The sequence below is a fragment of the Budorcas taxicolor genome, chromosome 1 (genome assembly GCF_023091745.1).
Source record: "Budorcas taxicolor isolate Tak-1 chromosome 1, Takin1.1, whole genome shotgun sequence".
NCBI classification, from domain to species: Eukaryota; Metazoa; Chordata; class Mammalia; order Artiodactyla; family Bovidae; genus Budorcas; species Budorcas taxicolor.
The window spans coordinates 11,873,727-11,943,550 of record NC_068910.1 but is presented as its reverse complement, the minus strand read 5'-3'; the positions used below and the strand labels follow the sequence as shown (position 1 = coordinate 11,943,550).

General features: G+C 48.1%; 3 protein-coding genes across 5 annotated transcripts; 1 reads left to right on the top strand and 2 right to left on the bottom strand.

The window, feature by feature from the left end:
- Nucleotides 1-5,887: 5,887 nt before the first annotated feature.
- On the bottom strand, nt 5,888-11,877 carry GLYCTK (glycerate kinase). 3 transcript variants are annotated; one of them, XM_052643617.1, is made up of 6 exons: nt 11,823-11,871; nt 10,733-10,844; nt 8,806-9,221; nt 8,423-8,574; nt 7,336-7,511; nt 5,888-7,076 (listed from the first exon to the last, which is right to left on the bottom strand). In XM_052643617.1, exons 3-6 carry the CDS (start codon nt 9,180-9,182, stop codon nt 6,210-6,212), a joined length of 1,572 nt encoding a protein of 523 aa, XP_052499577.1. In that variant the 5' UTR covers nt 9,183-9,221; nt 10,733-10,844; nt 11,823-11,871; the 3' UTR covers nt 5,888-6,209. The 3 variants fall into 3 exon arrangements, with proteins under 3 accessions (XP_052499577.1, XP_052499585.1, XP_052499570.1); XM_052643625.1 differs by lacking the exon at nt 10,733-10,844 and having other exon boundaries at nt 11,823-11,877; XM_052643610.1 differs by lacking the exon at nt 10,733-10,844 and having other exon boundaries at nt 8,806-9,217.
- A 25,249-nt stretch (nt 11,878-37,126) lies between these two features.
- On the top strand, nt 37,127-54,570 carry WDR82 (WD repeat domain 82). Its single transcript, XM_052637485.1, has 9 exons — nt 37,127-37,568; nt 41,611-41,708; nt 44,406-44,472; nt 48,449-48,548; nt 48,984-49,100; nt 49,343-49,498; nt 49,942-50,011; nt 50,571-50,713; nt 51,716-54,570. The coding sequence occupies exons 1-9, from the start codon at nt 37,408-37,410 to the stop codon at nt 51,743-51,745; spliced, it is 942 nt and encodes a 313-aa protein (XP_052493445.1). The 5' UTR covers nt 37,127-37,407; the 3' UTR covers nt 51,746-54,570.
- A 1,927-nt stretch (nt 54,571-56,497) lies between these two features.
- Nucleotides 56,498-60,973, bottom strand: PPM1M (protein phosphatase, Mg2+/Mn2+ dependent 1M). Its single transcript, XM_052641807.1, has 10 exons — nt 60,750-60,973; nt 59,997-60,120; nt 59,589-59,843; nt 59,025-59,137; nt 58,590-58,674; nt 58,380-58,498; nt 58,179-58,242; nt 57,842-57,949; nt 57,590-57,738; nt 56,498-57,263 (listed from the first exon to the last, which is right to left on the bottom strand). The coding sequence occupies exons 1-10, from the start codon at nt 60,971-60,973 to the stop codon at nt 57,119-57,121; spliced, it is 1,386 nt and encodes a 461-aa protein (XP_052497767.1). The 3' UTR covers nt 56,498-57,118.
- Nucleotides 60,974-69,824: the final 8,851 nt, after the last annotated feature.

Sequence of the window (69,824 nt, the reverse complement as noted above, 5' to 3'; positions counted from 1 at the left end):
GGGTGGGGCCCCTCTGCCCGCCCGCCCAGCCCCCAGCCCGCCCGGCCCCCGCAGCCCCGCTCCCTCTCCGGCCCACGCCCCCCTCACTTGCCCCGCGCCCCGCCCCCTCACACACCTCCCCTCGCCTCCTCCGCCCCCTCCCCATTTCCTCTTCCCTCTTTCCCTGGCCCTTCAGTCCCTGGAAGTCAGGCCTCCTCCTCCCCTCCCCTCTTCGCTCTCGTCCTCTCCCTTCTCTCTTCCCCCTCCAGGCTCCACTCCTTCGCCTGCTCACCCTCTCCCTCTCCCGCTTGCCCCCCTCTCTCTCCCCCACCTCTTTGTTTCAGCTGAGAACCGGCGGCTCCTCGGGACAGTTCCCACACCGCAGTGCCTCTGGTGAGCAGACAGCGCCGCTGAGGTGAGCTGGGGGATCCGGCGGGCGGGCACAGGCAGGCGCGGGCAGCAGGAGCTGGAGCTCCAGGGGGCGAGCGGGTGGGGACGGGCCATCCAGCCTGCCGCTGCTGTGCCCGGGGCCAGTGGGAACAGCAGTCGGAGGAGTGCCAGCTTCAGATTCCCTGGTGGTCAGCCAGGTGGCCATCGGGGGCAAAGCCAGTCTGGAGCTGGCAGGCTCTGCCTCTGCCCTGGTGCCTGGCTTCTGAGGGAGACCCTCGGGGGACTGGGCTGGGGAGGGCAAGGGCTGGGCTGCCCAGAACTGCCATCCCTGATGGTCTGTGTGCCCGGTCCTACAGAACAGGGGCTCGACCCTGCCTCGGGCTGGGCTGCAGCGCGAGGTTGCTGGGTGGCAGCATTGGAGCTGTCCATGGGGCTGTGACCCCAACAAGTGCCTGTTCTCAGGGCTGGGGGGGGGGGGGGGAGAGGTTGCTGGTCAGGTAGGGGGTGTGGGCAGAGGAGAGCTCTGCTGTGCTACAGGCGGGCTGCTTTCACTCCAAGCTACTGACCGCCAGGCCCACAGAGCCACATGGTGGAGGGGCACTTCTCCCTGCCCCAGGGGTCTCTGGTCAAGCGCCCCCAGGACAGGATCCCCAGGACTGCTTTACCCAGAGTTACAATCAGCAGGAATCCAGGTCCAAGCCCAGATGTCCCCGTGGTCACCTTCCTGGGGTGAACTGAGGAGGACGGGGAGGAATGCCTTGATGGGGGGGGCTGGGGACAGCTAGGCGACAACCGGTGGAAACAGAGCCCTGGCTCTTGAGTGAGGCTCAGGTGCCCCAGCTACACAGGGATCCAGAGACGCTGATGCTGGGCAGGTGGGTGGGAGCGGATGGAAGGGCCAGAAGCCAGTGCCGTGGGCCCCGCCCCCTTCTCCCTGGAGCCGGGGATGGAGAGCCCGGGATGGAGAGACCGCGCTGGAAGCGGACAGCGGACAGCGTGCCTCTCACACTTCCCCAGCGAGGCAAGCAGGGAGGCTCTGCAGGCCGGGTCGGGGCTGGGGGGTGAGGAGAGGGAGGAAAGGCCAAGACTGTGACAGGGGCAGGGTAGGGGAGTGGCCCTTGGCCATTTGGTTAGGGCAGGGTCAGATCCTACAGCTCCTGAACCCCCAGGAACCAGCAGTGGACAAGACTGTGGTGGGTAGAGCAGCTAGGGGCATTTGTTGCCTAGGACCAGGCAGATGGGGCACTTGCTTCTGGGGGCCCACTCTCCCTGGCCCTCTTCCCTGGACAAAGCCCCCTCATCTGAGCTGGTGAGAGCCCCTCCCAGATGGAAGAGCACCACAGGCAAGAGGCAGAATCAGGGCTGGGGGCCCTGAGCCCACCCCACCCCACCCCACCAGCCTCTCCAGAACAGGGCAGCCAGAGCCCAGGAAATGAGACAGAAAAGCCTTAAGACTGGCCCCATGGTTCCCCAGTGAGGGGCTGGCTGTCAAGACACCCCTGTCTCGGGGAGAAAGGCCAGCCCTCCAGGCCTGGGCACAGCTCACCCCAGCTCTATGGGCCCTCGCTCTCTCTCTCTCTGTCTCTCTCTCGAGCAGCCGCCTGCCTTGGCCACTGGCTTCCCCACCACTCGGGGCGTGTCAGCGCCACCTCCCTGACTCCCCCTGGTCCCCACACAGCCCCTGTGCTCCCCTAGCACCCTGGATTCCTCTCGCCCAGAGAGGGACTCATGGCCTGGGGCCAGGCCAGTTCTCACCCGCCCAGCCTGGGCCTCATCAGGTCACTGGACCAGGCTGCCCCACCCGTTTTTTCTGAGCCCTCATGGGCTTGCTCCCAAGCTGGGCCAGCTAACTCCAGCTCCAGCTGAGCCCCCAAAACTGGCTGTCATCTCCCAGGACGCTTTGCACCCCAGCAGCCATTAAAAGCCAAAGTACCACACCCTGCCAGTGCCAGTCCAGTGCCAGAGGGTGGGAGTCACTCACTCAGCCTCAGTGACTGCCGAGGCCTCCGGGCTCAACCCTGAGCCTGCACGGAGGAGGGCCCGTCCCTGAGGACTCCCTGAGCTTCTCCTGGGAAGAGGCTAAGACCACTCTCTTCTCTCCTTCCATCCCTGACCCCTTTCCACAGAGCTTTGCTGCCCACATGCATCTGCTGCCACCACATGCCCAGAGAGCTGAGGATAAGAATGCTGTCCCCATTAAACAGAAGGGAAAATTGAGGTCTGGGAAAAGAAAGCTGGCATGGCCAGGATAAGGACCTAGGACCTCATTCCCACTCCAGTGCTCCTTCTCGGTCTTTCAACTGCCGCCCTGGAGAAAGCCTACTGGAGGGTGCGGTGCCTACGCTCACCGAAGTCCATCTGCTTCCCAGCCTTGCCACCCCCCAAATCCTCACACCCTGATGGCATTCCCAGTGACACAGGGCTAGGTTACTCCCAGGGGTGTCTGAGCCAGGGCCTCCAGCCTTGGTTCCAAAGCGGGCATCGAAAGGGTTGCCCGGGCTGGCTGAAGGCTGCCGGAATGAGGCTGAACCAGGGAGGGAAAGGGGGAGGGGGTTCCCAGGCCTGATGAGGCGCCTCTCTCCCACCCGCCGCACCTCCCCCACACATCACCCACCCCGTGGTAAGGAAGGCCTTGGCATCACTGTCCTGACACAGCCTCCTGGCATCACTCATTGCCAAAACCCTCTTGGGCCTGCCACCACTGTCAGTGAAGTGCGCCCCCAGCCAGGCATAAGGGGCCCTTCGCCACTGGCCACGGCCAGCCTTTATGGCCTCCTCGATCCTGCATCACCATCTCCCCAACATTCTAACCACATCACACTGTGTGTGCCCCCGACCCTCTCCAAGCGCGGTTCATTGGTCCACTCAGTGACTGACTGTGGGTTGAAGTGGACGCACGCATGCCTACACGTCCCTGGCCGCACACACACAGCTGTGCACACAGATGCAGACACACACCTTTGTGTAGAAGCCCACCACTCAACCGCATGTGGCTTTCTGCCAAATCACACGAAGGAGCTGTGAAATCTAAGCCTAGAGGGGATGACAAGTCTGTTCTAAGGACCCCTAGACGGATCAAGGTGGTAAAGGACCCCTAGACGGACCAAATGGTAAAGAATTCGCCTGCCGATGCAGGACACATAAGAGACGTGGGTTCGATCTCTGGGTCAGGAAGATCCCCTGGCGTAGGAAATGGCAGCCCACTCATTATCTTGCCTAGAGTAGCCCATGGACAGAGGAGCCTGGCCGGCCACAGTCCATAGGGTCATAAAGAGTTGTACACGGCTAAAGAGACTTAGCGCGCACACAGGCAGACCAAGCATGATCATGTCATCATCCCCAAGCCCCTGGCGGCGAACCAGGGAAGCAGGAGTGGACCCTGGGCTCTGGCTGAGCCTGCGCCAGGCCCCAGGGTCTCTGAGCCCCAGAGGGTGGGCAGAGGATAGTCAGGAAGGTCCCCAGCAGGTTCCCCTTCTGGCTCTGGCAGACCTGCTGTGCTTCCCCAGACAAGCCACCTTCCCTCTCTGTTTCACCGGCTTTTATAAAACAGAGGGATTTGGGTTAGCAGACACCTAAAGGCTGGCCAGGCCCACTGCCCAGCCGCTCTCAGCCCATGCTAGGTGCAGACAATGGAAGGGCCTGTGAGGGCAGCAGCCAGGGAAAGCTTCTGGGGCCGGAGATGAGGGCAGCGCGGGGACAGCAGGAGCCCGAGCGGGAGGGACGGAAGCCAAGAGCCGGGGCGGGAGCGGTTCCTACGGCCCATAGCTGAGGGTTATGGAGCAGATAATAAGTCCTACAGAACTCTCACCGTGTAGGTATTTCACATTTTCATCTAGATTGCAGTCAAATATATCCTTTCTCATCTAGGGGTTACCAAATGGGCAAACCTAACGGCTTAGGCCCAATCCAGCCCCCGGCCTCCCAGCCCCCATAAACACATGCTCAGGACAGAGGCCAAGGAGGTGACACGGGGGGAACTTCTGGCCAGACCCCACCCACACTCAACCCCCTCAGCAGGCGAGTAAGCACCCATGCGTCCAAGAAGCAGGACCGCCCGTGCTGAGGATATCCGTGCATACACACAGATGCACTCCTCCTCCTGGGATGACGGCCCCAACACCTGCACACTTGCATGCTACCACACACACACACACATACGCACGCACACGCTGGGGGACATGGCGGACAGATCCTCGGCGATAGCCCCAGCCTTCGTCCTGCTCTTGTGGGGAACTTGGTGCCCAGTGCTAACACTCGTGCCTCACAGGGAGGACTGAAGTGGGGCCAGGGCATGTCTAGAGGGTGCCAGAGGTGCACTGGGGCACAGGCTCAGCCATGTGAGGACAGCACCCCCAAGACTATGACCCCCTGCCACCGCCCCAGCCAGAAGAACCCTCCTGCCAGGACAGAAGGAAGTGGAGCCCCAGCATCACAAAGGGGTGCCAATTTCCCTGGCCCGTAAATCTCCCTGGCCCCCAGAACCCAGTTTACCTGCTCACCTCCCTGCCCGTCCCCAGCCCACCAGGAACCACCTGCACGCTGCAGTCTGGAGTCCAAGTACAGAAGGAGGCTCTTCCGAGAGGCAGGGGATGCCAGCCCTGGCCCCAAGTCCCTCACAGCCTCAGAAAGGAGGGCATTGCTGGGGTGGGGTGGGGCCAGCAGGAGCAGCCCCAGGCCTCGCTGTTCTCTATGGCTTTTTATTCCTATGTGATTCTACTGCTCACTCATATAGGGATTGGAGCCGTGGCGCACGGCGGGGGCAGCCAGCGGCGGGCTCGGACACTGAACAAAGAGGTCCCAGGAGACCAGGACAGCGGCCCCATCTCCCAGTGCAGGCTGCTAGCCTGGCCTAGGGAGCCCCTCCCCAGGTGCTCCCCTCCCCAGCCAGCTGGAACAGGGGGAGGGGCTGCTGGATCCCAGCACTGGAGACCCCCCCCACACTGCAGGCTGGCACCAGGACCCGGACTGCATCCCCAGAGGAATGTCTGAAGGATCTGGTTGGGGGCGGGGGGTGGTTCGGCTGGGAAAAAAGGCCTGGCACAAGGAAACAAGACCCAGTGTCCTGTGTGGCTGGGGCTCGCCCCTGGAAAAACAAGGCAGCTCAACCAAAGAAGGTACAGTCTGGCTAAGGAGTGTCCAAAGACAGAAGGGAGGGAAGTCCTTGGTGGGGCAGGCAGCAAGCAAGTGCCCAGCGAGGAGACACCTCAGCAGGGAAGCCACCGTGGGGAGTGACAGCAGGACCAACGTCCTTAGGCCTGCCCTCCCTCGGGTTTCTGCTCACCCACATCAAGCGTGCCGGGCTCAACCCTCCCAGGCTCCTATTCAGGGGAATCGAGTGCCCTGCAGAGACGGACAGCCAACTCCTGCAGGGCCTCGGTGCAGGGGCTACTGGCAGTCACCACTCCGCTCCCGGCAGCCCCTGCTGGTCTGTGTTCTGAGAGAAGACGCACTGAGAACCCAAAGCGTGGTCCTTTTTATTTTCAGTCCTTCGTGCTTCACCCCGCAGATGAAACAGGCTTGGGAGCTGAGCAGAGGGGCTGCCTGGGGGGAAGACTAGGAACAGCGAACTGGCCCAGGGGCCTGTCCTGGTCCTCTGGGGTACCTGCTGCCATGGCTGAGAGTAGGGGTGGAAGAGAGCCCCCATCTGCCTGGCCAGTGTGAAACTGGACACAGAGAAGAGGCCCTGGTTGGGAGGTGTGAGGGCCAACCAAGTAGCCACGGCCAAGGGAGAAGGGGCCCTGAAGCTTGGTCGGGCCCTGGGGACCAAACCTGGTCTGTTCCAGGACGCTGCCCTGCAGGCCTCTTCTACATGACCTACCCCCAAAACATGACCTACATCATCACTGCGGATGCAGGAACAGAAAGTGGGCGTCCATGACATTGGTGCCGGTCAGCCCCGTGTGCAGCAGGTGTGCCCCACCCTGGAAGCGGCAGAAGAAGGTATGTGAGTCATTATGGGCTAGGAAGGTGGCCACGTCCAGACCCTCAGCGGCAGCTTGGCTGGTGAGCTCAGGCCTGACCCAGGCCCCGGCTGCCTCTGTGGGCCCATCCTGCCCATCAGTGCCGCCGCTCAAAAACAGCACGTCAACAGTCCCCAGTGGCCACTGTCGCAGCTCCACTCCAACACGCAGGGCCAGCTCCTGGTTGCGGCCACCCTTGCCTGAGCCCTGCAACTGCACTGTGGGCTCGCCACCAGCCAGCAAGCAGACTGGGCCCCGAGCGCCCACCACAGCCTCCAGAGCCTCCTTCAGCTGCAGATCTGGGAGCTGGAGGTCAGCTGCTAGTTCACAGAGTCGTTCATCCTCCTCCACAGACGCCCCAGTGCCAGGCAGGGCGAGGCGGGCTCCAGCGACTCGGGCCAGCAGCCCGTAGAACTGGGCCACACTTTTCACATCGCCCTGTATGGCTGTGCTCAGCACCACAGCCCTGTATCCCAGCGCCTCAGCCTGCCGCTGAGCCTCGGCCAGTGCCAGTGCATTGGAGCCAAGGATCACGTTGAGGACATGACCACAGGTATGTGGCCCGTGGGGGTCAGAGTCGGCCCGGGCCAGCACAGTCTTCACAGAACGTGGCAGGGCAGCGCGAAGGCCATAGCGATTGAGGATGTGCAGGCAGTCTTGCACGCTGTGGATGCTGGCCACAGTGGGGCCGCTGGCAATCACCTCCACGGGGTCCCCCACCACGTCTGACAGAATGAGGCTCACCACCTGGGGAGGGGTCGCAGAGGCAAGGCTCAGGCCTGATCCTTGCCTCAGGGCCCGAGAAGACAAACTGCCTTCATCTGGCCACATGTCTTCACAGCACCCAGTGCACTTCCTCGCCCACTTCTAACCCCTTTCAAGTGGGCATGTGAAACACCTAGCCCTCTGGACTCCCACACCAGGCCTCTGCCCTTCATCTCCCTGGCACATTTTGGGCCTAGTTCCACCAGCCCCGGACCGCCTGGCAAAGAAGGGCCCCACGCACCTGGGCAGGGTAGGCAGCCTGAGCCAGCCCCCCGCCCTTGAGCTGGGACAGGGCCTTCCGGATGGTGTTCAGCTCCTGGATTGTGGCCCCCCGGGCTGCCAGCAGCTTGGTTAGCGTCTGCTTCTCCTCCAGTGTGACAGGTGGGATGGGGGCGGGCAGCAGGGCTGAGCCCCCCCCTGCAGAGACAGCGAAGGCTTTGGGCAGAGGGCACAGGGACTTCCCAACCTGGGGAGCCGGCAGGCAGTGCTCACTTAGGGAGGCGGCGGCTAGAAAGAGGGGTTAGGGTGCCCCCGTGTGGACATACAGTGAATGCCCACACGGTCACCACAACCAGGGCACCTGAGGTTGAACTCTGCCTTGGGGTAGCCCCGGTCCCAGCAGACACTGCAAGAACTATTCCTTAAGACCTTGGAAGAGGAAACAGACCGGGAGGAGACAGCGGCAAACGAGGGAGGGGACTCAGGGAGCTGGAAACCGGGGTTCTAGCCCCAGGTGACAATGGTACCGAAGGCAGCCGCAACAGAGACGTTTTCCTTGCAAGACCTCAGTGAGCGGCTCCCTGTGTGCCCTCTCAGTTATCTGACAAGGTCAGTCGAGCGGAGGGCCCACAGCTCAGGGGAGGCCGCCAAGGAGTCAGCCATCCAGGTCTTCGCTGCCTCTAATCTGTGACCTTGAGGGCTCTGACCAATGGTTCCTTGCACACCTGATACTGGGAAACCTCCCCACTGCCGCGCGTGCACACACGCACACACACACACACGCACACACACACACTGGGAACCTCCCCACTGCCGCGCGCGCACACACGCACACACACACACAGACACACACACACACACAGACACACACACACACACACACACACCTTGAGGGCCCTGACCAACAGTTCCTTGCACACCTGATAACTGGGAAAGCTCCCCACTGCTGCACACACACACACACACAGCTTGAGGGCTCTGACCAGCGGTTCCTTGCACACCTGATACTGGGAAACCTCCCCGCTGCCACATAGACACACACACACACACACATACACATACACACTCACACTCACACACACACTCCTGAGCCACCGCGGCACCCTCACCTGAGATGAGCACGAGCAGCAGGTCGTCAGCTTTGAGGCCTTCGGCCAGCTGCCTGATGGCCAGCGCAGCCCGCAGAGCGTCCCGGTCCGGCAGGTTGTCCTCCGCACCCTCGAATACCTGGATGTGGCTGTGTGGCTTCAGCAGCATCTCCCTCAGGGGAGAGAGAAGGGAGAGCCAGAGATGTGGTGGGCTCCATGTCCAGCCTGGTTTCTCAGATGTACGGGTGAAGGGGATATGAACAAGGACGCCCACTGACACCCACCCTGGAGCCAGGCCTCTCCCAGGAGAAACTGGAAGCTAGTGAAGGAAGGAGGCCCCGATCCAAGCTGAACCTGGGCCCAGGTTCCCCTCCAGACGAGAACAGCACCCCCAGGTTCCTTACTGCTTGCCGGCATGCTCCATGGCCGCACGGATCCCCTTGGGAACACTGATCACGCCCTGCACAAGATGCTGGCCCAGGAGCTCCTCAGCTGCAGCTGCCATGCCCAGCACAGCCTTGCCAAAGCCCACCAGGTAGAGGTTCTGCCTCAGCTGAAAGCTCCGGTCCCGCACCTTCAGCTCTCCGCTGTCAGGGTCCAAGGACAGGGCCCGCTGCAGCATGGGGCCCGGCAGCACTGCACCCACAGTGCTCTCAAACAGCTGCCGTGCCTGCTCTGCCAGAGCCATGCTACTGGCCAGGCGGGCCAATGGGCCCCCCAAGAGGAGTGGGCCCGAGGGGGCTCTGGCCAAGTGACGCAGGACCTGCAGGGCTGCAGCCATGCCCCACTGCCCTCAGCACCACTTGGCATCCATGGCTGCCTAGGAGGAAGAAAGCACTGGTTAGGCTGCTGCAAAACCAGAGACAGGCGGCTTCAGGGCCAGCGGACCCCACAGCTGCTGCTGCTGCTGCTGGAATGGGCCATCTGCCAGACCCAAGAGAATCTCTAAGGTCCACAGCTGTCTGATCTCACTCCAGTCTTCTGAGCCCAGGCCTGCAGTCTAACCAACCATGTCGTCCTCTTCTGCAGGCCATGCGCCAGCTCTCTGGACACCCTGCCCAGAGTCCAGAGGTCCTGTTAGCAGAGCCCTCCTCCTAGACCACCTCCTTTGGCTGAGAGTTAATCATTCACAGAGGAAGAAATTACTATCCGTGGGCTTCCATCCTGCCTCTTTTCCACCTCCTGCGCTTCTGAGCCTTGCCCAGGGCAACACCCCTTTCTGGCACTCCTTCCTTGCCTCTTTACCTCTTTACCTGAGTTGCAACAATGCTGCTGGCTATGCCACCAACTAAAGCCCAGTGACCTCCAGGCTGCTCTGTTTCATTATCTCACAGGCCTGGGCTGGGGAGCCTGGAAAGACTAAGTCTGTGCAGGGAGGCTGTAGATTTGTCGGGACACTGACAAGCAGGTCCAGGCACATCCTTGGGCCACAAAGCCTGAAGAATCCCACACTCAGGGCCAGCCCAGCAACAGCTTCAGGTTCAACTCTGACTCACAGTAGAGCCTTAAAAAAGTCCTTAGACACCACATGACTCCAGGTACGATGGGGCCCAATCTGCAGGACAGAAAGGATGCCCTTCCACCTATATGGCCAGACCCACCCTTGCCAAGAACATGCCTTTTACTCTAATATAACAAATCTTGGATCACACCACCCATAGGGGTGAGAGCTGCGTGGCTGGGGCAGGCTTCTACCGCTGAGGCCAAATAGTCATGTTCCCCACTGGGCACGGTAAAAGCCAAAGAAGACTTGAAGTGAGGGTCAAGAGGCTGCGGAGTAGTTTAGGGACAATAAAGTGCTAAAGAGCTCATCTCTAACAAGGCATTACTTTAAAAAATTATAAATTTATTTTATAGTTATAAATTAATAAATGCCCACCATCCATGCTGACTGCAGCAGCAAGTGTGGGTGGAGCAGGAGAGTCAGTCCCCAGCTCTACCACAGGGACAGCTCCATTTCTCTCACTGGGTCTCCTGTGCAAAATAAGAGGTGAGATGAGACATCCCTGGGCTCTCTGAAGCTGTCCATTGTTAACACTGAAAACCTCGACTGCAAACATCACTTTATCCTACACCAAAAAAAAAACAAAAAACACAACCACCTGGCAGCGTCCAGCCTCCGATCACTTAGCCTGCATGGAGCTCAACTTTCCCATTAAGAGAAGACAGACCGTTTCCGACTCCAGCTGTGAACGGGGAAACACAGAGGGAGCTGCCATGCGGATTGAAAACGGGCCCAGCAATTGCTGGGGCTGGCCAATGAGCGCTACCCATAAAAGTGGCTTGGCATGTAGCAATAGCTGATTCTGACGGTCTGGACGAAATCTGTACCTGTTTCCCCGATAGATACAGGTCTGCTGCTGCTGCTAAGTCGCTTCAGTCGTGTCCGACTCCGTGCGACCCCACAGACGGCAGGCCACCAGGCTCCCCCATCCCTGGGATTCTCTAGGCAAGAATACTGGAATGGGTTGCCATTTTCTTCTCCAATACACGAAAGTAAAAAGTCAAAGTGAAGTTGCTCAGTCGTGTCCAACTCTTCGCGACCCCATGGACTGCAGCCTACCAGGCTCCCCCGTCCATGGGATTTTCCAGGCAAGAGTACTGGAGTGGGGTGCCATTGCCTTCTCCAAAATACAGGCCTGCTGCTGCTGCTGCTAAGTCGATTCAGTCGTGACCGACTCTGTGCGACCCCAGAGACGGCAGCCCACCAGGCTGCCCCGTCCCTGGGATTCTCCAGGCAAGAACGCTGGAGTGGGTTGCCATGCCCAGAGGATGCCAATTAGATATCAGAACCCAAGGCACGGGGGCGCCCAAGACTAAGACGGTCAGAAAAAATACAGAAATTTCAATTTCAGATAAATTAGGAATTGTTAAAAACTAAATATGTTCCGTACAATATTTGGGACATATCTATACCACTGACTCGATGGACGTGAGTCTGAGTGAACTCCAGGAGTTGGTGCTGGACAAGAAGGCCTGGCGTGCTGCGATTCATGGAGTCGCAAAGAGTCGGACACGACTGAGCGACTGAACTGAACTGAACTGACACTAAAAAAGTATTTGTTTATCTAGTTAAAATTCAAGTTTAACTAGACGCCCGGCATTTTTATTTGCCAAATCCAACAACTCCACTTGGAACACCGCCTCTCCTAAACTACCCTGAGCTCCAGAAAGTCGTAAATACAAAGCCGACCCGCCTTGACACCTCCCCGCCACCAAGCGGGGCTCTAGCACTTTCCCCGCCTTCGCCGGCCTGCCCGGCGCCGGAAGTGACGTCACCCGCAGGCCAAGGCCCCAGGCTTTCCTCAGGGAAATGGGTGTCGCGTAATGTCCGAGAAAATAAGAGCCCGCTGCTGCCTGGGCCCGCTGCCCCTGAGCCAATGGCCCTGTGACTCTGCAGGCCCTCACGGCACCAACTTACCGCCTAACCATTCAGCGACCCGAGATCCAGCCCCAGGACCGGAAGTGCTCTATGGGGGCGGGGCAGGATCCGGAAGTGTGGGGGCGGGTTGAGGAGCCGTTGTCGAGGGGCGGGGCGAGCGGGAACCAGAGCCGGAGCTGGTCTTGGCTCCGCCCTTCCCTCCAAGAGGCTTGGATGCTGTCACCTTCAGGCCTCAGTGTCTTCATCTCTAGAGTGGGATAATAATCGCCACCTCGCCGATTGCTGTAATCCGCCCACTCCTTTATTCTGTACGATTCAATCAGTCGCACAGACTTTCCAACTTCCTGTTAGGTGCTGGGCATTGGACAAAGCAAATGGACTGAGAATCACTACTTACCCACAGCTGACTCCTCCTGGAGCCAGATGAAATCATCCCCGCCGCCAGTGTACTTCCACAAGGCATTCGTATTCCCCGCCTTCTTCCTCGGGCTACCAAATCACAGCTCTGATTCAGCAAGAGAGTGATTCTGGAACACACAAAGTGCATGTGAACACGAATGAACCTAGGCCTCTCGCCCTGTCCCAGCTCTCACCCTGGACCCGGCTTGATAGTGGTATCTTGGTACATTCAAAAGACAAGTCCTGACCAGACTCAAGGACACAGAAGAATACGTTGTTTTTACCGATGTTTTCTTGAGATCACAAATTCTACAACAGATTTCTTAAAAGTCTTAAAACATATTTCTTCCCACCCGCTCTTTTCTGCACATCTCTCTTTCCCTCTCCAAACCATGCTCTGCTCTTTTCAAGAAGTCTTCCTCCCCCTCTTCCTAGCTATCTCCCTGGGGTTTTCTTTCCTTTATAATAGAGGACCCTTAGTGCGTGCGTGCTAAGTCACTTCAGTCGTGTCCGACTCTTTGCAATCCTATGGACTGCAGCTTCCAGGCTTCTCTGTCCATGGGATTCTCCAGGCAAGAACTCTGGAGTGGGTTGTCATGCCCTCCTCCAGGGGATCGTCCCAACCGAGGAATCCAACCTGCTTCTCTTATGTCTCCTGTATTGGCAGGCAGGTTCTCCCAGATCTTCACCACCTCATCATCACAACATAGGCAACTTCAAGATTTGCTCTTTTTAGATGTAAGGAAATTGTACTTAAAATTTAAGTTTTTCCTTGCTTGCAGTAAGCTGTCTTCATCCATCCATGTGTTTATTCAGTTCCTGAGTGCCCTCTATGTGAGCCAAATGCTCTAGCTGCTGGGATGAATAAGCCGTGGTACTTTAGTTTGGAAACTTGCTCTGCTTTTATAATTACATTCCCTCATTTTGGGGGAGGTGGGGAAATGTAAATTTGAGCATCTCTTGTTATTCAGTGCCAGAGACCCATAAACAGACATCACTTGCTGTGCTTTTCTGTCAGACTGTCCATTTTTTAAATCCCCATCCCACCCCCACTACTCACAAGATACGTTTAACTGTGAGATTCATTTAACTGTCCACTGGACTGTGAGCTCCTGGAAAGTGGTGAAAGTGAAAGTTGCTTACTCATCTCCGACTGTTTGCGACCCCATGGACTACACAATCCATGGAATCCTCCAGGCCAGAATACTGGAGTGGGTAACCTTTCCCTTCCCCAGGGGATCTTCCCAGCCGAGGGACTGAACCCAGGTCTCCCACATTGCAGGTGGATTCTTTACTGACTGAGCCACTAGGGAAGCCCAAGAATACTGGAGTGAGTAGCCTATCCCCTTCTCCAGCAGATCTTCCTGGCCCAGGAATCAAACCGTGGTCTCTTGCATTGCAGGCCCATTCTTTACCAACTGAGCTATGAGGGAAGCCCAGGAAAGTGGTAACTTGATCTAATTAACATTTGCATTTCCACTCCCATACATAAGACCAGACACATAGACAAGCTGACACTTTTATTTCTTCTTCTTTTTTCAATGAATAAACAATGGGAATTCACTGGCAGTCCAGGGGTTAGGACTGGGCACTTTTACTCCTGGGGCCAGGTTTGTCCCTGGTAGGGACACTAGGCTCCTGCAAGCCACGTGGCACAACCGACAAAAGAAAGGAACAAGAAAACAGTGAAACGCTCAGCTACAAAGTGCTGCAGACCCTAGGTGGAAAAGATTTCACAAAAGGGAAAGGGATGATGGTGAGTGGAAGTAAAAGACCTCATGAGGCAGTGGGATTTGGGTCTAAGAAAACAGTCAGGCTCATCAAAATGCTTAAACATACCTTGTTAGTCGGCATGAATATGTCCACAGTCTTAAATACACTTGGCAATAAGTATCAGTGTCAAAATGTGCCAAGCAATTGTAATCCAAGGAAATGATTGGTGATGGGGACAAAGATGGTGTAAGGAAGGAAAAGGCTTTTTCCTCTAACCTCTTAGGTTCGTTGACCGAGGCCCTACAGGTTAAACCGACAAATGACAGGTTAACAACAGAGAAAGGTTTATTTCATATGGATGGGAGGGACTTCACAGAAATGACATGAAAACTCCCAAAAAGCCATTAGGCCTGAGAGCTTATATATCATTTCTTAATAGGGAGTGATAAATTTTGGAGATGTAGCAAGACAAAAGGGGTTTGAGCTTCTCAGGGTAATAAATCATGGGAAAGTAAATATAAGGGGGAAACTAATGGAAGATAAGGATTGCTAAAGTAATGTATGTTTGTGAAGATTCATCTCAGTGTTGGCTCCCCATCTCCAAGTATGGGGGCATTGCCTTTCTCATGAAACTGAGCCCCTCCAAAGTACACTCCCTTACCGAGTTTATGGTTAACCTCTCTATCCAAAACTTTACTCCTTTTCTTGACCCATTTGACCACAATCCTTTTGTGAAATGAAGCACTTCCTGCCATATCGGTGGGCAAGAAGTGTCACAGCCATCAGCGATTTCTGGCCTCCAAATGTGAATAAGGGCTCCCAAAAGGGAACACAATGCCTTCAGTCCAGCAAGTGACTCGAACCCCCACAGTGATTGCTGAGGTCAGTGAACAAGAAATTAAGTCTGTAAACTATCAAGAAACAGGATTTGGGGGCTTTCCTGGTGGCTCATCACTTCATGGCAAATAGATGGGGAAACAGTGGAAACAGTGGCTGACTTTTTCTGGGCTCCCAAATCACTGCAGATGGTGATTGCAGCCATGATATTAAAAGATGCTTACTCCTTGGAAGGAAAGTTATGACCAACCTAGATAGCATATTAAAAAGCAGAGACATTACTTTGCCAACAAAGGTCCGTCTAGTCAAGGCTATGGTTTTTCCAGTGGTCATGTATGCATTTGAGAGTCGGACTATAAAGAAAGCTGAGCACCAAAGAATTCATGCTTTTGAACTGTGACGTTGGAGAAGACTCTTGAGAGTCCCTTGGACTGCAAGGAGAGCCAACCAGTCCATCCTAAAGGAGATCAGTTCTGAGTGTTCATGGAAGGACTGATGTTGAAGCTGAAACTCCAATACTTTGGCCACCTGATGCAAAGAGCTGACTCATTTGAAAAGACCCTGACGCTGGGAAAGATCGAGGGCAGAAGGAGAAGGGGACGACAGAGGATGAGATGATTGGATGGCATCACCGACTCAATGGACATGGGTTTGGGTGGACTCTGGGAGTTGGTGCTGGACAGGGAGGCCTCGCATGCTGCGGTTCATGGGGTCGCAAAGAGTTGGACACGACTGAGCAACTGAACTGAACTGAACTGGTGCCTCAGAGCTAAAGAATCTGCCTGACAATGCTTGAGTTCAGTTTCTGATCCAGGAAGATCCCATGTACTGTGGAACAACTAAGCCCATGCGCCACAACTACTGAGCTGTGCTCTGTAGCCCAGAAGCCACAACTACTGAGCCTTGACGCTGCAGCTACTGGGGCCAAAGTGCCCTAGAGCCCGTGTTCTACAACAAGAGAAACCACCACAGTGAGAGGCCTGTGCACACCGCAGCTGGAGAGCGGCCCCCTGCTCCCTTCAACCAGAGAAATGCCCGTGCAGCAACAAAGACCCAGCACTGCCTAAAGTAAATAAATAAAATTTAAAATATATATATTAAAATAAAAGAAACAGAATTTGGTCCCAGATAGCTGAGGCTCACATGAAAGGAATGAATTCAATAACCCCAGAAGCTTGCATCTTCCCATACATAGAAGAACACTAAATATCTTTGCTTGATACCTGGTTTTCCTTACTACTTAACAATAATCTCTGATGTTCAGACCGCCTGCCCCTTTTGTTGCAAACTTATATATAACCTGACTCCCTCTCCTGCCTCCAAGCAGTTTTCTCAGGGGTATCGAGATGTTGTCTGCTGGGCTCGAAGTCCTTAACATTCCCTCCAAATAAAATAACTCTCTACTTTCAGGTTGTGACTAATTTTGTAGTCAACATTTTGCTACTTGATCTCTAATCAGCCAGAGTCAGATGACTAAAATTGCTGTTGTTGATAATGTAATTGATGCACTAAAATTGCTGTTGGAGATATCATCATTAATGTACAAACTCAGGCTGTTGCTCCAGGGTAAGATAAACTAACAAGCCCCAACACATGAACCATCTGACCAGAAAGGGGTAAACCAGAGAATTCATGGTTCCCAAAAATATGATTAAGAAACGTCACAGAAACGTGCCAAGATGATGACTAATCTCGGCTTCTTTGTTCCCTTTAAAAACACTCCCAGGGACTTCCCTGGTGGTCTGCACACCTGATACAGGAGTCCCTGTTCGATCCCTGATCAGGGAACTATAAATAGATCCCACAAACCAAAACTAAGAGTTCGAGTGCCACAGCTAAGACCCAGCGCAGCCAAATAGGTAAAATAAATATTAAAAAAATATATATATGGGGGTTTCTCTGGTGTCTCAGTGGTAAAGAATCTGCCTGCCAATGCAGGAGACATAGGTTCAGCCCTAATCTAGGAATATTCCACATGCTGTGAAGCAGCTAAGCCCCTTCACCACAACTATTGAGCCTGTGTCCTAGAGCCTGGGGAACGCATTACTGAAGCCTGTGTCCCCTAGAGCCAGTGCTCCACAACAAGAGAAGTCACACAACGCAATTAGAGAGTCGACCTCACTCTCTGCAGCTAGGAAACAGCCCATGCAGCAATGAAGACCCAGCACAGCCCGAAAAATAAAGAAATAAAATAAAATTATTTTAAAAATAAATAAAAACACCCTCAACTCAAAAACCAAGTTGCACTGGCTCTGAGACTTCTCTCCCACTCTCTTGCTTATACCCTGCAATAATAACACCTTACTTTGTTGCACACACCCTCTGCCAGAGTTTGGCTTTCTGTGCCGTGGGCACAGGAGCCCTTGCTCCATAACACTCACAGGAAATTTATGTCCCACTTTTAGGTAGAAAGGAAGAGGGCAGAGGGCCCTTCCTGAATCTGCTGTTTCTCATATTCCTTCAGTTCAAAATAATTCTGCCAAAGTATCATACCTGGGGAGAGCGCATATTCTGATCCCCTTTAATGGACATAAGGAGATATTCAGCCCAAAGATTTTATAAATATAAAGCAATCTAAACATCTATTGATAGAATTTATGCAAATAAATTACAGTACTTCTAAACAGACATTAAAAAATAAAAATTTTAATATTATTAAGGCTACATACATGGTACTTTTTGTAGCATGACTGTTTTATGACTAAAAAGACTGTTGAAAGGGCCATTTATGTAGAATTTAAGCCTTCCTCTGTCACTGCTACCATTATTCAAGCAAGCTGAAGGAAAGAAGGCTATGGATTGAGATATATTACTCATAATAAACTCAGGGAAAAGTTTAGCTGAATAGACTCTTTCAGGGTAAGCTTTAATTTAAAGACTCCCTTTTAGAACGGAGCAGGAGGTCATTTATGGGTGATGTTGGGTAGTCAGTGACCAGGGAAAGGTGGTGTGAATGAAAAATATCTCCTGTCATATTAGGAAACAAAGAATGTTGCAGCCATCAAGCTGTCACATTGCAGCTGCCCTGACATCAGCCCTGAGGGAACTCAGAATGGAAACATAACATCGGCCTTCAAATCATCAGACACAGTATCCCCCTTACCACCACCACTGGGCACCCTGAGGAACAACAGACGCTGTGGTTCAGTCACTAAGTTGTGTCCAGCTCTTTGTGACCCCATGGACTGAAGCATGCCAGGCTTCCCTGTCCTTTACTATCTCCCAGAATTTGCTCAAACTCATGTCCATTGAGTCGGTAATGCCATTCAACCATCTTATCCTCTTCTTCTTCTGGCCTCATTCTAGGGTCTTTTCCAGTGTGTGAACTCTTTCCATCAGGTGGCCAAAGTATTGGAGCTTTAGCTTCAGCATCAACCCTTCCAATAAATATTCAGGGTTGATTTCCTTTAGGATTGACTGGTTTGATCTCCTCACTGTCCAAGGGACTCTCAAGAGTCTTCTCCAGCACTACAGTTTGAAAGCATCAATTCTTTAGCTTCTTTACTGTCCAACTTTCTCAACTGTACATGACTACTGGAAAAACCATAGCTTTGACTATACAGACCTTTGTCAGCAAAGTGATCTCTCTGCTTTTTAATATGCTGTCTAGGTTTGTCATAGCTTTTCTTTCAAGGAGCAAGCATCTTTTAATTTTATGGCTGCAATCACCATCCACAGTGATTTTGGAGCTCAAGAGAAGAAAATCTGTCACTGCTACCACTTTTTCCCCATCTATTTGTCACATAGTGATGGGACCCAATACCCATGATCTTAGTTTTTTGAATGTTGAGTTTTAAGCTTTTTTACTCTCCTCTCTCACCCTCATCAAGAGGCTCTTTAGTTCCTCTTCATTCTCTGCCATTAGAGTGGTATGTTCTGCCTATCTGAGGTTGTTCATGTTTTTCCTGGCAATCTTGATTCTAGCTTGTGCTTCATCGAGCCCAGCATCTTGCATTCTGTACTCTGCATATAAATTAAATATGCAGAGTGACAATATACAGCCTCGAAGTACCCCTTTCCCAACTTTGAATCAGTCCACTTTCTTTCAGTTCAGTTTAGTCACTCAGTCATGTCCGACTCTTTGCGACCCCATGTATCGCAGCACACCAGGCCTCCCTGTCCATCACCAACTCCCGGAGTCCACCCACTCATGTCCATTGAGTCGGTGATGCCATCCAACCATCTCATCCCCTGTCGTCCCCTTCTCCTCCTGCCTGCAGTCTTTCCCAGCATCAGGGTCTTTTCCAATGAGTCAGCTTTTCTCATCCGGTGGCCAAAGTATTGGAGTTTCAGCTTCAACATCAGTCCTTCCATGAACATCCAGGACTGATCTCCTTTAGGATGGACAGGTTGGATCTCCTTGCAGTCCAAGGGACTCTCAGCAGTCTTCTCCAACACCACAGCCCAAAAGCATGAATTCTTTGGTGCTCAGCTTTCTTTATAGTCCGACTCTCACATCCATACATGACTACTGGAAAAACCATAACCTTGACTAGATGGATCTTTGTTGGCAAAGTACGTCTCTGCTTTTTAATATGCTGTCTAGGTTGGTCATAGCTTTTCTTCAAAGGAGCAAGCGTCTTTTCATTTCATGGCTGCAGTCACCATCTACAGTAATTTTGGAGCTCAAAAATCCCACAGTTTCCACTGTTCCCCCATCTATTTGCCATGAAGTAAAGAGTCCCTTGGACTGCAAGGAGATCCAACCAGTCCATTCTGAAGGAGATCAGCCCTGGGATTTCTTTGGAAGGAATGATGTTAAAGCTGAAATTCCAGTACTTTGGCCACCTCATGCAAAGAGTTGACTCATTGGAAAAGACTCTGATGCAGGGAGGGGTTGTGGGGGGGAGAAGAAGGGGACGACAGAGGATGAGATGGCTGGATGGCATCACTGACTCGATGGACATGTGTCTGAGTGAACGCCGGGAGTTGGTGATGGACAGGGAGGCCTGGTGTGCTGTGATTCATGGGGTTGCAAAGAGTCGGACATGACTGAGCGACTGAACTGAACAGAACTGAATGGGACCAGATGCCATGATCTTCGTTTTCTGAATGCCAACTTTTTCACTCTCCTCTTTCACTTTCATCAAGAGGCTTTTTAGTTCCTCTTCATTTTCTGCCATAAGGGTGGTGTCATCTGCATATCGGAGATTATTGATATCTCTCCCAGCAATCTTGATTCTAGCTTGTGCTTCATCCAGCCCAGCGTTTCTCATGATATACTCTGTGTATAAGTTAAATAAGCAGGGTGACAATATATAGCCTTGACATACTCCTTTTCCTATTTGGAACCAGTCTGTTGTTCCATGCCCAGTTCTAACTGTTGCTTCCTGACCTGCATACAGATTTCTCAAGAGGCAGGTCAGGTGGTCTGATATTCCAATCTCTTTCAGAATCTTCCACAGTTTGTTGTTATCTGCACAGTCAAATGCTTTGTCATCGTTAATAAAGCAGAAATAGATGTTTTTCTGGAACTGTCTTGCTTTTTCAATGATTCAGCAAGTGTTGGCAATTTGATCTCTGGTTCCTCTGCCTTTTCTAAAACCAGCTTGAACATCTGGAAGTTCACAGTTCACATGTTGTTGAAGCCTGGCTTGGAGAATTTTGAGCATTACTTTACTAGTGTGTGAGATGAGTGTAATTGTGCAGTAGTTTGAGAATTCTTTGGCATTACCTTTCTTAAGGATTGGAATGAAAACTGACCTTTTCCCGTCCTGTGGCCACTGCTGAATTTTTCAAATTTCCTGGCATATTGAGTGCAGCACTTTCACAGCATCATCTTTTAGGATTTGAAATAGCTTAACTGACCTGGGTTCAATCCCTGGGTTGGGAAGATCCCCTGGAGAAGGAAATGGCAATCCACTCCAGTATATTGCCTGGAAAATCCCATGGACAGAGGAGCCTGGAAGGCTACAGTCCATGGGGTCGCAAAGAGTCAGACATGACTGAGCGACTTCACTTCACTTCCTAAGGCCCACCTGACTTCACATTCCCAGGATGTCTGGCTCTAGGTGAGTGATCACACCATCATGATTATCTGGGTCATGAGGATCTTTTTTGTATAGTTCTTCTGTGTATTCCTGCCACTCTTAATATCTTCTGCTTCTGTGAGATCCATAACATTTCTGTGCTTTATTGTGCTCATCTTTGCATGAAATGTTCCCTTGGTATCTCTAATTTTCTTGAAGAGATCTCTAGTCTTTCCCATTCTATTGTTTTCCTGTTTCTTTGCACTGATTATTGAGGAAGGCTTTCTTATCTCTCCTTGCTATTCTTTGAAACTCTACATTCAAATGAGTATATCTTTCCTTTACTCCTTTGCTTTTCGAGTCTCTTCTTTTCACAGCGATTTGTAAGGCCTCCTCACATAGTCATTTTGCTTTTTTGCATTTCTTTTTCTTGGGGATGGTCTTGATCCCTGTCTCCTTTACAGTGTCATGAACCTCCATCCATACTTCATCAGGCACTTTGTCTATCAGATCTAATCCCTTAAATCTATTTCTCACTTCCATTGTATAATCATAAGGGATTTGATTTAGGTCATACCTGAATGGTCTATTAGTATTCCCTACTTTCTTCCATTTAGGTCTGAATTTCACCATAAGAAGTTCATGATCTGAGCCATAATCAGCTCCCTGTCTTGTTTTTGCTGACTGTATAGAGCTTCTCCATCTTTGGCTGCAAAGAATATAATCAGTCTGATTTCGGTGCTGACTAACCAGTGATGTCCACATATAGAGTCTGCAGAGTCTTCTCTTGTGTTGTTGGAAGACGGTGTTTGTTATGACCAGTGTGTTCTTTTGGCAAAACTCTACTAGCTTTTGCCCTGCTTCATTCTGTACTCCAAGGCCAAATTTGCCTGTTACTCCAGGTGCTTCTTGACTTCCTACTTTTGCATCCCAGTCCCCTATAATGAAAAGGATGTCTTTTTGGGGTGCTAGTTCTGAAAGGTCTTGTAGGTCTTCGCAGAACCATTCAACTTCAGGTTCTTCAGCGTTACTGGTCAGGGCATAGACTTGGATTACCGTGGTATTGAATGGTTTGCCTTGGAAACGAATAGAGATCATTCTGTCATTCTTGAGACTGCATCCAAGTACTGCATTTCAGACTCTTTTGTTGACTATGAGGGCTACTCCATTTCTTCTGAGGGATTCTTGCCCACAGTAGTAGATATAATGGTCATCTGAGTTAAATTCACCCATTCCAGTCCCTTTTAGTTCACTGATTCCTAAAATGTTGACGTTTACTCTTGCCATCTCCTGTTTGATCTCCATTTTCTTTAGTTAACAGTTATCTTCTGGAGACTTCCCTGGCAGCCCAGTGGTTAAAGCTCTGTGCTTCTAAAGCGGGGAGATGTGGGTTTGAATTGAGAAGTGGAATATTTCCTGCCATATCAGTAAACAAGGATGTCATTGTCATCAGTGATTGGAGCCCTCCAGTGTGAGCCAATGAACCCTGAGGGAACACAGGAATGGAAAAAGGAGAAAAACTGCCATCTAGTAACCATGAGACTACAGCTACTTCCTAAGGTTAGCCCCAAGGAAACTCAGGATGTGAAAACACAGGAACCGGCCCCAGATAGCTGAGATATACATATCAAAGGAATGATTTCAGTGAGCCTGAACTCTGGTATCTTCCCAAACATAGAAAAGCGCTAAATTATTTTACTTGGGTTATCTCATTTTCTTTAATTAACAACAATCTTTTGATGTTCAGACTACCTACTTTTGGTGTAAAACTTCTGCTCATCCCTTCACCTCCACAGAGCAGTTTTCTCAGGGTTATTTGAATGCTATCTCCCAGGGCTGAGGTCCTAAAAATTCCCACCAAATAAAACATAACTCTCAACTTTTAGGTTGTAAATATTTTTTAAGTTGACAGATTCCTGGTTAGGGAACTAAGAATCCACATGCCATGCAATATGGCCAAAAAATAAAAATAAAAAACAAAACAGTAATCTTTTAATGTTCCAACTACCTGGTTTTTGATGCAAAAACTCATATATCCTGGCTCCTCCATTGCCTCTTTGGAGCAGATCGCTTCAGCAGAATCATCTGAAATGCTGTGTCCCAGGCTTAACTGCTCAGTTTTGTCCACTGAATAAAACATAATACTCAACTTCAGCGTTCAGATTGTGAACTTTTTTTTCAGTCAATAGTGGCAGTAATGACACCCATCCCCACTAACAGTGCTGAATCTCAAGAATTCATCATGGATAAAGAACTTGGTCCCTATAAGCCTTAAATCTCCTCTTATACCATACACTGGTTCAAGGGGGTCACCAGAAATAGTGAAGGGTGCATTTTGGGGAGAATGGTGCTCAATCTTGGGCTTTCTGACCTGGAACTTTGCTGTAAATAAGTCCTCCTCATGGAAGAAGCTGATCACAGAGGGCATGCTGCTATTTGAAGTTTCAGTTGCCTGAGGAGTTTTGAGGTGTTAGTCCGAGACGTTAACTCAGCAGAGCCAGCAGCCCTATCCTTAAGCACTCATGCCTCTGTTGACATTTGTCCTGTTGCCCTCCAACCTCACACCATGATGGTGGTTAATAGTGTGAACTAAGAAAGCCACCTACCATGTCATTAAACAAAGAATGTCGCAGCCATCAAGCCACCACATTAGAGCCACCATCCCATTCCACCACCACCCCTGCCCCTGCCCTGCCCCTCCATGGTACACCGGGAAAAGACTTAGGATGAGCAAACCCAGGATACTGGCTCCAGATAGCTGAGATGTATATCAGAGGAATGCTTTCCATGAGCCCAGACTTTACATCTCCCCATTCACAGAAAAGCACTAAATTCCTTAACTTGAGATATATGATTTTCTTTAATGAACAGCAATCATTTGATGATCCCACTACCTGGTCTTCATTGCAAGTCAGTCAGGCAGTCAGTTCAGTTACTCAGTCGTGTCTGACTCTTTGTGACCCCGTGGGCTGCAGCATGCCTGGTTTCCCTGTCCATCACCCACTCTCAGAGCTTGCTCAAACCCGTGTCCATTGAGTCAGCGATGCCATCCAATCATCTCATCCTCTGTTGTCCCCTTCTCCTCTTGCCTGCAATCTTTCCCAGCATCAGGGTCTTTTCTAAACAGTTCTTTGCATCAGGTGGCCAAAGTACTGGAGCTTCAGCTTCAACATCAGTCCTTCCAATGAATATTCAGGACTGATTTCCTTAAGATTGACTGATTTGATCTCCTTGCAGTCCAAGGGACTCTCGAGAGTCTTTCCAACACCACAGTTCAAAAGCATCAATTCTTCGACACTCAGCTTTCTTTATGGTCCAACTCTCTCATCCATACATGGCTACTGGAAAAACCATAGTGTAAGTCAAGTGCAAAGAAAAAGAGAGCAAGCTGGACAGTTAGGCAAGAAGAAGGAAATTTATTAGAGGGAAAAGAGAAGGTGACTGGCCCTTAAGGAGAACCAGCGTTCTCCCTTTCTGACGGAGTCCTTCTTATACCCCACCAATGAAAAGTTCTCTGAAGAGATGGTCACGTAGCCAGAGGTCTGGAATCTGGTGGTCTTGCAGCTTTGAGAAGATAGGCGATAACAGTGAGATAACAGGATGCCATTTGCGCAATTTGGTCAGTCTCATAGATCACTGTGATTTTATTCTTCGTTTGTGAAGTCTACATAATGAGCCATCTTATCAGTGAGACTCCATATGGGCCCTATCACATAGCTTTGACTAGACAGACCTTTGTCAGTGAAGTAACATGTCTGCTTTTTAATACGCTGTCTAGGTCTGGCATAGCTTTTCTCCCAAGAAGCAAGCATCTTTTAATTTCATGGCTGCAGTCACCGTCTGCAATGATTTCGGAGCGCAAGAAAATAAAGGCTGTCACTGTTTCCATTGCAAACACTCCTATAAATCCTGGCTCCTCCCTTACCTCTTTGGAATAGTTCCTCAGAGAATTTTTGTTTTTGGTTGCGCCCCATGCATGTGGGATCTTAGTTCCCCAACCAGAGATTGAACCCATGCTGCTTGCAGTGGAAGTGTGGAGTCTCAACCACTGGACCAACCAGGTAAATATCCCTCAGAGCTCTCTGAAAGCCTGTCTCCCAGGCTAAGTTCTCTGTATGTTCACTGAATAAAACATAACTCTCAACTTTTAGGTGGTACATTTTCTTTCATTTGATAAGTATATAACAACTTTGAAGAGACCAAGAACATTTTGCTGCATGTGTTTACAAACTCAACAGAGTCTTTTGCCCTAATCGATAAATACCACAAAGCAGGAACAGGAAGCGGAAAGCAGCTTCCACAAGCACAAGCTCTTTGCATCAGTTTTGGATTTCTGTGGCTAGGCAAGTTTTTATTCCATCAATTCTAGTGGTTTCTGACTGGCGTCCGCCTCCTTTATTGCATTTAAAATATGTATTTATTTGGCTGTGCTGGGTCTTAGTTGCAGCATGCAGGATCTTTAGGTGAGGCATGAAAACTCTTAGTTCCAGCATCTGGTATCTAGTTCCCTGACCAGGGATCGAACCCATACCCCTTGCATTGGGAACACAGAGTCTTAGCCAGTGGACCACCAAGAAGTCTCAGTTTATTGCATTTTAATTATGACTGGACAGAGACAAATGACAGTAAGAATTCAGGACCAGCAGGAGATATACTATTGATTTAGAAGCAAAAAAAATAGTGAATATGGGAGCCTCCCTAGTGGTCCAGTGGTTAAGACTCTGTGCTTCCAATGCAGGGGGCATGGGTTGATCCCTGGTCAGGGAACTAAGATCCCAGATGCCAAGTGGCCAAAAAAAAAAAAAGTGAATGTGAATGTGTTCAGACTTTTCTTCAATAAGGTGAACTCAGTTTGGTTATTTTAACCTAAAAAGTATTGGAAATTATTACAGTGCATTCATAAGACAGAGAACTGCCACCTTGAAATCCACTGTGAAAAATTAAAAGTGATTTTTTTTTTTAATGCAAAACCATCAGAGGGTGTCAGTCATCGACTCCAAACTGGAGGGGCACTCCTGGTCTCTGTGGCCTCCCTCTGCTTGTGTTTGACACCCTGGACCTTGGGGCTCAGTCCCCTCTTCCTTACCATTCACCCCTGATGCGAGTTTTCACGGAGGAGTAGAAGAGTTCCTTTGGGGGGACTGCCAGAGTCTGCTCTCCAGTGAGCTTTTGGGGGCCCCCTCTCCCACCTCCCCTCTCTCCCCACCCACCTTTGTCTCAGCACAACTGGACAATTTTCCAGGGCAGGCCCAAGGTGGGATGTTCTGGGAGACCCGGAACTCAAGTGAAGGAAGGTGTTCTGAAGGGTTTCTCAGTGGGAGGCAGAAGGGCTAGCAGCCTGGAGGGGGCGTGGAGTGGAGCTGTCCTAAGTAAAGGCTTTAAAACACCCTGGAGCTATTTTCCTTGGGAGGATGTGTGGGACAGAATACCAACAAGCACCAGGAAGCTGCTCAGCTGTGGAGAGCTGCTCTACGGAGGTTGGACTGGCAGAAAAGGACTTTAAACCTTTGGAAAGAGCTTAATAGTTTTAGAGGCAGTGGCTCTAGAGGTTCTTCCTGGCTCTGGGTAGTCTAGGCTTATCCCATCCCTTCCTTCCAGAACAAGCAGGCATTGTTCACCAACAATGGACTTTGTTAAATGGGAAGATTATCTCCCTTTGCGGTCGAAACAGAGCTGGAGATTTCCAGTTCAGAAGCAGTGTATGAATTCAGACTCCACCACTTACTGACTGCATAACCTCAAGAAAGTTACTTAACCTCTCAGAACCTCAGGGTTTTCATTATCAAAATGGGGTTCAGTTCAGTTCAGTCGCTCAGTCGTGCGACCCCATGAATCGAAGCACACCAGGCCTCCCTGTCCATCACCACCTCCCGGAGTTCACCCAAACTCATGTCCATCGAGTCAGTGATGCCATCCAGCCATCTCATCTTCTGTCGTCCCCTTCTCCTCCTGCCCCCAATCCCTCCCAGCATCAGAGTCTTTTCCAATGAGTCAACTCTTCGCATGAAGTGGCCGAAGTACTGGAGTTTCAGCTTTAGCATCATTCCTTCCAAAGAACACCCAGGACTGATCTCCTTCAGAATGGACTGGTTGGATCTCCTTGCAGTCCAAGGGACTCTCAAGAGTCTTCTCTAACACCACAGTTCAAAAGCATCAATTCTTCGGCGCTCAGCCTTCTTCACAGTCCAACTCTCACATCCATACATGACCACTGGAAAAACCATAGCCTTCACTAGACGGACCTTACTAGTCGGCAAAGTAATGTCTCTGCTTTTCAATATGCTATCTAGGTTGGTCATAACTTTTCTTTCAAGGAGTAAGCGTCTTTTAATTTCATGACTGCAGTCACCGTCTGCAGTGATTTTGGAGCCCCCCAAAATAAAGTCAGCCACTGTTTCCACTGTTTCCCCATCTATTTCCCATGAAGTGATGGGACCGGATGCCATGATCTTCATTTTCTGAATGTTGAGCTTTAGGCGAACTTTTTCACTCTTCACTTTCACTTTCATCAAGAGGCTTTTTAGTTCCTCTTCACTTTCTGCCACAATGGGGTTAAAGAGCATTAAATAAATGTATTTAAGGTGCACACAGAGGGAGTTCGTTGGTGGCCCTGCGGTTAGGACTCTGTGCTTTCACTGCCTAGGGCCCTGGTTCCTGGACAGGGAACTGAGATCGTCAAAAACTTTTTAAAAAATAAAAATATTAATAATTTTAAAAAGTGAATGTAGAAAGGCTTACAGTTACGGCTGGTCCAGCTTTACAGGTGTGGGGGTTTCCCAGGTGGCGCTAGTGGTAAAGAACCTGCCTGCCAATGCAGGAGACCAAAACATAAGTCGATCCTCGGGTTGGGAACTTCCAGATGTTCAAGCTGGTTTTAGAAAAGGCAGAGGAACCAGAGATCAAATTGCCAACATCTGCTGGATCATGGAAAAAGCAAGAGAGTTCCAGAAAAACATCTATTTCTGCTTTATTGACTATGCCAAAGCCTTTGACTGTGTGGATCACAAGAAACTGTGGAAAATTCTGAAAGAGATGGGAATACCAGACCACCTGACCTGCCTGTTGAGAAACCTATATGCAGGTCAGGAAGCAACAGTTAGAACTGGGCATGGAACAACAGACTGGTTCCAAATAGGAAAAGGAGTACATCAAGGCTGTATATTGTCACCCTGCTCATTTAACTTATATGCAGAGTACATCATGAGAAACGCTGGGCTGGAAGAAGCACAAGCTGGAATCAAGATTGCCGGGAGAAATATTAATAAACTCAGATATGCAGATGACACCACCCTTATGGAAGAAAATGAAGAGGAACTAAAAAGCCTCTTGATGAAAGTGAAACAGGGGAGTGAAAAAGTTGGCTTAAAGCTCAACATTCAGAAAACGAAGATCATGGCATCTGGTCCCATCACTTCATGGGAAATAGATGGGGAAACAGTGGAAACAGTGGCTGACTTTATTTTGGGGGGCTCCAAAATCACTGCAGACGGTGACTGCAGCCATGAAATTAAAAGATGCTTACTCCTTGGAAGAAAAGTTATGACCAACCTACATAGCACATTGAAAAGCAGAGACATTACTTTGCCGACTAAGGTCCGTCTAGTTAAGGCTATGGTTTTTCCAGTGGTCATGTATGGATGTGAGAGTTGGACTGTGAAGAAGGCTGAGCGCCGAAGAATTGATGCTTTTGAACTGTGGTGCTGGAGAAGACTCCTGAGAGTCCCTTGGACTGCAAGGAGATCCAACCAGTCCATTCTGAAGGAGATCAGTCCTGGGTGTTCTTTGGAAGGAATGATGCTAAAGCTGAAACTCCAGTACTTCAGCCACTTCATGCGAAGAGTTGACTCATTGGAAAAGACTCTGATGCTGGGAGGGATTGGGGGCAGGAGGAGAAGGGGACGACAGAGGATGAGATGGCTGGATGGCATCACTGACTCGATGGACATGAGTTTGGGTGAACTCCGGGAGGTGGTGATGGACAGAGAGGCCTGGTGTGCTACAATTCATGTGGTCACAAAGAGTCAGACACGACTGAGCGACTGAACTGAACTGAACTAACTGCTTAAGAGAATTTAGATAGGGAGCCTATATCAGAAAGAGAGCTATCCCCAGAGATACTTTTATACATCAGAAAGACTTATTTGTGTGCCATAATAAACATGCATGTAACAACCATTTGCTCTTGTCGTATTCTTGTGAACTGTCTTCTGCCTCTTTGAAGTCCCCACCACTTCCCTCTTCTCCTTAGCTCAGGATTGTATGTGCTGTGCTGTGCTGCGCTTAGCCGCTCAGTTGAGTCCAACTCTTTGCAACCCCATGGACTGCAATCCGCCAGGCTCCTCTGTCCAGGGGGATGCTCCAGGCAAGAATACTGGAGTTGGTTGCCATGCCCTCCTCCATGGGATCTTTCCAACCCAGGGATCAAACCCAGATCTCCCGCATTGCAGGCAGATTCTTTACTGTCTGGGCCACCAGGGAAGCCCAAGAATGCTGGAGCGGGTAGCCTATCCCTTCTCCAAGGGATCTTACTGATCCAGGAATCGAAACTGGGGTCTCCTGCATTGCAGGGAGAGTCTTGACCAGCTGAGCGACCAGGAAAGCCCCAGGATGGTATATAAACCTCAACTGCCTGACTGCCTTTGAGTTTGTCTTTGTGGGACTGCTGTATATATTTATGTGATTAAATTTGCTTTTCTCCTATTAATCTGTTTTATGTCAATGTAAATATTAGACCAGCTGATGAACCTAGAAGGGAAGGGAAAATTTTTCCTCCAAAACAAACTTATTTAAGCTCCAGGGAGGCCTCACTGGGCATTCTAACTCAGAAATTTATCTCAAAGAACTGGAATTCACAAGGAGTTCTCAGTTTTGCGAAGATGATATGTTGTTTAGGTCACTTTAAACTGCAGCATGAAATGTAGAAATTTAACAAATGGGCCAATCTCAATCTTATTATGGTAATCATTTCACATATTTATATAAATGTATCAAATCATCCTGTTTTACACCTTAAACTTGACACAATGTTATATGGGTGGCACAGTGGTAAAGAATCCACCTGCCAATGCAGGAGACCTGGGTTCCACCTCTGGTTCAGGAAGATCTCCTGGGGAAGGAAACGGCAACCCACTCCAGTATTCTTGCCTGGGAAAAGCCATGGACAGAGGAGCCTGGTGGGCTATAATCCATGGGGTCGAAGAGTCGGAAATGGCTAAACAACAGAAACCCTTTCCAGCAAAAAATAGCTTAAACAATGAAGAAAAATTGTGATTTCATGTAAGACGCGATCTCAAGGTAGCATGGTTGAAGGATTAGCTGTGTAGATCACAAGGACCCTGTGCTAGTTTCGTAGGGTGGCCAGATCAAAGTCACACACACAAGGTGGCTTACGACAATAGAATTTTATTGTCTCACAGTTCTGGAGGCCTAAAAAAGAAAAATAGCATCTAAAGGAAGATTATGCGGAGTTAGCAAGTCTGCACACAGCAGAAATTGGCAGAGAATCTGACCCCCTGCCTTAATGATGAACTGAGATTATGCCCCCTATTCCCCTTTCAAAAACTGTCATGGCCTAGCAGAATCTTCAGAGTTGGTTCTGAAACACATGTCTGCCTTCTTCTCAGGTTGCCAGTCTTCTGAATAAAGGAACCTTTCCCTTTCCAACGAAGTCCAGTCTCTTGAGTATTGGCTTTTTTCTTTTATCTGGTTGTACTGGGTCTACGCTGCTGTGCACAGAGGCTACTCCTCATCACAGTGGGCAGGCTTTTCACTATGGCGGCTTCTCTTTTCGCAGAGCATGGGCTCTAGGCGTGTGGGCTTCAGTCGCTGCAGCACTTCGCTGCAGCTCAATATTTGCGGCTCTAGGGCTTCCAGTGCATATTCTTCAGTGGCTGTGTGCACAGGCTTTGTTGCTCTGCGGCATGTGGGATCTTCCCAGACAAGTGTTCGAACCCATGTCCTCTGTATCGGCAGGCGGATTCTTATCCACTGTGCCACCAGGGAAGTCTGAGTACTGGCTTTTGAGCAGTGAGCAGCCAAACTTGAGTTTGGAAACAGCTTCACACATACACAGTTATCTCTAGGCAAGTCTGGGTTCTGCCACTTGCTATTGGAATACCTCTCTTCGCTTCCATTTTGCCTCTCATAGAGTTGTTATGAAGCTCAAGTGAAATCATATGTATAAATAAATGTGTATGTATGTAAGATAATTGTTATTACAGCTAGACTTCCTTTACTTCCTCCACACATAATGTTGCCAGCTAGCAATTGATTCCCAAGTGTTGGGATGAGAACAATTTTTAAGATATACTGTTTGATTCCAACTAAATGACATTCTAGAGAAGGTAAAACTATGAAGACAGTAAAAGATCAGTGGTTGCCAGGATTTGGGAGTAGGGGAATGAAGAGGTAGAGCACAGAGGTTCTTCAGGAATAAGAAACTACTCTGTTACCATAATAATGGATACATGTCATTATACATATGTCCAAACCCATAGAATGTATAAAACAATTGTGAGCCATAAGGCAAACTATGGACTTATGGCGATTATGATGTGTCCATGTAGGTTCAGCCATTATAACAAATGTACCACTCTGGTGAGAAATATTGATAATAGATAGGCTGCGCATATGTGGGGTCAATGAGTATACAGGAATATCTGTACCTTCCTTTTCATTTTGCTGTGAACCTACAACTAACTTTCTAAAAAAAGAAAAGTCTTTTTCAAAGACAGAGAAAATGGACAAAAATGAATGGGACAATTAAATATCTTGAGGGACGTCCCTGGTGGTCCAGTGGTTAAGAGTACATCTGCAAAAAAAAAAAAAAGAGTCTGCCTGCAGTGCAGGGAATACGGGTTCGATCCCTGGTCGGGGAACTAAGATCCACATACCGAGGAGTAACTAAACCTGTGTGCCGCAACTAGCGAGTCAGAGCACAACGGCAATGACGGGCCTGTGCGCCACAGTGAAAGATCCCAAGTTTGGCACTGAGATCCAATGCAGCCAAATAAATTTTTAAAACTGTTAAAAACAAATACTTTGGCTACATTCAGTTCAGTTCAGTTCAGTTGCTCAGTCGTGTCTGACTCTTTGCAATCCCATGAATCACAGCACACCAGGCCTCCCTGTCCATCACCAACTCCCGGAGTTCACTCAGACTCACGTCCATCGAGTCACTGATGCCATCCAGCCATCTCACCCTCTGTTGTCCCCTTCTCCTCCTGCCCCCAATCCCTCCCAGCATCAGAGTCTTTTCCAATGAGTCAACCCTTTGCATGAGGTGGCCAAAGTACTGGAGTTTCAGCTTTAGCATCATTCCCTTCAAAGAAACCCAGGGTTGATCTCCTTTAGAATGGACTGGTTGGATCTCCTCGCAGGAGATCCAAGCGTCTTCTCCAACATCACAGTTCAAAAGCATCAATTCTTCGGCGTTCAGCCTTCTTCACAGTCCAACTCTCACATCCATACATGACCACTGGAAAAACCATAGCCTTGACTAGACAGACCTTTGTTGGCAAAGTAATGTCTCTGCTTTTCAATATGCTATGTAGGTTGGTCATAACTTTTCTTCCAAGGAGTAAGCGTCTTTTAATTTCATGGCTGCAGTCACCATCTGCAGTGATTTTGGAGCCCAAAAAAATAAAGTCAGCCACTGTTTCCACTGTTTCCCCATCTATTTCCCATAAAGTGATGGGACCAGATGCCATTCATTCAATTAATGATATATATTGAGTCATTAATATATAATGACTGGCTGGGCTCTGGATAACATGGGAAGCAAAATTACTTTACACATGCCTAATGGAATAGTAGATAGCTGACGGGGGAGCCTGGTGGGCTACCGTCTATGGGGTCGCACAGAGTCGGACACGACTGAAGCGACTTAGCAGCAGCAGCAGCAGCAGCATTCAAAATGATTATGTAGTTCTGCATCTACTGATCTGAAAGACATCCATAGTAATCTATGAGAAGGATAGGTTTTTAATAATATTATATTATGAGCCCGTTAAAATATATTTTAACGGGGAAAAAAGTCTGAAAAGTTCCGCGTCAGATCAAACGTTATAGTATAGCTATTCCCGGACACTATGTTTTTGGTTTTTTTTAAAATTATTTCTTTGAATTTTTTAGTTTCTGCAATGGATGTACATTTGCTTGCATGGATACTAAGTATGTAAATAAATTAAATAATGGTTAAAAGAAAAGGAAGACTGAAAAATTAAGTCTGATGTGCTTTAAAGCAGTCTGATTCACTTCTGATTGCAGTTTTCTCCTCTGTCCACCCCTCACTGGAGCCAGCCTTTCTCTAAAGTCCAGCCTGTAAGGATTTGGAGGCTTAGAGAGCCTCACTGTAACAGGGCAGGGAGCCAGGCTAGGAATGTGAGACAGTGAGAATGTGAAACAGGCTGAGCTGTCTCAGGGCACTTTTAAAATATGAAAAAAAAAAAAAAAAAAAAGACTTTTTCCACTCCAAAAATAATTCAGGAAGTCAAGCCTTGGGAGGAAGCTTCAATCTTCAACAGTGAATCTGGGAAAGGTATGGGAAGTACACAGCTTGAAAGATGTGCTGCAAAGATTTCTCTTGCCATACAACATTCAGCAGGTTATGGCTGTTTCTGTGGTTGTTTTTGTAGATTAGATGGCCTGAAAAATATATCTCCCTGGGTATATTCACTTCCCAACAGTTGTAGGACATGGCACCCAGATCTGTCTTTGTCACCGCCTAAGCATTCAAAGCAGACTGTACATTAGTCTTCCTAGCCTGTGAAATGAAAAAGCAGGCATTGCAGGGAAGTGTGTGCTCTGGGGGCACAGAGGGCTTTTTTTCCACTGCTTTGCAGTTTGGACAGTTGCCATCCATTTGCGTTCCCTCAAACAGCCTTTTTTCCAGACCCCAGAACAAACTGTAGTCAGAAACCGTTCTTTGTCAGAAGGCAATTGCAGCCCAGACTTCGCTAGGATCTTGCCCTCTTCTCTCAAGGAATAAGTTCTCTTTATGTGTTGGGATCCTGGTTCTCTTGTTTACTTGGGGATTGGACACAGCCCCTGGTTCTTTCCAGAAAACCCCCACTGTCCCAGGGTTTCTGTTTTGTCTTCAACATTGTCCAAATTATATCTGCTCTCTGGATACCACATCTTCCTAGTATCAGTGATTGAAATGTTTTGTCTTCCCTCTTCCCCTTTCTCCCTCTTTAGACACCTCAGTTTAGTGAAACAAAATAAATAGACCTCTGTCACCACTGTTGTGTGTGTGTGCTAAGTTGCTTCAGTTGCTCTTTGTGGCCCTGTGGACTGTAGCCCAGCAGGCTCCTCTGTCCATGGGGATTCTCCAGGCAAGGATGCTGGAGTGGGTTGCCATTGCCTCCTCCAGGGCTGTTCAGTTCAGTTCAGTCGCTCAGTCGTCTCCGACTCTTTGCGACCCCATGAATCGCAGCATGCCAGGCCTCCCTGTCCATCACCAACTCCCGGAGTTCACTCAGATTCACGTCCATCGAGTCAGTGATGCCATCCAGCCATCTCATCCTCTGTCGTCCCCTTCTCCTCCTGCCCCCAATCCCTCCCAGCATCAGAGTCTTTTCCAATGAGTCAACTCTTTGCATGAGGTGGCCGAAGTACTGGAGTTTCAGCTTTAGCATCATTCCTTCCAAAGAGATCCCAGGGCTGATCTCCTTCAGAATGGACTGGTTGGATCTCCTTGCAGTCCAAGGGACTCTCAAGAGTCTTCTCCAACACCACAGTTCAAAAGCATCAATTCTTCGGCGTTCAGCCTTCTTCACAGTCCAACTCTCACATCCATACAGACCCAAGCAATTAACCTTTTGAGGGGCTGAACACAACTTAAGAGGCTGCTTGACTGCTCAAAGGAAACTAAAGAAAAGATGTGTACCTATTTTGTAATCAGATATCATTTTCCTTTGTCAGAGGTCAACTTTCCTTCCTTTTAAGACAAAGAATCTGTTATACCAGTGGTCGCCAGTTTCGCCTGCTGCTCACTTCCTGCTGTGTGGCCTGGTTCCTAACAGGCCATGGACCGGTACCAGTCCATGGTCTGGAGGTTGGGGATACCTGCCTTATACAAACCATCGCAACAATTCCATTGACTACAAAGAGGGTAATGCAACTATTCTAATAATATATCTTGAGTGTGGTCGTTGTAGAAACTGTACAATACTGTATATGCATTCCAAAATTCAAAGAACTATGAAAAAGGCTCATAGTTATTGTACATAAATTATACCTCGATTGAGAACACTAACAAAAACTGGTTTAAGTAACATGAAAATTGTGTAAGATACAATGCTAAAGCAGGAGAGGAAATGGCTGCTTCTACAGCTTAGGTGGATATGTGAGTAAGGAGGCTATCAGGAGAATTTAAAACTGTGTTTTGCTAGAGAAGGAGATAATTTTCCCTTTAAAACATTTGCTATTAATGCTATGGATTTGGGGAGCAATAAATATGTTTTAAAACTTAGAGATGGGTGTTTATAAAATGTATGGAACTGAACACTTAAAATTAGTTTGTTGTATGCACTTTATATTAAATATCAACTACAAAAGTTTTTAAAATAATTTATTTATTTTTTGGCCATGCTGGGTCTTTGTTGCTACACAGGCTTTTCTTGAGTTGCAGCAGGTTTGGGTTTCCTTGGTGGCTCAGACGGTAAAGAATCCCTGCAATGTGGGAGACCTTGCTTCAATCCCTGGGTTGGAAAGATCCTCTGGAGGAGGGCATGGCAACCCACTCCAGTATTCTTTCCTGGAGAATCCCCATGAGGAGCCTGGAGGGCTACAGTCCATGGGGTTGAAAGGAGTTGGACACGACTGAGGGACTAAGCACCGCACTCTTCAGTTGCAGTGCAGGAGTTTCTCATCACAGTGGCTTCTCTTGCTTCAGAGCACAGGCTCTAGGGCGCTCAGGCCTGAGTTCAGTTCAGTTCAGTCTCTCAGTTGTGTCAGACTCTTTGCGACCCCATGAATCGCAGCATGCCAGGCCTCCCTGTCCATCACCAACTCCCGGAGTTCACTCACACTCTTATCCATCAAGTCGGTGACGCCATCCAGCCATCTCATCCTCTGTCGTCCCCTTCTCCTCCTGCCTCCAATCCCTCCCAGCATCAGAGCTTTTTCCAATGAGTCAACTCTTTCCATGAGGTGGCCAAAGTACTGGAGTTTCAGCTTTAGCATCATTCCTTCCAAAGAACACCCAGGACTGATCTCCTTCAGAATGGACTGGTTGGATCTCCTTGCAGTCCAAGGGACTCAAGAGTCTTCTCCAACACCACAGTTCAAAAGCATCAATTCTTCGGTGCTCAGCTTTCTTCACAGTCCAACTTTCATATCCATACATGGCCACTGGAAAAACCATAGCCTTGACTAGACGGACCTTTGTTGGCAAAGTAATGTCTCTGCTTTTGAATATGCTATCTAGGTTGGTCATAACTTTCCTTCCAAGGAGTTGGCCTCAATAGCTATGGTTCCCAGGCTCTAGAGCACAGGTCACTCTGCGGCATGTGACATCCTCCCAAACTAGGGATCGAACCTGTGTCTCCTGCACTAGTAGACAGATTCTTTACTACTGAGCCACCAGGGAAGCCCTACAACGCTTTCAAAGAAGGCTTAAAGAAAAGTTGTGGACGGTCATCACAAGAAGGTACAACCAAATGAAAAAAAAAAATTCATCCACTTAAAATTTATGCAATCTAACGTAGGCTGCTGCTAAGTCACTTCAGTCAGGTCTGACTCTGTGCGACCCCATAGACGGCAGCCCACCAGGCTCCCGCGTCCCTGGGATTCTCCAGGCAGAACACTTGAGTGGGTTGCCATTTCCTTCTTCAATGCATGAAAGTGAAAAGTGAAAGAGAAGTCGCTCAGTCGTGTCTGGCCCTTGGCATGGACTGCAGCCTACCAGGCTCCTCCATCCATGGGATTTTCCAGGCAAGAGTACTGGAGTGGGGTGCCACTGCCTTCTCCATCTAACGTATAGTACACCTTAATAAAAAAATACAGAAGTTGAAATCTGGCTCTGTCTGTTGCGGACCAACGGTCAAAAGCCACCAGCGTTGACTCACACCCAGAACAGGCCTCCTGGGGCGTAGCCCACCTCCACAGTACCTGCTGTCCCTGGGCCTGCGGCCGGGGCTCCTGCAGGGGGCGCCTGAGTCTCTTAGCGGTGGCGAGCCCGCACACAGGCCTGAGGCTCCGGGTCACGCGGGGCCTTGGAATCCAAGGGGTAAGGACGTGGGAGTCCCCTCCCCTCCCGCCCCCGCAGCAGGTCAGGTAATTGCCTCTTGGGGCCACCCAGCCACGCCACTCCCTGCCGGCAGCGCTGACGTCACCGCCCCGCCTCCTCGCCTCGCGCCGCCGTTACCGCCCCGCCCCCTTTCCCGGCTGGCTCCGCGGTGAGGTTCCTCGCCCTGGGCTTCTGCCTGTCGTCCCAAGATGGCGGACACAATGAGCCGGCGTCGCGCCGGTTGGCCCTGAGGCGACCGTGAGGCTGAACGGTCGGCAAGGCCCCACAGTCCGGGCAGAAGAGTGTTGCTTAAGCAGGAGGAGAAAGAGGAGGAGGCGTCCCGACTGCCGGCCGCTCTCCCGCCCGCCGCCGGCGCGGCGCCCGCCCCGCCCCGGTCGGCCCCTCGGCAGCCCGCCCGTTCCCCGGGCCCCGCCCTGGCCCTGCGCCGCCGCCGCCGCCTCAGGCAGCCGCCGCCATGAAGCTGACCGACAGCGTGCTGCGAAGCTTCCGCGTCGCCAAGGTGTTCCGCGAAAACTCTGACAAGATCAACTGCTTCGACTTCAGCCCCAACGGCGAGACGGTCATCTCCAGCAGCGACGACGACTCCATCGTGCTCTATGACTGCCAGGAGGGCAAGTGAGTGCGGCGGTGGCCTTGGGCCCGGGTCTGAGTCCCGCCCGCCCTCCGCGTCGTGGCCCTGCGCTCGCCCCGCGGCCCGCTCTCTGCCCCGGCCCGGCCCCGCGGCCTGTTTTGCACACGGTCCTGCCAGGGCCGCGTCCCCTCCGAAGCCGTCTGGGAGACCGTTTTTTTCTTAATAACGATGGCGATAACAATAATCTTGTCTTCCTTCGGTCTCCTTTCAGACCGTTTTTGCATCTCTGGCCAAACCCCACCTTGACCTTGACCTTTAAACGCCGGGTCCGCCCACCGCGGCCCCAGCTGGTAGCTTTTCCGCTAGGCGGGCTTCGTCCTCGGTGCCTGTCGGCTGTGGCCCCCTTGCAGAACCGCGGAGGCTGCTCGGCTGCCTCATTCAGCAGAGGCAGCTCCCTCTGCCCTCTGCTCGGTGACCTCGATTCCGTCCTGGCCCATCGCCGGTCCCCTGCCCCTCAGCTGCCCGCCGTGTTTTTGCCGGAAGGCCGCGTGGGTTGCAGTTGTTACCTGTCAGGATTTATTTGTTGTGCCTCTTTGGGCCCCTTGTCTTTTCCTTTCTGTTGCAAATCATTCTCTTACTCCCTCAGTCCCGGTTCCTACGTTTATAGTTAACTTTTAACAGCATCTGAAACTTTTCCTTTTTGCCAGACACGGACGAACCTGGCCGTCCCATCCCGACCTGAATGTGAACCTCCTAATAGAACCAAGAAAATATCATGTAACAATTTCGTGTTTCTTCTTATACTTGTTTTTTAAAATTACACCTTACAGTCGATTAGGACTTAACCACAGTTCTAAGTCTGATCATGACATTTCTAGGTTGTTCCAAGTCCTCTGGAGACCCAACACATCTGTATCTCTGCAGAATCTTAAAAGCACAGCATTTTGCCAGTTCCACCCTTTTTTCCCTTTTTCCTCAGCTCTGCCCCAGACTTCCTTTCTTCATGTCCCTGCTAAATTGTGAGCTCCTTTTTGAATCCTTGGATTTTTCTTTACCTTCTCCAGCTGTTCCTTTTGTCTGTTTTGTTTAAACTGATGTCTTCTATAAACTTTCTTTCAGAACTTGTCTCTTCATTTCTGAATTTGGTTATTTGAGGTAATGGTCTGAACTCTATTGTTCTCCCCAATTTTTTCCTATTTGGGCTGTGAAAAAGTATTATGTAACCGGCTTTGGATCTGCCTGCAGTATGTGGAAGAGTGGCCTATAGTGGTGGTCCTGGGGGAAGACAGTTGTTAGCTGGACCAATGCTGAGTGGTGATGTGAGTCAATGTTATTCATTTCTGTCCAAGTCTGGCCACTTGCATTAACGTGGATTAGAGTCATGTATAAAGCTAGGGTGGAGATAGAGGTTGTGGGGTCCTGGAGCTGGAAGAAATTTTTAAGCTGATTTGCTTGAAATGCTTAGGGCTTGTGCACAGATTAGAACCTCTTCCTGGAACTTGGGGATGGAGGTGTGTATCTTCATTCAAAGAAAATGAAAATCGTGGAAGCATTTCTTCAAAGTTTGTCTCCAAATATGGCATAATTTCCACCCCTTAGTAGAAATGACATGAACTGGAAGTCCTTCTTGTTATAAGTAAAATATTAATTTTATAACATAATTCAGTTCATTCATTCATGTAGCATTTTTACGTAATTACAAACTTGGCAGAAAAGTTACACCATTGTTTACAAGAACTCCCAGGATCCAATAATTAGTTATGTTTTGCTCTGTTTTCTTTGTCATTTCTATGTAAATGTTTATATTTACATATGTATGTGTATGTATATATGTGTGTGTATGTATATACAGGTGTGTGTGTGTGTATATATATATATACATGCATTTTTTCCCTGAACCATTAGATAGTAATATAGAGGTATCAAGCCCCTTTATCCTAAACACTTCAACATGGATATCCTAAGCACAAGGACTTTTTCTTATGTAACCAGATTACAGTTATCCAAATTAGAGATGTAATACTGACACAGTAGTATACAGCACATTCTTTAAAAGATTCTCATATGAATTGTGACCTTGTTTCACCGTGATCTGTGATAAGAGAGTGATCTGATAGACTGGGTTCTAGTTTGGCTTTGTGACTAGGTATGTGACATTGGTCAGATCTCTTCTCTAGCCTCAAGGAGTCCATGATCCTAAGTGATAACGTGAAGAAAAAAATTTGCCACTAGTGTAGGTCAAACCAACATTGGAAGAAAAGTAAGATTTCCTTGGAAAGCACAGTATCTGTATTAGATGGTACTAATGTTGGGAGTTTGAAAATAGCTAAAACAAAATTCTTTGTGCTTAATATTTTCTCTGTTTACTGTTCATTGACACTTTCTTTATAATGGAGTTCATCCACTGAGTGATTTTGGGGAGAGGGAGGTGCACCACAAGACATGTAGGGTCTTAGTTCCCATACCAGGGTTCAAACCCTTGAACCCTGCATTGGAAATGCACAGTCTTACCCACTGCTGCCAGGGAAGTCCCAAATGATTTTTGTTTGTTTGTTTAGTATGAAAGCATACAAAGGATATTACTTTTGGTAGATGTTGTGAATTATTCAGAGAGAAGGATGTAATATTGTTTATTCTTACCTAATCACCAGAATCATAGTTTGTGCAAAGAAGCTTACCACAATATTTGTGAAAAAATGTGCATAGTCCTCTGAAATGGATGCATTAGAATCTAGCTTTCAAACTAGAAAATGATACGAGGTAAAAGATTATGTTAAGCACAAAACTTTAGGTTAGTATTATTGATATTTTTGAGACAAATAGACCATATGTAGTTGAAACTGAATATTTCCCTTAGACCGTACCCTTTAACATGGGCTCTTCAGGCTCTGTCTTCACTATTGTAGGCCCAATACTGAGGTAAGTAAGCCTCCCTTTCCATTGGGAGGCTCAGAGTCAGCTGTCCGGAGAGTGAGCACATGCTCGTGTGCACGCTCCCTCCCTCCCTCTCTCTCAGTCACTGGTTAGCACAGTGACTACATGGCAGAACCCAGGATGGTGGACTCGACAAGGTGGCATTCAGACTGCTCTTTCTGTGTACTCATCTTTTGGGAAACGGTGAGAATGGGAAAATTCAGTGCATTTGGAGTGAGAAATCTTGTTTGTAAATAGGTTTAATGTAGGGAAACCCTTGACGTCAGAAAAATTGAAAGTGCAGATTGACTTCTTAAAGCTCCCTGAGTCATCTGATTGTTTAGCATCTAGGTTTCAAGAGGTTTTTACATTGAGAGGGTGAACTTCTTTCCCATAAATTCTCGGTGAAACAGTAGTATAGGATTTATGAAATCCTCCTGTACATAAATGTAGAATATTATGAAGTTTTTGATAAAATATTTCGATGAGATCAGTTTCAGCTTGATCTTTAAGATTCTGTAAAAGAAGATAACGTTTAAGGAACTTCAACAAATAGACTGATAACCTCAAGCTTAGAAATAAGTGATTTTACATTTAAGTAAAGAGAAAAGAACTAATAACTAGTTTTGATACAGAGAATTAGGTTTGTCTTATAAAAGGCTCAATATGTGCTTTGGAACTATAAGATAGAGAGGATGGAAATATTAGGTTATATTAGGAAAGGCAGTTTTGCACCTGGTTTCAGTTTTGATAAATCATTTCTTGAAGAAAGAGCGTCTTTCCAAGTGAATGGCTTAAGTTCTGGCCTCACTGGTGTGACATATTCCCATTTTCCTCTTTTTTATAAGTTATGGATTGTTTTGTGTGTCTTTCTTCTCAAATAGATGTACTTCTTCTCAAAGCTTACTTGTGAACAGTGTAGTAAAGGCTAATTTGAGCCCTTAGATGTACTTCTACTTCCTAACTTTGGCATTTGGTTCAGGCTGTTGCCCTTGATTGATTCTGTTTATTTCCTCCCTTTTTGAAAGAAACGCTGTTTCTTTTCAGTGTTAGGACTTACCAAGAATCTTCACCCTTCCCACATCATTCAAGTGCTTCTCTTTACATGAAGATACTAGATTTTGGTGTTGGAAGATTTTGATGGTTTTCTTTTTCTGTCCATTTCTTCGGCAGACCAAAGAGAACCCTGTACAGTAAGAAATATGGCGTGGATCTCATCAGATACACTCATGCAGCAAATACAGTTGTTTACAGCTCTAACAAAATAGACGGTAAGCAAACTTCTTTTTAGCAAGTTAATGGTCATAATTACCTTTGTTCGGTAAGGTTTATGGAACCTTTGTGACCACTTATGTTTGATTATAGTTATTTTAAATTTTCCTGTGATATTTGCTGTGCTAACATCATTATGACTGAAGAGATGCTGGAAGCAACCCATTAGAACTTTTGAAGGACTTGAAACTGAGTAAGGAAGTTTTCTAATTTAGGGTGGGGAGTGGAAATAGGAAGCTACGAATTGTGTTTACCGTTTGTGCTGCTTGAAACTTGAAAGAATACTTTTAGAAGAAATAAAAGGAAAGAACACTTGACACACAGCAAGTGTTAAACAGTGCTGCCTTCCTGTTCAAAATAACATAGATTTGAGCAAAGTTTTCACAGATACTTTCAGGTATGGTAGTTTAGTAGACTTAGAAGAGTTTTTGTATTGTCCAAACTATTGATAGTCTGTGTCACAAAGGACAATATACTGACCTTAGTTTTCTTTGATTCCAGGGACATTTTTTATCTGAATTTTATCCCCTTTTCCATTTGTTTACTTATTTAAATTTTTTGGCCATACCATGTGTGCGACATGTGGGATCTTAGTTCCTCCATCAGGAATCAAACCTGTGTACCCTGAATTGGCAGCGCAGAGTCTTACCCACTGCCACTCCAGTCTGAACCACTGGACTCCCTTTCTTCTTTAAATAAAGTTAATGTCTTTGAAGAATAATAGTTATTTTTCAAATTTAAACTTGTGAATTCTTTCTCTAATAAAGGATCTTTGTTTTTACTGCTTTTCCTCTGTGATAGGTCATTCTCAGTTGACAGGTCATCTTGAAATTGAGCTATAACACTTTCATGTTAGGACTGGGTTTTTTTTTTATTTTAATCTTACTGACTTATTGATTGTTTCATTTTTAGCAGTAAGATTTTTCTAATGTCATTCAACAAAGGTTGCTTAGACTGCTATTTTGGTTATGCATATCTCAGAGCAGATGGGTAGAAGTGTTTTTTTTTTGTATGAGAATTCTGTACTTGATTTTTAGAAAGTATATTGTTTGTACTTTTCATGCCTTTATTTCAGAAGTGGTTTTCTAAGTAAACAGTACAATTGATACTTTTGGACAAGAATATAAAACAGGATTTTGAGGAAATACATCCCTGTGATCATCTGAATGAATGGTGTTTCTCCTGTTGGGGTGTTTTTCTGGGTGATTAAATGAGAATTCTCCAAATATGGTGCAAGATGAGGCAAATGTGTAGCACTTGCAGCTTTGCTGCCAGGCCTCTGCTGTGAGGACGTTGCCTTTCCTGTTTCGAGCACATCCTGAGGAGTTGCTCCAACGCTTCGTATCCTTTTGCCTGATTCCAGGCTGAGGTAGTAGTTTGTACAGTTTGAGGGTCTATGATACCACCCGGTACAGGAGATAACTGTACAGGCCACTGCCTTGCCGGGAACAGTGCGCCGGCTACCGAGTGGGGCGGAGACGATGGCGACGCCCTGCCCACCTCTGGGAAACCAGGTAATGGGGAAGGGGTGTCTTCTGCTCAGGGCCAGTGAGGAGTTCCTCGCAGTAGAACAGTCAGGAATACTTTACAGTTGCCAGTTGAGAACTTTGAAGATGTTTTCAAGGAAACTATGTTTAGCTTTGTGCCTTTTTCCCTCTCCCAGGTAAATTCCCTGTTATTAGTACCCCTGTGAACAAGTGGACAGAATTTGTGCTTTCAACCTTTTTGTTCCTGTATACTGTTTACCTCCATAATGTTCTTCCTATGCTTTCCTTTTCTGTATTTTGGCCCTATTGCCTATTACATTTTTCAACAATTGTTTCTTATTCCTAGTCTTGTCAGAAGCATGGTACTTTCCAGTTCTATTATTTATGGAACTTCATTCCCTTCCCAGCACCATCGTATTTTGTTTTACTTTTTCAGAAGGAATGATTTGGTTTTTAAAGAGTACTTTTCTTATTCTCTGCAAGCACAGATCTCTGATGACTCTTTTCTTTGATCCTGTAAAAATCTCACTGCTGTGAACTGGACTTGGTATAGTTCATGGCTGATGTTTAGATATCTTGCAGTCTTTTTAATCTAAATTTTCTCATTTCTTCTTTTGGCCACTTTCTAACTCACTTCTCTGTATAAGGGACCATTATAGTTGGTTAATTAGAAAAGGAGTAGAACTTTAATTCTCTTTCCATTTTATTTAATTTCAATGTAAATTGTGTATTCAGTTTACATTCAGATGAGGTGTAGGTTGGGTTAACATGCTGTTGGAGAACGCTGGAGAAAAATATGCCAGAGTCCAGCCTGATCCACAGCTCAGTACGGCTGTTGAGTTCTTTGAGCCTGTTTCGTCAGTAGCCATATGTTTTTCTTTAAGGTTTGCATTCTGTGGGTAGTGAAACTGTTGTGAGGTTTTTGGTGGGTGTTGGGGCATATTTGCAGGATAATTTTCATTGTAACTATGCAGGAGCCAAAGATTGGTAACAACAATGATTTTTAAACATAGCTCTGTATGCTTTCAGCTTGAGAACTCTGCTTTTGAGTTACATGAAATCTCTAGTGCTGTGGAAAGGAATTATTCACTATTGTGTATTCAGACTTTGCTTGAATTATGGAGAACAATGAATTCTTTTACCTTGTCTTTTCAAGATGAAATGCAAAGTAAATTATTTAAAAATAATAGGATATTTATCTTCTTTCAGATACTATTCGTTACCTGTCATTGCATGACAACAAATATATCAGGTACTTTCCTGGACATAGCAAAAGGTAAGACACAGTTGTTAAAAAAAGTAAATAGGTTATCCAGAGAATAAACGAGTGGAGAGATTTTATTAGTGAAATGAAGCTAGTTTCTCACTGCTGCTTGGCATATCTCTTAAATCTTCTCTTGTTAACCGTTCCTAAACAGTCAGCTCTAGAGTAATCAAGGTTGTTGAGCCAGGGGTAGGACTTCATGGATAAACTGAAACCTCAGTTAAAACATTAATAGGAAAAATGTGGACTAAAGATACTCAGTGGAAACCTATATAGTAAAAATTGCATTTGGCATTTAGAGATCTCAAATATCAGACATCCCTTAATGAAAGGACAGTTTACATGTCTGAGGCTTCCTGTATAGGTGGCTCCCATTTCAGCATGCTGCTCCTCTACATAAACATGTTCCATATGAAGATCTTCATGAGAATGCAAAATTGATAAATTGTCCTTTGTTACTTTTTGAAAGTTAAAAAACTTGTTTCCTTATTCAGTTTCCTAATGCAGGTTGTTTCTCTCTGTCTCTTATCCCAATTCTCCTAGTATTTTTCCTCCGGTTTTTCAAGTTTGGGTTGAATGTTATACACAATTTCCCTTGGATGCTATTTTAATCAGTGGGACTTTTCTTTGCAAATGTACAATAATCCAGCATGGAGTGCTTCAGAGCCCTGATAAGAGGTGGGCGGAGAACACCCTGTTTACAGTGGCACTTCTGATTGGGCTGGGCATTTTCTTTGTTGCTGAACATAGGAGGTGGCAATTGTTGGTTACTGTGTAGTTCAGACAAAGAATGGCTTGAGACTAGTAGATGTTTTTGTTTGTTTGTTAAATTAATGGTCACAAACGTTGTCTGTAATTGAGAGTTGATGGCAGTTGTTTGAAACTGTCCAATCTTACCCCTTGCCCAATTTCTTGACCTTCTGATTCTTCATGGATAACTTTGTTCCTCTTTTGTGAGAAAGTCAAGACCATCCAAACTGAGTTCTTTTCAACTTCTGTCTTTTCCACCTAAATTCCTCTCTTCCTTAGAAACCTTTCCCTGAGAAAGAAGTAGTCTTTTTCTTCCTTGAGAAAAACAGCCCCTCTCTACTTTATTCCATCTCCTTTACTGCCTACAGACTTCCTTACCTTGAATTTTTTGGTTGAGAATATCACCCACTTCTTCTCACTGTCAGACATAGAAGAATAATCTGCATATTCCCATCTCTATCTCCTCACATTCATTCACTGTTTAATTCTCTCATCCAAGCCAAACTGTTTACTCCCCTTTCCCTGCTGCCTCCAGGTAAAATACACTGCCTGGGGCTTGTTTTGGCACTCAGCCTCTCAGTAAAGCTTTTTTTTTTCCCCTTTGGCTTTCCATCTTGGTTCTGTTCTTGATATTCTTGGCCTCTCTTTCTTCTTTAACTCTAAAGTAAGCAAGTAAGTACCCTAGCTTTTTCCTCTGCTTCTTGGTATTTTCTCAGCTACCTCCATCACTGATTTCATTCAGCTCAGATGGCTTCCCAAATCAGTATTTTCAGCCTATGATTTTCAGACTGGACTTCGCACCTACAAGTTTTATACACATCTCTGTAGGTCTCTGACAGATCTGATACTCCATCCTTCGTTAAATTCCTTGGGCCAGTTCCTCTGTCTGCCTTATGTTTTTTCCATCTGTCTCTTGTAGTTCTCCCAACTCAAAGCCTCTGTTGTCTGTTCACTGCTTTTTCCCTGCCTTCGCATTTAGTGAGCTATTAAATCCTGTTGACACTACTGGGTTTAACCTCATGTGTCACTTTCCTCCATACTTACTCCTTTGCTTCTGTCCTTGCTCAGGTAAATTACTGTCATATCCTAATCTCCCCACCACTCACTATCCTGCTTCTGCACTCTGTTTTTTTTTTGTTGTTTTTTTTTTTACAGTTTTGACCACTTCACAGCCTCCATCAAAAAGCCTTGGAGTCAGGTTCTTTTCTGTCTGTCTGACCCATTTTCCCAGTGTTATCTCCCGCCACTCCAGTTGAGTTGAACTCTTGCAATGCTTCCTGAACTGACTCATGCCTTCTATCTGGCATCTTCCAGAAAGACCACTCCCATTGAAACCCTGTTCAACACAGGTGCAGCTGCTTCCGGAAAGCCTTCTCTGACCCTCTCTTGGAATTGTCTGGGCTAGGCAGTTAAGCTTTCTTAGAGTGGAAATCTCGTTCCTCCTTGCATTCCCTGTGCCTCTTAGCAGAGCCATATGCCAAGGTAGACTTCCTCTGAGCTTCTGACCTGAATACTGGGACATACAATTACATGTCCATATGCATTTTCCTCACTCTGTTTTATTACCGCCTCAGCATTCCCAGGAAATTTTGGCTTATAGTATCTTTAAAATTTTTAAGTTGATGATGTAGTGCAAATGTTAATTTAGTTATGCTGGAAGATTGGTGGGGGGTGCGGCGGGGAAAGTACATTTTCTCATTTTCTGTTCGTGGCACACATTTTAATTTCTTTCTCATGGAACCAAAACCTCCTGAACCCCTTTCAGTGTCATCTAAAATTTGAACTTCCTCTATTTCTACAGTTAAAAAATCCATTCACAAATGAGTTGTGTGACTTGATCACCTTATTTTTCAACTTCAGATTTTTCTTTGTCAAAATGAAACAGTACACCACCATCATTTCCTCAGTAATCTTCACCTATGACACCCACTCTTTTGTCTATGAAGTGTTTTTTAGCCAAGCCAGAATGTGGAGCTGCTCTTTCAGAACACCCAGAAGGAAGTACCATCTGAGTGTCCATTTTCACAAGGGCTTCCTCAAGAACCCCCTGGTTAGGGCTCTGGCATGCTCCAAGAGGCAGGTAAAGCAGAGTCACATGCTGTCCTCCATAGGCTGGGCCCAAATTCTGGGGACATGGTGGGTATCTTCAGTGCAGAGCATGGCAGAGCAAGAACATGAGCAGAGGGGAAAAGAGAGCCCAGATGAGGCCTTGGAAGAAATATTTTTCAGTGAGTGATTCTTAACAGTATATGGGTCCCCTAGAAACATAGCATAGGCTGTTAGCACAGGCCTGTGGCTCTCTGTAGGTATGGCACTCAAACTATCAGCCTCACCATCACCTAGGAACATAGATTGTCAGACCTATTGGACCCACAAACCTCTAGTTAAGGGATTTTTTTATTAATAAATTGAGATATAGTTCAATACCATAAATTCATCCTTTTAAAGTGTACATTTCAGTGGTTTTTAATATATTCACAGAGTTGGGCAACCATCACCACTGTATAATTCCAGAACATATTCATCACCCCAAATAGAAACCCTGTATCCATTAACACTCCCCATTTCCTGTCTTCCTAGCCCCTGGCAGTAACTAATCTACTTTCTGTCTAACCTCTTTTACTTTCATGTATGTTTAATATGAATAAGTGATTTCATTTCTTTTTATTGCCAAATAATATTCCTATGTGGTGATAACACATTTTGTTTACCTATTTATTAGGTGATGGACATTTGAGTTGTTTCCACTTTTTAGTAATTATGAATTATGCTATTATGAACACAGATGCATGGGGATTTTTCTTTTTGACATAAGTTTTCCTGTTTCTTGGGTGTATACCTAGCAATGGAATGTTTACCTTTTTGAGAAAGTGTAGAACTTTTTCAAAGCAACTGTACCATTTTACATTCTTACCAGCAGTGTATCAGGATTCCAATTTCTCCACATCCTCACCCACACTTGTTATCTCTCTTTGATTTTTGCTTTGCTAGTGGGTATGGAGTGGTATCTCATGATTTGATTTGCATTGGAATCGTATATTTTTATGTTGTAGCTTTAAGTTGCTTTTTAAAGTATACTAATTGCCTTTGATTATTCCAGATTGCTTGTGTATGCTTGTTTCTTAAAATAACATTCTTAGGAGAACATATATAGGGAGGCAGGCCAAGTGGTTTAGAGTTCATATACAATTACTGCAGATATTTTGCTTCAACTACTATTTATCTTGATGCATTGCAGGGTGGTGGCCTTGTCCATGTCACCTGTGGATGACACTTTCATTTCTGGGTCTCTTGATAAGACCATTCGGCTCTGGGATCTCCGCTCTCCTAACTGCCAGGTAATGTTGCCTCACAGTTACACTGTAAGTGTTTTCTGTGGTAAGCACTATCATCAGTGCTCCCTCGCAAGGAAGGGGAAAAGCAGTGTTTCCTTTCTGGGATCCCAGAGTCTTTAAATTTGGGAGAAAATCGTTTCTTTTCCTGGTAGATGACTAATAATTGAGTTAATACCTTAATCCAGTGCATATTTATTATGATCCATGCCTTAGTGTTTTAAAGGCAGTTTTCCTGGAGGCTCTGAACTATAGATATTAGATTTCAGAGATTTGTTTTTATTTGAATTCAGTGTCTGTAAAATTGTACAGTTAGAGTTGATCTGAAATGAATTGCATGGAGATCTATTTTTTTTAAAACTTCATTTTAGTTAGTTTTATGTTTGTTTTTGGTAGAATCCTGGGTTCATTAACTTTTTAAAAAATTTTCTTTTTTCTTAGGGTCTCATGCATCTACAGGGCAAGCCAGTTTGTTCTTTTGATCCAGAAGGATTAATTTTTGCCGCAGGTGTCAATTCTGAAATGGTCAAACTTTATGATCTTCGCTCTTTTGATAAGGTAAATCTTTGAATCTTTGAATTGTCTTGATACTATGGAGGTTTTGAAGGGTGAGATGGACATTTAAGAGCCTTTTTCTACACTAGAGGAGGTACGTGGTAGATCTTAGAAAGCATCAGAGCAGTAAATCTTCTGCTTTCCCTAGTCCCAAAGGAATCGAAAGGGATAGAATGAGATTTGGCTCTGGCAGAAGGAATGATTGATGTGCCTTGGGCCTGAGGCTGCTGTCTTCATCTTTGCAGGGGCCATTTGCAACATTTAAGATGCAGTATGATCGGACTTGTGAGTGGACAGGACTTAAGTTCAGCAATGATGGCAAGCTCATCCTCATCTCCACCAATGGCAGCTTCATCCGTCTGATCGATGCATTCAAGGGAGTGGTGATGCACACGTTTGGGGTGAGCTGACAGCTTTTGCGCTTTTTTTTTTTCCTCCCAATGTTCTTACCTTTTTCTGTGGTCATCCCTTCTGAGAATTATGTTAGCTAGCTGATGGAGACCAGCAGTTGTCTTTGGTTAAAGGCATGGACTGGCATTTTCTTCCTGCACATGACATCATTTCTCTTGGATTCTGAGACATTTACTTCTCACTCAGTGGCTCAAGTTTTGTGTTGAGATATATAATAATTCCTGACCATAAACATTATCTAGCTCCCTTGAACATGCAGTTGGGAGTGAATTAATTGTAAAGGGTGGTAGCCGAGTCTGGAACTTTGGTAGCATGTGGATTGAGAAGGAGAGAGTATTTCACAGAAAAGATGTGTATGTGGAGTCAGTGTTTGTAGGCAATTATTTTTTGTTAATGGCACTGTAACGAGTATTGTTTTGCTTTTATTTTTTAGGGTTATGCTAATAGCAAGGCTGTCACATTGGAGGCCTCGTTTACTCCAGACTCCCAGTTTATTATGATTGGTAAGCTTCCTTTATCCCCTTTGGGGGTTATTTCTCTGATACTGTGCACTATGTTATTTTTGCTGGTTATAACTAACTAAGATACCATTTATTATCCTCTTGATAGAAATTTTCAGATTTCTGTGTAGCACATTATGTCAAAGATATTGTGTCTTTAAACTGTCCTGGCTTTGCATGTCTTTACTGGGGATGGACGTTAATGATGGTCTTCTCCTGGACCAGCATAGAGTTAAGTCCTACAAGCACTGTCTTGCTGATAGTGCCGACTTCCTGTTGTAGCCTTGCGTTGAGTCACCTTAGTGTAGATGTTTGTAGGGTGACTGTATTCAGCCCCCTTTTTAAATGAGAAAACTGAAGTTAGAGGGGAAATGACTTGCCTGAGAATAGAGTCTAGATCAGTTCCTAAGGTGTCTTTTCTTCACTGCCTTTGCTCCTTCTTCATTTCTGCTGATGGCTGGGTCCTGAAGGTTGGCCGCTTTCAAGATGTCGGTCCATGGCTGCTGCTTGTCTTTGTAGTATGCCTTGAGCTGTTGTTACATGCCTTGATCTTTCTCTTCAGGTTCGGAGGATGGCAAGATCCATGTCTGGAATGGAGAGAGTGGTATAAAAGTGGCTGTATTGGATGGCAAACACACAGGCCCCATTACCTGTTTGCAGTTCAACCCCAAGTTCATGACCTTTGCCAGCGCTTGTTCTAACATGGTATGTGAACAACAGGAGACCTCCTCCGCATAGGGGCCCTCTTCATTTGGGATGGGGGTCCTTCTGCAAGCACAGTGAGTTGTTTTAAATAGGCACAGTTACAAGCACCCAAGTTCATGTTTCTCAGCTGGTGGCCTCCCTATTTCGCCTCTGTTATCTGATCTGTGATTGGGCTGGCCTTTCACTTTTACTTTTCTTTCCATGATGTGGGATCACCTCTGAGGTGGAGATCTTAGCTCAGCTTTGGCTCCTGGTTTTGTGTCCAGACTACCTGAAGCTTTGCCTCATAGTTTTTTGGTTTCTTAAAACTCTTTGAGCCAGCCTTTTGTGGCTGCAGACTTTCAGTTTTTCCATTCCTCTCAGATTATGCTGAGTTCATCAGAAATTCTTAGTTAATCACAGTTCACCACTTAGGATTTTCTCCAGGCCCCTGTCTCCTCCTGGACAACATGAGCAAAACAAAATAGCAGTGAATCTCAGCCTCCTATTTCCTCTTGGCATCTCCTAAACCTGTCTAGGTATTGGGGTATGAGGCATTTCATTACTAGCCTACTCAGAATACATTGCTCCATCTCTTTTTCTTTTTAACTAAGAAAACCGTCCAAAGAAAAAAAAAAGGTAGCAGAGCCATCCAGTCCAACCTCTCTTGTTATTTACAGCTCCTGAATGAGAGGGCCTGCCTGAGGTCACTTATAGGTTAACAGTGAAGCCAGACACCCACCTCCCAGAGAGCAGTCCTTTTTTTTTTTTTTTAAACACCGGACCTCTGTGATGTAATTTAGTGTTGAGGGAAAAAGAACTAGCTTACTTTCACATAGATTGGGGAGTGTTTCTCTGTTTATAGATTGCCAGTCTGTTGGTCAGGAGGGAGGGCCACCAGCCATAGCTGCTTCAACTTTAGGGTTGGGCGCCTTGATGGTGGGGGAGGGGTAAGAAAACCCTTCAGCATTGAGGAGAGAAGCTTGGTTTCTTAGAGTTGACTCATGTTCTTCTTTCATCCAGGCCTTCTGGTTGCCCACCATTGATGACTGACCTGCACGGTGCTTGGCTGTTTTCTGTACAGCGAGGGTGGCAAGTAGGAAAAAACTCAGAGGGGACTAAGATGATAGTGGGATTGGATCATTTGACTGGGCTGGAGAGCATCCTTCCACATGGCCTTCCCAAGAATGTGCTGTACATCTGCTCAAAAGAAAAAAGTTGCTTTGCCGAACTTCTTCAAAAGGACTCTTGGTGTGGCCAACTCAATCGGGACTCAGACTTTCCAGCTATCACTGCACCGAACTCTTCCAGAGGATTGACCAGACTTGTGATGAGGGGATAGTGGGCCCTCGAGACGCCTTCAGTTTTGAATGTATTTGCTGCTGAGGAGTCGGTGAAGTTGTTCATTGTGCACATCCTTTCTCCCACCCCCATCAATGCATGGGAAGCCACAGTTCTGATTTTGAGATGCTAGGGCAGCTCAGTGCCCCTTGCCCTCACCCTGCATGCCTTGTTACTGGGTCTCCCTGTGTTTTTGCGGCATCACCCACAACCGTTGCATTACTTAGGTGCCAAGCATTTACAGAAGTAAGTCTCCATGTATTTTAGGGTCAGAAAGGGACAGATGCAGAAGGACCTTGCTTTCCAGGAAGCCTTGCAAGTTAGTCATGTGACGGTGGGTGACCTGACCATGCCTCAGGCTCTGGGTAGGCAGAGGGTCAAGGGCCTGGAAGGGAGGGAGGAGTGGGAGCAGGTGAATCCCTAGGGCTGGGAGGTCTAGCAGCAGCTTGGTGTGGTCCCCTGTCATCAACACAAAGCCACGGTCCTTCTGGGTGCCTGCCAAGTCTGATTGTGTATGAAAGCAAGGTGGGCGTCTGTTTTTGTGCATGAGCTCCATCACGCGTTCCTGTGGGCCAGTATTGTGGAGTGACTCCGAGCTGTTTACATTGATGCCTTCCCTGCCCACCACAAGTTGTGTACATAGTCTCCAGATGATCCTACCCCTTCCCCAGCTCCCAACATGGGGCTGGCCTAGGCCTGTGTTATATGTTATATTTAGCCTTTTTATATATGACTTGGGATTCTGTTGTTTGTATTTTAGCACAGTGTGTGTACACCTTCATTTAAATATATCGTGTGTGTGCATACATATATACGTATATATATGTATGCACATATATATATATATATTTTAAAAGTATCAAGAAGTTCAGCTGAAGGAGATGAAGCCCCGCGCCCCCGGAGAAAGACTGCATCCTTGCTAATAGTGTTTGCCACTGCCACAAGTGTTAGTGAGTCTCCCTATTAACCTTTTTTCCCTTCGGGAGACTAAACAAAAGCAAAGCTTTTAGTGTTTGCTGTCCCCATGGCAGCTAAGTGAGGGTCTTGGAATGACTGCCTTGTGTTCCTCAAGTCGCACTTTGGGGCCTTCTCTGCAGTATTAGCCCCTTTTTTGCCCAGTGATGCTCCGTCTGCGCCTCTATGTGTGACAGTCACTCTTGCATGCCTCTTGTGTCTGGCTTCTAGCATTTGGGGACAGGATGCTGGAACCAGAGCATTTTCAGCTTGTCTGAGGCTTCCTTGCCAATTACAGGTCACTCCTGTTCACCTGTATGTCTGCTTTCTTGCTGCTTTTCCTTGCCTTGTCTTGGGGAGGCTTCCTAATCGGGGTTGACATGAGCTGCAGATAGCTCATTACCTTTCCCCTGCATGGCCTTCTTAGAGCAGGACAAGTGGCATATTATTTCACCAAGTTCCCAAACATAGAATCGAGTAACACATTCCCTGCAGACCCAGAAACAGGCCCAACAAGGTTATGTTTGACTTGCCCAAGAGTACCTACCCACTGGTGGGGAAAGCAAGCCATTACTCTCGCCATTCAGCAGCAGGAATAGGCTGTGAATTGCTAGCAGTTACTGTTTGTTTTCTCTTGCTTTTTTAGCAGTTTCTTTTTGGTTTGTTCCTCAAATTTAAGGGCAAGGGGCATACATCTTTGCCAGACATAGATTGGAATCTACAGTTTCTGCAGTGCCACACTTTATAAAGCTCTGCATTCTCAGAGTGGAGAGACTTTTAGAAACCAAGTGATCTGAACTATTAACTGCCCACCCCTGGCTTTCCAGGGTAGAAAATTCATGGTAGGAATAACTGTTCAGAGAGAGTACTTGGAACTGTAGGTTAACAAGAAAGCCTGCATAAGTGACGTATCTGTAACCCAGAGCAGCCATATATGACTTGTCTATCCGCAGGAAGATGATTTGTATTGAGTTCCTGTGAGTCTGAAGCAGAGGCAGCAGGTCCTTTGAAAATAGGCACTGCACTGCTTCTGTTTATGGGGACCTGTGGCTGCAGAGCCAGCTCCTGAGTTGGGAAGGAAAGGGGAAGATGCAGCTGGAAGTAACCGAAGGTGATGCCATGGTGGAAATAAGGCAGAATTAAGGGAGGAGTGTCTGTGAGCCAGAGACCCTGAGGAGCACCAGGGGTGCTAAGGCACCTTCAGTGGGAGCCAAGGTGCTTAAGTTCTGGGGATGGGGGCGCACCATGCTCTCCAGAGTCAGGGCCAAAGCCACTGATTTCTATGTGACGGTGACGCTGCACTGCTCAACCACCAGCCAGTGGGGTTTTTTTTTTTTTTTTTTAAGGAAAAAACGTAACTTGCAGTCATAATTAATGCTTATTAAGAAAAATCTGGGAATTTTAAAAAGAATCAGTTTACCACCCAAATGTTACCACTGCTAATCTTTTGGTGTTAAGTGTTCCTCTAGACATTTCTGTGCATATAGATTTTTGGTGTGTTTACATAGTTGGTATTCTACTGTATATACAATTTTATGTCCTTTTTGTACTTAACATATAAACGTTTTTTTCCATGTTATCTGTCTTAGACAGAATTTTATGGCTGCAGCCTCTTCCGTTGAGTTTTCCTAGCACTGTGTGCCTTGTTCTTAAGAGTTGGAGGGCATGGGGGTGGGTTGTCCCCTGTCAGTCCTCCTGGCTCATACTGGGACTCACTGTAATGCTGTGGACAGGTTGTTGGGCTTGCTGGGACTGCCTCTGGTAACTAAGCCCTGTGGGCTGGTGGGAGGAACCCTATATCCAGCTCTCAATGCATAGCAGTCTGGGTCCCTCAAGCCCCCATTCGAATAAGCAGTAGTAGGCCAGAAATGAGTGACCCAGAAAAGGCAGGCCTGAGCCAACCTTGAGATCTTCAAAGACTGTATTTGGTGTATACCTCAAGCTGCCTTTCATGCCCACTGTTAACCTCAACCCTTGATCAGCTGGCAACCTCTAGCTGGAATAACGTTCATCCTGCTAGGCACTAGCTTGTGGGGGGCCAAGTATAGTGGAACCAACATTCTGGTGGAAGGCCTGGCCTGTTCCTTAGTAACCCCCTGCCTGGCCAGTGAATTGGTAACTCACTAGTAGCGTGGCATCCTCAGCTGCAATACCGTGGGCCTGCCACTTTGCCCCTGGTCGTTAGAGGTTGACCAAAGGCTCTGGAGGGCAGCAGAGGAAGCGTCCCAACTTGTAAGGGGCAGGCCATGCACAGGCTGTCGACATGACTGCTCAGGGAGGAGGAGGTCCCCCCAACGGCCTGCCGTGAGGGCTACTGCAGTTTTTGGCTCTGCTGAGAGACATGAACACACAGGTGAGTGTGGCTGCCTTTGCAGTGGTCACTCCTGTCAGTTTGGCTTGTTTGCAGTTGAGAGACCTACCGTTGCCCACTTCTGGGCTTCAGCCTTGTGATGTGAGAAGCAAAGTAGACTGGGCGAGCTGGCTCAGTAGTTGACGTGGGTAGTGGGTTGGCAGGCACAGGATACCGCTTACAAAGCTTTGCTGGGGGCAGGGGTGAGTGGAAGGTGGGGACTGCTGAAGAAATAGGAAGTAAAACTACAGGGTGGTAGGGCACAGTTGTCCTTGCCAGATGCCTCACTAGAGTCCTGGAGAGGCTGCCCAGAGCTGCTGGGGCCAACCACAGTTGGTCATGACCCAGCTGTGGACAGAGGTAGGCCCAGAAGTGCGGGGCTATGGAATATGACTAAAAAGTAAGTAATCTCATAGTTTATCCTATCTCTTCCCTAGAGAACCTGTAGCAAATGGAGTCTAAAGTGAGTTAATGGGCAGGAAAGGTGGTCTGGGAGCCTCCCCAGTGTGTTAAATAAACAAGTTTCACCATCATATTGGGCTTAGTGGTCCTTGTCCTTTCTGGCTGCAGTTTAAGGCTGTGAGTTGCCTGGTAGGAATCTCAATTGTAAACCAAAGTAAGAGTAGATGAGGGAAGAGTTAGATAAGGCTGAGGTTATGAAATTAAACAAATACTAAGCATTTGAGCCTTGGCCAGTGCTGGATGATAAAAAGGGGTCTTGTGAGGAAGTTGAAGAACTAACCTACTCATCAAACAGCAAGCTCTGGAGCCCTAACTAGTCTCCAGTCAGTAAGTCTAGATTACTAAATTTACTGTAAACTTTATACTAAATTTACTGTAAACTTTATACTAAAACTACTATAATTTGCATTTTTTAAAAACCCAAAGGCATTCCCTCCGGTACCTCAAGCCCAGAACTCACAGCCAGCAGTGGGGACCCTCCTGTTCTCCTGGGCAGCAGTTCTCTCACTGGGGTTCATCCCAAGCTGGGAACTAGGGAGGCTGCGGAGAAGACAGTGCTGATTATAGGGAAATTTGTAAGGTGGAGCTAAGGTTAAGACTGATTTTTTTTTTTTTTTAAGAAGAGAACGAGAAGAAGCAAAAAGTACTATAATGCCAAGCTTTACAGCAGTTGACAATTCACAAGGGTTCTCTGCACATAAACATTTAATAGGGAGGTGATGGAAGCAACAAAAGGGCATTGTTGAGGCATCAGCCTTGGGCAGGCCTGGGGCCAGAGAGGAGCAGTCAGGAGCAGTGACGAGGGCATTCACCACTCAGCCACCTCTGGGGCTCGTTCTGCCCATTAGTTTCTCCCCCAACTAAAGCCCCTGCTTCCGTGCCTCTCCTCCAGCACAAAGGGGAGCAAGAGTAGGATCTCAGTGACATTAATGCATTAGAGACCTGGATCCAACCACAGTCTGTCAGCCCTTTCTGGCATCCTTGGCCAATGCACTTAGTCCAGCTGCCCCGATTTGGGAATAACGTATTGAGGCTGTTCAGGATCCTCTCTGAGGAGCCTTGTGTGGATTCCTAATGTAAAGTGACTCTGCCAGACATCATTATTGACAGTAGCGTTCTTTGCCTGGCAAGGAGGGGACCTGGGGAACTCCCTACTTTCTTCCAGCTCTGACTGCCTTGTAGAAATGCGCACCTTGAAATGGGCTGGGGTCAGGGCTCGGTCTGGGACTGGGGCAGGCAGACCTGCTGTTGACCGTGGTGGAGGGATACCTATATCGCACCTGACGCCTTAATGGTTCTGGGATGCGGTGTCTGAATCCTCAGTGGCTACTGTGCCCCTGGCCCTGGTGGTGCAAGGGAATCACGAACACAGAGACGTCGTCGTAGGACACCTGCCCTTCCTGTATGGGGCTGTCATCCGTCCCCTGTGTGCTGCGTATCAGGATCTTGGCCAGCTCCGAGAACCTGTGGGGACCGTCCTGCAGATGTACTTTGGGGCCAGATCAAAGAGGCAAGGCCAGCCCTCAGGGAGAGCTCCCCCAGTGCTAGACACTTGAGAACTCAAGCAGTGCAGTCTGACTGTGGGGACTGGGAGGGCCACAGATTGGACCACGTGAGTATGGACCCAGAGAATTTGGGGCCCCACAGTCACCCCCAGGAAGCCTGAGGTAGCTCCAGCCCTGGCCAACTGTTCTTAGCTGGACTCCTCTGCTGTGATGTCTTCTCGGTACTTCTTAATGTTGCTGCTGGTACTAACCCAGGTCCAGGCAGATCCCCAGCAACTACAGTACCTGTGTGGGTCCTCTCGGTTGCCAAGGAGGAAGCTCTGCACCAGCCGTGCCACTTGCTCATTGGACAGGACATCCCAGAGCCCATCAGTTGCCATGATAACCACATCCTCCTCCTGGGGCTCCAGCTGGTCCATATCGAGCACAGTCACCTGCAAGGTAAGTCTGAGGTCTCCTCACTGCCCCCTTCCTAGTTCCCGCCAACCTTGCGTTGTCTGCTTTTCTGGGCAGATGGAAGTGCTGTGGCCCCCTCACCTGTGGGACAGATAGCAAGAAGGGCTTGAGCTGAATATTTGTGTCCAGGACTCTGAGTTGATGGTCTCCTAGACCCCGGGAGACGGCCAGGGTTCCCAGTAGCCGAGCCTGGAAATAACAGGGGTGTGAGGTGATAGCAGACAGCCCCAGAAAATGTACACGTAAAGCACACAGAGGTGGACTGTGACCCACGGGCCCCTGGGCTGAGAGAGAAACATCCCTGTGACCTTGAAGCAGCCCCTAGGACCTCAGCCAAGGGCCCCCATGAGGGACAAAGGAGCTCCCACCTCTACAGGGGGCGATTCAAGAGGGATTCTCGGAGTGGCCGTTCACTGACCTGCCTACCCTGTCCATGAATCAGTGGGTACTTGAGATCCGACTTCTCCACACACTTGTAGCTCCTACCAGGAGCAGACCCAGTATCAACCCAGGCCAACAGGGCCCACCTTGCCCCGTGGAAGGGGACTGCCCCAGGCCACCCAGCTGAGCCTGGACCCCAGGGCTCTCCCCACAGTGTCCCCAACCCCACTTCACTCACCAGCCACTCATGTGGTGATCCCTGAACAAGACCTTCTGCCCCAAGTCATCCCCCTTCAGTCGCCGAGGGAACTCCAGTCGGGTGAACTCACCAGCCAGAAGCTCAGGGTAGATAAAGGCCTGGGATAGGGAGGCCTTGCTCAGATCAGGCTCCCTCTGGTGGCCCAGGAGCTGGGGCTCCATCCACATCTTCTCCACTAAGAGCACCTACCAGCTGCTGGATCCGCTGCCGCTCAGTCTCTGGGGTGAACTCAGAGCTCAGGGGCCGTACCTCATCCCTCCGCACCAGGATGGCCCTGGAGGGAGTTTTAGAGGAGACGGAGAGGTCTGTGGAGCAGCCTCCATCCTTACCCATGGCCTCCCTCCTGCCGGCCCTTCCTCCAACCACCAGGGGCCAGTTCTGCCCACGCCAATCCCTTGCTCAAAGCCCCTCCGTGACTGCTTAAGTCCTGCGGGGTAAAGCCTCAACCATCTGACCCGGTCCCTGAGGCCCCTGCCCCTCTGGCATCTGGCACATACCCAGTGCACAAACAGCTCAGCCATCTTCCTCATTTCTGTCTCTCCACTTCCAGCCCCCTTCACTGTCCCCCCACCTCTCCTGCCCATCTGCTTGCCCCACCTCGCTCACCCTCCAGAGCTCACTCACCTGCTGTCCCCAGCATTGGCCACATACAGCTTTCCCTTCAGGGACACAGCCACCAGGGCTGTGCAGCCACCCACCTGGCCTGAAGCCTCCAACTCTCGCCCGATCACCTCATCCTGGGGCAAACCAAGGCTGCTTTAGCTGCTGCTTGTACTGCCACCGTGCCCCTGTCCCCAACCCCCACCCTACAGCGCACTTCCCAACCAGCAAGCATGGCAGTCCCTGCCCAAAGTCACTATGACTCCAGGATCCCTGTGGTCAGGAGATCTAAATATATCCTTGGGGAGGTATGGAAGTCCTAAACAGTGAGGAAGAGAAACCAAGGACCTAAAGGATATGCAATGAGATAATACAAGTAAAAGCACCTAGCACATATTAATAGGAGGTGCTGGAAAAACAGGAGAGGTTATGGTGACTGCTTAATAACAGCCTAACCCAATTTTATCCTCTCAATCCGAAGATCCAGGGTGATCACCATTAAGTGCAGGGATGCCCCCCTAACCCAGAGTCCCTCAGGTCCCTGGGGGTAAAACCTTCCCTCCTTCCCCAGCCAAAGGTCACACTCACACACTCCTGAAAGGCACTCTCCAGAGCCCCGATCACCAAGTCTTCCGTTCTAATGCCCTTTTCCTCCACAAACTGGGGGTCACTGGGGCAGACGCAGCGGCCGCTGAGGTGCATGGGGGGCTGAGTGGCCACCATGCCCTCTACCACAGCCTCCAGCTGCCGGCGCAGGCAGGAGTGCAGAGTGTTGGCAGCCAGGATAGCTGCAGCTGGACCACCGTGCCCATCAAACAGTGCCCAGTAATGACCTGTCAGGAACTGTACAGGAGGGGCCTGGCATCAGGCTCTGCCTGGCCTCCCTAGTTGTCCCCTGACTGAAAGTGAGGCACTAGGGCAAGAACCTCAGTCTGCAGTCCTGGCCCCAGTCTTGGCCCCAGACTATAAGAGGGGCTCAGGCTCAGCTGCACTCACCTCCTCTGAGCACAAGGTCAGCCATTCCTGGTCCTCTTCAACCCCAAACTCACATCTCCGGATGCACAGCTTCCCACAGGCCGCCTGATCCTCATTGAACTCAGATTTCTCTGCGTTGATGATTCTGAGGCCAGGATGTGATCAGTGACCCTTTTAGGGACACACCTCTGCCCCCATAGGCACAGCGAACAGTTGAAACATAGAAGGGAGCCCTCCCTCTGGAGCAATAGCCACCGTGCTGTCCCTAGCACACACCTGGACAAACAAATGCTGGTAGTTTGCAAACTGTTCAGTGATCTCACAACTAAGGCAAAACTCAGGACTCAGCCGCTCTGGAGCTTACCTGCTGTCCTGGGCTGGGAGGTAAGGACAAGGCTGCCTAGGGAGCTGTGAGGCTTCCTTGCCTATCTGGTGCCCCATCTCAGCCATAACCCAGGGTGAGATGTGTGTGTGTGAGGAGTGCAAGGACTCTCCAAAGCCCAGAACGCTGGACCTCTGCAGGGACCCTACCTCTTTTGGAAGCCTGAGGGGGTAGGCTTTTGGGCTGAGGAGGCAGGTCCTTTCCGACCTGAGGTGGGATGCGGGAGGGACCAGAGGAAGTTATCCACAAGGTCGGGGGCGCGGGATCCTTCACTCAGCGGAGCCTGTTTTCTCAGTCGGGCGGGATCATGGGGTGGGGGACGCGGCCTCAGGATAAGACTCGCGGGGAGGGGGGAGGTTCGGGCGGGCCCCCGTTTGGGACCGGGCACTCACTCGGCGTAGCCTGCGTTCCAGGGCAGCGAGCGGCCCCGTACCGGGCTGCGCACGGGCCGGGCGTCCGGGCGGCGCGAGGCGTCGGCGGTGCCGGAGCTGGAGCCCGAGCCGCGCAGGAAGCGGGGCCGCCGGTAGGGCACGGGGCTGGCGCGGGGCCGGGGTGGCCGCGGCGCGGGGAGCGGGCCCCTCGGCAGGAAGCGGCGCCGGAACCAGTCGGCTGACATGGCGCGTTGGCCGGGGGCTGCCGGCGGGGCGCCGGGCGAGAGGCTGGGCCGACGGCACCGCCCGCTAGTCCCGGGAGGAGGAAGCGGGCCAGCGGCGGGGCGGAGCCGGCTGCGCGGCGACGCCCCCAAACCCCAACCTCCCCGTCGCCCGGGAGGGAGCCTGTGCGCGGCCTGGGTGCCATCAAACCTACCGACAAGCTGGTGGTGTTATCAACCCCACTTTACAGGCAGGAACACTGAGCCTAAGAGAGACCAAGAGGCTGGCCTCCGCTCACCCAGGAGCCTGAGCAGGCTGAGGTTCACCCACCGGTACGCGGCACGAGCCTCTGAGAGGGAAAGTGCCTCCTGCCCGCCCAGGGAGGCCGTAGGGGTCCGGGGCCTCCAGGCTGGATCAATGTCCATGGCAGAGACTCAGGCCTCCTCTTGCTAGCCCGGAACCTTACACAAGGGCAAGATGGGAACAAGATGTACTTGGAGGTGTCACACGCCTGACACATTGAGTAAGAGGCTCAGAGCACAGTGTTCCCTCAGGTGACCTGCATGCCTCACCCACTTGGCCTGGCACCCTCCGCTTTCAGACGGGGCTTGGTGGTCACCCTGGCCTTCCTTATCCTGAACATCCACTCCCACCCTCAAGGCCAAGTCTTGTAAACATTGTGCCTCCAATCAAGATGTCCTCTCTAGACAGACAGCAGGGGCCTCACTAGAGTGTTAAGTGACTGATGGGCAAACAGAATCCTTGGTTCCCCGAAACAGCAACTAGTCAGAGTTCAGACTTGTGACTAAGGGAAGTGAAAGACTTTCATCTGGGCTGGGGGCAAGATGTTGTAGGCCTCTTAACTCCTGGCTGCCCACCACCACGGGGTCTGCAGCTGTGTCCCCCTTCACACCTGCATGCTAGCACCATGCTTTGTCACCGTCCGCCACTGAAGCCCAACTTCCTATGCAGGACTGTTACTTCCATCTCATAACAAGGACTCTTGAGGCCCACAGAGGGGAAGTGTCCTGACACCCAAAGCTGTGCTGTTTCCACTATGACAGTGCAGCTGACTCAGAACCCCCACGGGGGATTTCTCTTCCCCTTTCCTCCTCTGGGAAGACAGGCCTGGCCACTTAAAGCCCCTGAGGCCCCACAACCCAGGGTCCTGGGGCAGGGGAAGGGGGCGGTGGGGGGCACTACAGGAGCAGTCCCTACCTTCGCTTCCATGCCTAAGCCCAGCACTTGCTCACCACTGCTCCTTACTTCCTCCTGGAGGCCAGCCCTGCCCCACTGGGAGTTCCCCCCACCCACAGAGTATGGTTCCTGGGGTAGAGGAGCTGTGCCCAACAAGCTGTCCCTCAAGTAACTCAGTTCCAGCTAGCCTGGGAGCTAATTTACTGTCCCCACTTTGTGTGTCAGACCCCAAGCAAGAGAAGAGCACTAATGGAAATGAGCTCACCTGTAGTGATGGGGAAGTCCTGGCGGACAGTGCTTGAATCAGCCTTCAAAGGGGAAGGGGACAAAAAGAAGGCTTTCTAAAGGACACCTGAGCTACAACCTGTCATTGGGACAAAATGCATCAGTGACCCAGAGTGGGGCAAACCCAATTCTGTCAGTGGGGTGACCTCCTCATCCCATCAGCCAATGGTTCAGAGGCTTTTAAAATCTTAAACCAGAGGCAACAATGCAAACAGAGTCTTACCATCTCGGACTCCCCGGGTGGATGAAGGTCCTGTTCTCTTAGGTGTGTTCAGAGAAGCTCCTGGCAGCCAGGAGTCACAGGTGGTCTGTTGCCCACCTTAACTATTTTGAGTTTTCAGAGCCATGTAGAGTCTGACGGCAATCCCACCCTCCCTGTTCCAAGGGGGCCTGAGCATTCCTCCAGTGCTACCCAGGCTTCTGTGGCTCCGTAGGCTCCCAGGAGCCTCTGCTCTTGTCTGGATCCCAAGACTGATTCTCTTGGTTTACTCTGTTATTTCGCTTCAGCGAAGTGGTGGGTATGTCTAAGAAAGGTAGACTGGATTCTGGTCATTTTTTCTGGGTCCTTGTAAGTCTGAAAGAGCTTGTATTCTGTCTTTGCTTTTTCTTTTTTTAAAATGTATTTGGCTGTGCCGGGTCTTAGTTGCACATGTGGGATCCTTCCTTGCAATGGGTGGGATCTAGTTCCTGGACCAGGGATTGAATCTGGGCCCCCTGCATTGGGAGCATAGAGTCTTGACCGCTGGACCGTCAGAGAAGGGAAGTCCCTGCCTTTGCTTTTTATTTAATATTTCGGTCCAGAATTCTTTCTGACTGCTGTCATTGTTTTTTGGCTGTTACTGCTGCTGAAATCCAGTGCCCTGTCACTCCCAGGACTTTGGAATGGCCTGTGTCTGCCTTTTTCTGTCTCCAGAAGCCTCCAGGCTCTTCTGTGTCATGTCTAGTGTCTGAAGTTGTAGGTGAGGTTCCTTGGGATGGGTCTGTCTTCGTTTCTGGGTTGAGTCCTCCCTGCTGCTGCTGCTGCTGCTAAGTCACTTCAGTCGTGTCCAACTCTGTGCGACCCCATAGACGGCAGCCCAGCAGGCTCCCCTGTCCCTGGGATTCTCCAGGCAAGAACACTGGAATGGGTTGCCATTTCCTTATCCAATGCAGGAAAGTGAAAAGTGAAAGTTGCAATTCCTCACTTTCCAGTGACACCCTTCTCCCACTCTCGAATGAACTCAAGCCTGCCCCCTCCTGGCCAGAGACCTCTCCTCACCTAACCCAGCCGGCCTGTGAGGGATAGAGGGCCATTTTCAGGCTGTGGTTTTTTTCACTCACAATGAAAAGGCTTTTGTTGAATTCCATACCTGTTCTTAACAAGATTTTAGATTTAATTTAAAATATTTAATATACTTCATTATGACTCAGTTTCCTTCCCTGAAGTCAAACAATGGTACTACTTTCTAGTGAATCCTTCCAGAGATGTCAAGGGTATTCTGTGCAAGTTCATGCAAAATAAAACAAAACCATGTAAGACCAGGGACAACGAGTGCTGGAAGAATGTGGAGCAAAGGGAACTTTCATGTATTGTTGCTGGGAAGGTAAATTGGTGCAGCCACTATGGAGAACAGTATGGTGGTTCCTCAAAAAAACTAAAAATAGTACTGTATGATCCAGCAATTCTACTTCTTGATATTTCCCTGAAGAGAACAAAGTCACTGCCTTTAAAAGCTATCTGCCCCACCATGTTTATTGCAGCATTATTTACAATAGCCAAGACATGGAAAAAAACATGTGTTCATCAGTGAATGAATGGGTTAAAAAAAGTGCATCTCTATGATGGCTCAGATAGAAAAGAACCTGCCTGCAATGCAGGAGACCTGGGTTTGATCCCTGGGTCAGGAAGATCCCCTGGAGAAGGGAATGGCAACCCACTCCAGTATTCTTGCCTGGAGAATCCCAAGGACAGAGGAGCCTGGTGGGCTATAGTCCGTGGGGTCACAAAGAGATGGATATATATATATATATATATGTAAATGATAGGATACTCTACACTGTATCCTGCACGTGAAGTTTTCGTATAAGATACCTTTATCTTTTCTTGCATCAGTTCTTGAAGAGCTGCCTTGTTCCTTGTGAGGGCTACCGAGCAGTCTCTGCAAACATGCAGACTTTATGTAGCTAGTCCCCCAGTGTGAACATGTGCATAATTTTTTTTTTTTTTTGCTTTACAAGTTTTTTTTGTGTGGGCATATTGGTAGGATCAGTTCCTACTAACAGAATTGTGGCATCAAGGCATTCCTTGTTCACAACAACACTATTCATAACAGCCAAAAGATGGAAACAACCCAGGTGTTCATCAACTGGATGAATGGGTGGACAAACTGTAGCACGAATGCACAGCGGAATACTATTCAGCCACAAGAAAGAATGAAATGCTGATACATTGTACAAGGTGGATGAACCTCCAAAACATTATATTAAGAAGCTGGACACGAAAGGTCACATATTTATGTTTCTAAGATGGTTGGATGGCATCACCAACACAACGGACATGAGTTTGAGCAAACTCCAGGATATAGTGAAGGACAGGGAAGCCTGGCGTGCTGCATGCAGTCTATGGGGTCACCAAAGAGTCAGACACAACTGAGTGACTGAACAACAAAGTAAGTAAATCCATAGAAAAAGAGAAGAGACTGATGGTTGCCGGGGGCTGAGAGTAGGGGAGAATTGGAAGTAACTGCTTAATGAATATAAAGTTTTATTTTGGAGTGATAAATAATGTTTTGGAATTAGATAGAGGTGGTGGTTGCACAACATAGTGAATGTCCTGAATTGTTCAGTTTAAAGTGGTTAATCTTTTAATGTATTATTCATTTCATTGTGCTGGACTTAGTTGTGGCATATGAACTCTTTTTAAAAAAAGAATTATTTGGGGCTGCACTGGGGCTTTGCTGCTGTGCTCAGGCTTTTACTAGTTGTGGCGAGCAGGGGCTACTCTTCATTGCAGGCTTCGCATTGCAGTGGCTTCTCCTGTTTCAGAGCACAGACTCTAGGCGGCGGGTGGTGGTGTGATGGTGGTGGTATTCAGGGGTTGTGGCACTCAGGCTCAGCTGCCCTGTAACATGTGAGAATCTTCCCAGAGCAGGGATCAAACCCATGTCCCATGCACTGGCGAGTGGATTCATTAACCACTGAGCCACCAAGGAAATCCCTTTAGTGTTTGTTTGTTTTCATTAGTTAATTTGGCTTCACTTGAGTCTCAGTTGTAGCATGTGGGATCTTCCACTGCAGTGCGTGGACTCTCTAGCTGTGGTGCACAGGCTCAGTATAAAATGGCTAATTTTATGTTATGTGAATTTCACAATTTAAAAGAAAAAGGGGGAGAGGGAATACATCTAATAATTTGTAGATATTGTCCTACATGAAGGTGGCACCAGTCAGCTTATTTCCCCATCCTTTGACCATTGCAGTTTTTTAATAAAGTTTTAAATTTTTACCTAAGGGCTTTCCAGGTGGCGCTAATGGTAAAGAATTCATTTGCCAATGCAGGAGATGCAGGAGTTGTGGGTTCCATCCCTGGACTGGGAAGATCCCCTGGAGGAGGGCATGACAACCCACTCCAGTATTCTTGTCTGGAAAATTCCATGGACAGAGGAGCTTGCTGGGCTACAGTCCATGGGGTCTCAAAGAGCTCGACATGATTGAGCAACTGAACAGACATACCTTTAATTTTTACCTATAAGTAAAAAATATGCAAGTCTAGTTTGACTTTCACTTAATCGGAGAGGATAAGCAACTTTTCACAGATTTGAGAGACATTATTTGCAGTTCATTTCCTATAGATGGTCTTTTTGTATCCTGTGCCCAGTCTTCTTACTGAGCCATTGGTCTTTTTCTTATTGATTTATGACAGTCCTTTATATATAAAAGAAATCAACCCTTTATTTTGAAATGATTTGCAAGTATATTGTTTGTAGCCAGTTACAATTTTATGTGATAGTGAACGGTTTGCCTTGGAAACGAACAGAGATCATTCTGTCATTTTTGAGAGTACATCCAAGTACTGCATTTCGGACTCTTTTGTTGACCATGGCTAGTCCATTTCTTCTAAGGGATTCCTGCCCACAGTAGTAGATAAAATGGTCATCTGAGTTAAATTCACCCATTCCAGTCCATTTTAGTTCGCTGATTCCTAGAATGTCGATGTTCACTCTTGCCATCTCCTGTTTGACCACTTCCAATTTGCCTTGATTCATGGACCTAACATTCCAGGTTCCTATGCAATATTGCTCTTTACACCATCGGACCTTGCTTCTATCATCACCAGTCGCGTCCACAACTGGGTGTTGTTTTTGCTTTGGCTCCATCCCTTCATTCTTTCTGGAGTTACTTCTCCACTGATCTGTACCATATTGGGCACCTACTGACCAATTGGGGAGTTCCTCTTTCAGTGTCCTCTCATTTTGCCTTTTCATACTGTTCATGGGGTTCTCAAGGCAAGAATACTGAGGTGGTTTGCTATTCCCTTCTCCAGTGGACCACATTCTGTCAGACCTCTCCACCATGACACGTCCGTCTTGGGTGGCCCCACATGGCATGGCTTAGTTTCATTGAGTTAGACAAGGCTGTGGTCCGTGTGATCAGATTGGCTAGTTTTCTGTGATTATGGTTTCAGTGTGTCTGCCTTCTGATGTCCTCTCACAACACCTACTGTCTCACTTGGGTTTCTCTTACCCTGGACGTGGGATATCTCTTCACAGCTGCTCCAGCAAAGTGCAGCCGCTGCTCCTACCTTGGATGAGGTCACCCCTCCTGACCTTAAATATGGAGTAGCTCCTCTCAGCCCTCCTGCACCTGCACAGCCGCCACTCCTTGGACATGGAGTAGCTCCTCTCAGCCACCGCCCCTGACCTTAGGCATGGGGTAGCTCCTCTCAGCCGCCGCCCCTGTATATTGTCACCCTGCTTATTTAACTTATATGCAGAGTACATCATGAGAAACGCTGGGCTGGAAGAAGCACAAGCTGGAATCAAGATTGCCGGGAGAAATATCAATAACCTCAGATATGCAGATGACACCACCCTTATGGCAGAAAGTGAAGAGGAACTAAAAAGCCTCTTGATGAAAGTGAAAGAGGGGAGTGAAAAAATTGGCTTAAAACTCAACATTCAGAAAACTAAGATCATGGCATCCGGTCCCATCACTTCATGGGAAATAGATGGGGAAACAGTGTCAGACTTTATTTTTTTTGGCTCCAAAATCACTGCAGATGGTGTTTGCAGCCATGAAATTAAAAGACGCTTACTCCTTGGAAGGAAAGTTATGACAAATCTAGAAAGCATATTAAAAAGCAGAGATATTACTTTGCCCACAAAGGTCCGTCTAGTCAAGGCTATGGTTTTTCCAGTGGTCATGTATGGATGTGAGAATTGGACTGTGAAGAAAGCTGAGCGCAGAATTGATGCTTTTGAACTGTGGTGTTGGAGAAGACTCTTGAGAGTCCCTTGGACTGCAAGGAGATCTAACCAGTCCATTCTAAAGGAGATCAGTCCTGGGTGTTCATTGGAAGGACTGATGCTGAGGCTGAAACTCCAATACTTTGGCCACCTTGTGCGAAGAGTTGACTCATTGGAAAAGACCCTGATGCTGGGAGGGATTGGGGGCAGGAGGAGAAGGGGATGACAGAGGATGAGATGGCTGGATGGCATCACTGACTCGATGGACATGAGTTTGGGTGAACTCCGGGAGTTGGTGATGGACAGGGAGGCCTGGCGTGCTATGATTCACGGGGTTGCAAAGAGTTGGACACATCTGAGCGACTGAACTGAACAGTTTTATGTTTGTGTTTTTGATTGTGGGTTTTTCTATATAGACTTTTCTTCCTTTTTAAAAAATTATTACCATGTTGTATTGGTTTCTGCCATACATACAACTCAAATCAGCCATAATATAATTTTTATTTTTAATGTAAATGATTTTTTTTGTTTCTTTCTCGTATGGATTCTGGGTTTGGTAACATAACCAGGAGGACTTCTCCATTCCAAGATTTTACAATCTCCTCCCTCTGTTTCAGTAATTTTCTATTAATGTGTGTTAGTCGCTCAGTTGTGTCCAACTCTTTGTGACCCCATGGACAGTAACCTGCCAGGCTCCTCTGTCCATGGGATTTCCCAGGTAAGAATACTGGAGTGGGTTGCCATTTCCTTTTCCAGGGGATCTTCCTGACCCATGGATCAAACCCGGGTCTTCTGCATTGCAGGCAGATTCTTTACTGCCTGAGCTACCAGGGAAGTCCTTTATATTAATAGTTCACTTAAAAAAAAATTTTTTTTTTGAATCGTTGACCCACCTGAAAAAAAATACATTCAAATAATTTCAATGGCTGACTATGTGTTGAGAAACATCGGCAAGAAAGGAGCAACCAACCTATTCCTGGACACCCTGATAATCCCTGGGCTCATCTGAGGAGCTGTGTGCAGCTTTCTCATCTTTCTGCCTGAAACCAGATCTCAGCTAGAGATGGAGTCTGTTTGGATGCTCCACTGGTCCCTGGGCTCCTGGCTTGCATCATAGGCTCTGAAACTGAGCAGGACTGGGCCACAATCCCATTCTCTCAGGAAGTTCCTTTCTCTGGTTCAACCCTTTTCACTCAGGTGTGAGACAGTGATGGAGGCCGTGAGGGCCACTGCCCAGAAGGATTTCTCATCCTTTGTCCTAATTTCTTGAGTAAAGGAAACTTAGGTTCTTGGGGAACACTCACTGCCTTATGACTTGGATCAAATCACTTAATTTCTCCAAACCTCAGATTCTACATGTGTAAGGAGACAGTAACACCTACCCTGTAGGACTGTCATGAGTATTAAGTAAATGTGCCCTGCCATAGTAACTGTGCAACACACAGATTCACAGTTCATTCAGACATTTTTTTTTGGGTAAATATTATTGGGGACCCACTAATCCTGGGCACTGTTGGGAACAGAGCAGTATTGGGGATACAGCAAGGGCAAAAACTTAACGACCGGTGGGAGGAAGACAATAAAGCAATAAGCAAGTAAATGTTAGGTAGTGATAAAAACAGAGAAAACGATGCAGGTGGGGCCAACCAGGTAGCAGGGGAGACCTTGATGTTAAGACAGCCATGTAGTTCATCTACGGATGGGACATTTTAATAGGGAACAGAACCATATTCTTTTTTTTTTATTACTCTGTTTTCTTGGTTAATTCCTGTTTCCGAGAGGTTGAGGTTCTTATGGTTCTGTGGAACTGCCAAGTGTTCTTGTGGAGGGAGGGAGGTCTGAGAGCTGATATAACCAGAGTCTCAGTGTTGCTGGCCTCACTGGGCTGTGACAGATCTCAGAGTTGGGGGCACTTGCCTATGAACTGTTCTCCCAAGAGCTGGTTTCACTG

Bases quoted from the DNA above. Each gene is read 5' to 3' on its own strand.
- GLYCTK (XM_052643625.1), bottom strand. From the start codon at position 9,182: ATGGCTGCAGCCCTGCAGGTCCTGCGTCACTTGGCCAGAGCCCCCTCG. The intron at 7,512-8,422 runs GTGAGGGTGCCG...CTGTCTCTGCAG, and splicing joins GCTGCTCGTGCTCATCTCAG to GGGGGGGCTCAGCCCTGCTG. The intron at 7,077-7,335 runs GTGCGTGGGGCC...ACCCCTCCCCAG, and splicing joins AGGCTGCCTACCCTGCCCAG to GTGGTGAGCCTCATTCTGTC.
- WDR82 (XM_052637485.1), top strand. From the start codon at position 37,408: ATGAAGCTGACCGACAGCGTGCTGCGAAGCTTCCGCGTCGCCAAGGTG. The intron at 48,549-48,983 runs GTAATGTTGCCT...CTTTTTTCTTAG, and splicing joins TCCGCTCTCCTAACTGCCAG to GGTCTCATGCATCTACAGGG. The intron at 49,101-49,342 runs GTAAATCTTTGA...TCATCTTTGCAG, and splicing joins ATCTTCGCTCTTTTGATAAG to GGGCCATTTGCAACATTTAA.
- PPM1M (XM_052641807.1), bottom strand. From the start codon at position 60,973: ATGTCAGCCGACTGGTTCCGGCGCCGCTTCCTGCCGAGGGGCCCGCTC. The intron at 59,844-59,996 runs GTGAGTGCAGCT...CCTCCTGTACAG, and splicing joins TGACCTTGTGCTCAGAGGAG to TTCCTGACAGGTCATTACTG. The intron at 58,243-58,379 runs GTGAGTGAAGTG...TGCTCCTGGTAG, and splicing joins GATCACCACATGAGTGGCTG to GAGCTACAAGTGTGTGGAGA.